The sequence below is a fragment of the Lygodium microphyllum genome, chromosome 13, assembly GCF_053477565.2.
Source record: "Lygodium microphyllum isolate KBCC chromosome 13, Lygodium_microphyllum_v1.1.10, whole genome shotgun sequence".
NCBI lineage: Eukaryota > Viridiplantae > Streptophyta > Polypodiopsida > Schizaeales > Lygodiaceae > Lygodium > Lygodium microphyllum.
The window spans coordinates 49,617,553-49,689,641 of NC_141147.1; the positions used below are offsets into that span (position 1 = coordinate 49,617,553).

At 38.9% G+C, this 72,089-nt stretch overlaps 1 protein-coding gene across 1 annotated transcript; it reads left to right on the plus strand.

Moving 5' to 3' along the window:
- The first annotated feature begins 19,385 nt into the window (after positions 1-19,385).
- On the plus strand, positions 19,386-45,251 carry LOC148026601 (uncharacterized). The gene is made up of 2 exons (XM_087691042.1): positions 19,386-19,406; positions 44,520-45,251. The coding sequence occupies exon 2, from the start codon at positions 44,562-44,564 to the stop codon at positions 45,081-45,083; it is 522 nt and encodes a 173-aa protein (XP_087547168.1). The 5' UTR covers positions 19,386-19,406; positions 44,520-44,561; the 3' UTR covers positions 45,084-45,251.
- The last annotated feature ends 26,838 nt before the right edge of the window (positions 45,252-72,089 follow it).

Genomic DNA, 72,089 nt, shown 5'->3' on the forward strand with positions numbered 1-72,089 from the left:
TGGCATCAAAAGCACATCATACAATGTATGGACGTGGTATTGGTGAACTATAATATTCCTCCATCCATGGCAATTAAAAAGGGACATGTAATGTTGTCTCTTCTGATTCCTGGAAAGCACAAGGTAAAAAACATGGACATTTACTTAGAGCCTTTGATTGAAGAGTTAGAAATGTTATGGGAAGCTATTGAGGTGCAAGATACAAGTGCATCTGCATCCTCTAGAGATTTCACATTGAAGGCCATGTTGTTGTGGACCATGCATGACTTTCCAGGATAGGGAGAGTGTTCAGGTACATGTATATAACTCTATATTTTAAATTCAAAACTTGAATCAATTGTATTTTATTAATTCACTTGTTTTTTTAGATTTAACCATATCAGGATATCATGCATGTCCTATTTGCGGTCCCTCTCTAGTTTCCTCTAGGCCGGCACGTTTAAAGAAGGTTATCTACGACAATCATCATCGATTTCTTCCTATTGACCATCCCAAATATGTTCTCCCTACTAATGAAATGACTCCACAATCTCTAACCATTCGAGATTGGAAGGAGAGATGGATTAATGCTGACAGCCACCCTCCACTCGGCATGAGTCGGTAAGAAGTGCATTTCTCTCGATTGACTTTAAAGTATTTAGCATGATGAATTGTTTACATAATATATTGTTTGTTTGTTAGGTTCTCTATATTTTTTCGTCTTCCATACTGGATTGAACTCAAGATCAATCACCTGTTAGACCCCATCCACATATTCAAAAATGGTGTATCTACATTATGGGATCACTTGTTAGGGGCTCGTGATTTAGTTAATGTAAGGGAGGATTTACGTAACATTGGTTGCATGAGACGAGCTTGGCCACGCATTGGAACCAGAGGAAAGATTGAGCTACCCCATGCACCTTGGATGTTGTCAAAGAACGATGAAAAAATAGTGAAGAAACAAATATATATCTTTCGAACACCCACAGGATGTATGAGACGTCTCAAGGGAGCCTTCATAAAGAAAAAGAAAAGAGGTGTGGAGCAACTATCTAGTTTGAAGTCCCACGATTGGCACAAAATGATTCAAGTAAGGGTATCTCTAACCATGAATATAGTAATTAGTGGAGTAACTATGTGTAAACTTTGGGGTATGATGACTTTTTCCTCAACTAATCATTTGATCTATGAACATTGTTTACATTCAGTTCGTACTTCCTACTAGCATATCCCATTGTGTATCCAAAGATGTACGTGATATCATTTACAAGATGGGAGAGCTTGTGAGGTGGGTATACATTGTATTTTTTCATTATATATATTTGAATTTCTACACAAAAATAAACAATTCTCAAATACATCCTGACAGATACGTGCGCTCGAAGGAAATTGATCCAAACACATTGCAAGATGCTCGAGTATTATCTGTTGAGGTGGTTTGTTTGGTGAAGGAAAAATTTCCTCGATCCATTTTCACTACTCAATTACATTTACTCGTACATTTGATTGATGAGATCGCACTTTGTGGGGCAATTCATGCAAGGTGGATGTTTTTTCCTGAGCACTTCATGAAAACCTTGAAAGATTTTGTGAGGCAAAAAGCACGGCCTGAGGGAAGCATGGTTGAGGGTTGGTTAGTGCAATCATCCCTTGTTTATATCTCTGAGTATCTTGCTGAAGTGGATCCCTCTCAACCACGACTATGGAAAGATGATGAAGACTTGAGGATGACCTCTATAGTACCTTAAGGAAAGGGAATGAGTAAAGTGCTAACAAAAGAAGAACTTCGTAAGTTAAATAGTTTTTGTGTGCTCAATAGTAATGTAATGAGCAAATGGGTGACACTATATAATGAAGCAAGGGCAAGAAGAAAAAGTAAAAGACAAGAATTTCGCACTAGATATGGACGTAATGTCTCATTTCTAGATCATCTAAATGTGCACCCACGTCATATTGATATAAATTGGTTACATGAGGAAATGGAGAGAATGGAAAAAGAGGAAATTAATATATCCCAAGAAGAGTGGGAATACACACGAGGTTGCTTATCAAAGGTGAGACATACTATCAATTAATTTGTTTCTATAAGTTTTATTTTATATAAATAATTAACATGTTTGATCTTTTATCTTTTACTAGTAGTGCACATTATTCAATGCACTTTGGTGTGAGGGTAAACATCTTCGAACTCAATGTATAGATGAAAAGAGAAATACCCAAGATTGTGGTGTCCTTGCTCACTTCAAGGATGCCAATGGTACCATGGAAGGTTATTGTGGCTTAATCCAAGATATTCTGAAGCTTGACTTTATATATGTACTGGATGTGAAGTGGTTTAAAGAAGTGGTAACAAATGGTGAGCATTGCACAATCAGACGCCATCCAAGTGGTTTTGTAATCATTGACTCTACAAAATTTCACCAAAACAAGAATGACACATTAGTACTAACTCAACAATGCGAGCAGGTATATATGCAAAGGCTAATTTTTTAATATGTATACATGTGATACATATACACAATATAATAAGTATTTAAGTTTCTTGCTTTTGTTTTTCAAATACAGGTTGTGTATCATCCAATGGTAAACAATAACCGATGGTGATATGTCATCCCTATATCTAATCGTTCAAAACCAATATATGGTAATATTACCAACATGGAGATAGCGGATGACAATCCAACAATTAATGATGATGTGCATGATGACACCATAATGGATGATATGCGTGATATAGTACAAGATGCACCTCGTGAGGATGTTCAAGGAAACGCAGAAGAAGACAATAATGTGATTGTCAATGATATTGATGAAGTTATTGAGCAATATAGCAACACATCTGATAGTGGGATAGACTTATTTGTTTCGTTACCTCTTGGTAACATAGACCTAGAAGTAGATAGTTTAGCAAGGGCTGATCTCATTGAAGATGAGATGGATCATTCACTGTAACATACTTAATTTGCTTAATGATTCAATGTGTATTCTTAATTCTATGGTTTTTATCATGTGCACACGTGGATACTCAAGAATCAATAGTCAAGTTTAAAGCTAAATTGAATTTTTCATAATAAAAAGGAAGTATTTTTTATCATCTTCAAGTAGAGAAATTACGAGATACATATTGTAATGCTTGCTACTAATTGTAAGGTTTCTGTCGCTTGCCGCTAATTACTTATATCAAGCTTGTCAATTGGAGGAACTGCCATTCATTAGAGAGCAATGAAAAAGTAATTATTAACTCTATTTTTTTAATTCAATGATTCAACATGTATTCTTAATTCTATGGTTTTTATCATGCGCACACATGCATGCCCAAGAATCAATTTCAGGTGGTTAAATAATTATTATCTTTGGTTTTTTAATTATGTTAATTCTAATTTTAGGTGGTTAAATAATTGCGCGTCTATTGGCGCGTCTATATTGGTGTCTATTTGCGCGGATATATAGACGCAAAATTCGCAATTATTTACAAACACTTTTACACGCACATATAGACGCAATGATAGACGCGCCCGACTTTGCACGTCCACGCCTCGTTTCTATTGTAGTGGAAGTGGCGGCTCTTCTGAAAGACGAAATGGAAGATAAAGCTTAAGATGATGAGCAAAGGACATTGACAAGGCTGCAACGAGTGGAAGACAAAGATGGAGCAAAATGGACACGAAGAAGAAGATGATTAAAGATAAGAAGGCTAAGAAGCAGTTGAAAATTCAAAAAAAAGAAGCCAATTCAATTCGAGGAGCTTTGCGACATCGAAGGGAGAAAAAAAACAAAAGAAAAAGTTGAAGAACATGAGTGTTGAACGAGGCAAAGGAGCTGAAGTCGAAGAGGAGGGCAATAACACAAATTGATGAGGCTACGATGAAGCATTGGTGAGCTCTGCTGAAGGCGAAGGAAGTCAAGGATGATCTTCGATTTGCAAAAAACGATGATAAGGGCATGTTAAATGATCACACTGACAACAACGATGAAAGTTAGCTGATGATCCAATGAGGAAGATGACGCAATAGCAGAAGAAGGACGAAGAGGCGAAGAAAGGTAACGCAGCAAAAGACGAGATTATGGTGACGAGGTCTTCCATGCAGTCTCGATTCTTCTAACGAATGTGATTGCCAACTCAATGCGAGTTTCCAGCCTCAGGAACGTCATGCAACTCTCCTCTTCATCATTCCTCAAATCTACGTTCGAAAGCACCTTTACAATGGATCATCGTAATCTCTAATGAGCCATGCCTTCAAGGAATTACAAAGTGAACTGCAATCTGAAAGTAAAAGATTATGTCCAAAGACTGAAGTTTCTTTAGATAATTATCATGTGCTATAGGATTAGTCGTTATTTTGATGTACCACAACATCCTTCATCATCTCTTTCTGAGCTGCAGTGAGAATTGTACACTTGGCCGAACTCTTGGAAGTTGTTATTTCATCTTCCAAAAGAGTATACAAAACCTTGTCTCTCCTCTTACAACGACATTATTGAAATTAGCACTGCGCTGTCTAATGTTCAATTTCCTCACTTTTTGTCAAAAAGACATGAAGGACTTTAGTTTTTGAACAGCCAGTTTGTAAATCGAATTTGTTTTTTTTATGAAGCTGAAGCTGTTCATGTTGAATAGGGTTGTAATCAAATGTGATCTCGCTTGATTGATCTTCTATCCTGAAATTAGTCTAGGTCCTCTGTGGTCGCGACTTTGCTTTTGAAATCCCTTCGACAGCGTCCAACAGATGAGATCGACGCTCCAAACTTGGGCCAAAGGAAGGGAGTGCTTTAGGGTCAAGGGGATGCTGTAGAGATACGGGTGGCAACGAGCCCACGGTCGGCACGAGATATAGGTGTGACTCCTCGCTCTTGTGGCAGTTCCAGGAAGCATGGCTGAGGTGGTTGCTATGGAGGCACGGACACGGTGTCTTCGTCTCGTTGTTCTGCTGGAGTTGCGTCACCTCCAGGATTTGTCACACCTATGGGGACGTCTACTCCAGTTACTCTGCCTTTTGCTCAGCCGTTTGTAGGTGGCACCCCTATGGGTGCTACACCGATAGATACTACCCCGGTTGGTAAACCAGATATACAGGGGTCTCCTAGATATGCCCAGGAGCGTGGACGCAAGTAGGAGAGGACTCATCTTAGGTATACCCCAGAGGGATATGCCTATCTTGTTGATGATAGGTTAGGAGCCATCATCATGAATGATGAGGGGAGGAGAGTGATGACTCACATGAGAGAGTTGTGCCAATAAGCTTTTCGGCACGTCTTAGATCATTGGAAAAACATATCGTAGGGGAGCAAGGACTACATAGTAGCATCCTTGCATGAGGATTTTCCGATTCTAGCCACAGCAGATACATTTTCTATGGGCTAGATGATGGACTGCATGCGTGCATATATGTCACACAGACGATCGGATGCACACAAGGCACTCAAGAGTGGGGCTACAAAGCCCGAGTGGCTAGATGCGGACGACTAGCACCGACTGAGGGAGGAGGCTACAGATTCTCCAAGACGTTGGAGTCAGCAGCGCGAGGCAGTGAGGGCACGACTAGAGGCCAGAGTGGTAAATCATCTTGGGAGTGGCGGCCACGTGACATATCTAGAGGATTTTGTAAGTTTTTCTTTTGTTTTGCTTGCTTGTTTTTTTGCAATATCCTTTGTACTAACAATCATGTTTCTAACAGTAGGTATTTTTTTTTCTTTGCAGCACTCCATTACAAATTGCGATCTGACCGGCCTTGAGATTCGATATGCAGAGAGGCACGGTGTCGTCGCGTTAAGGGTTGAAGGTCTACCATCGGGGCTTTAGTGCAGAAGACAGGTTTAAAATTCAAGGTTCAGGAAGGGGAAATAGATTGGGGTTTAATAAGATCTGGGATTTAGAAATGATTTAAGTATGGAAGAAGAGTTCAAGCTTTTTCACTATGTATTTAGCATACATGATCGGAATAAATAAGTCTATCTTGATTACATCAAGTGCCTCTAGATACATACATCATATCATAAAGGATATTTCCAGATTCTCAATTCAATTTATGAATATCAAATGCAAGATCTAATGGCATTTATCAAGTACATAGATGGATTTCAACCCTTTGGAACAAGTATTATGTTGATAGCTCAAGAGTTGGGCCAATGATACATGAAATGAATTGAAAAAGCATAATTTTAGCTTCATCCCTCTTTTAAAATAGAAAATTCCAGCCCATAATCAAGCTCAAAATGAGTGTATAAACTCAAGAAGAAATACCTCTAATCATTAATGAACAATTCCCTGATGAAAAGAGGTCATTTCCTTCCATTACAACCACATAAATCCCATGTTTGCTCATAAAAGTGGACCATAACAGTGGGCTGCCCTGTTTTTGACTGGTTATTTCAGCCTATAACAGCCCGTATACCTTCAATATCCTCACCCTTTGCTTGCCCCAAAGTCACTCAAGTACTTGGGTACAAGTCGGGCTTCATTGGACCAAGAATAAGGTAGAAAAAATGAGAGAAGTCGTGCATAAGAGCAGGATGAACACTTTTCTCTCACATTTCCCTCTTTTATAGACTGTTTCAGCATGCATTTTCGTCAGACCAAAGGGGCAGAGAAGTGGAGCTCTCACCATGTTTACATCTTCAGTAGTTGGGCCTGTTGATCTTCAGTTTGCATACTCCAAATCATGCACCATAGCTCCAGCTCTCTCCAGTTTGCTTCAGACTGTGGAGCCCACATTTTGCGCCAAAAAATGTGGGCTGCTTCCTGCTCAGCCCCTCGTCACTTTTTGACCTACCCAGGTCACTTGCTGGTCACTTAAGTCTATTACTCCTGGTCCCATGTGAACCTAGTGGACCTTTGGCAACTTTTGGCAATTTTCTTGAGTTCTGACCATATTTTTGTACTTGAATCAATGTGATTTATCCAGCAGATTGTTAATTACTTCTCGCTGACCAAGTTGTAGGTTCCCATAGACTTATTTTTCATAAATATACATGGTATAACTGAAAATTATATGCTAAATACAAAAGAACTTGTGTAACTAAGGTGGTTATTGAATAACAATGTCTGAATTTTGTATGCGAATTCCTCATATAACTTCTAGTGAAGTTCTTCTGTGTTCATAAGAATCCCATAATTTATATTATGAACAGTAAAATCTTTGACATTCACCCCCTCCTAACCTGCACATCCTCCGGCATGTGCCATTTCATAAGATTACAGGTCAAGGAGGATCTTCTTCATCATCTTCATTCTCTTAGTCTTTTTCTTCCTGCATGTCTTAAAGTAGAGGGCTCATATCTAAGTCATCAAGTTCATAAGTTGAAGATTCTCTTCGTTTAAAGAGTTTGATTCGTTTCCCAGCTATTGGAATCTTAATCATGGTCCCATCCATTTCATCCAAAGAGTAAGTAACATTATTATGTACTACTTTTACAACATATGGTCCAAACCATCGCTTGGTTAACTTCCTATGAGCACTATATTGATTGTCCAGGCTGCTATCATAGACAAGAACCTAATCATTCTCTTGAATAGATCTTGGACGGAGTCAATGATGCTTGTCAAACCTCTTCTTATTCTTTATTCTTGTTGTTTTCAGCCTTTCAATGGCTGTTTTGACATCTTTTGGCCTTCTTTCAAGTTGCCTTATGTGCAAAGATAACAATTATTCTCTATTCATACCTTCATCCCAAGGCAAGATACTCCATGTGACAATGGATTCCTCAATAGGCAGAACAAGTGGTTGTCCACATATAAGTTCAGGTGGCATATATCCTGTCACTACACTATGGGTAGTTCTATCAGCCCATAATGCGAATGGTAGAATTTTAGGCCATTCCCTCAACTTTCCTTTGCATGATTTTTCTAAAGCTTTAAGAATTGGTTGATGACCTCTTTCACTCTTACCATTGCCTTCAGGGTTGTAGACTGAAGTAAGAGATAGCTTGATTCCCAATTGAGCAAAGAAATGGCGAGCGTCATCGGCATCCAATTCCCCTCTATTAGCAGTTACTTTAGCAACACATCCATACATGCAAAATACTTCTTCAAGTAAAAATCTACAAATAGCATGAGTGGACTTTGTTGTCAAGGCCTTTCCTTCCACTTGATTTGTGAGATCTTCTCTAGCAAGTACTAGATATCTCATGTTCCAAAATCCTGTAGGTATGGTTACTAAATCAATAACCCATCTATAGTGAATGGATAAAGGATAGGTAGGCTGAAGCCCATCCCTATGCTTTACCATAGAATACATTTGACAAACATGACAAGACTCAAAAAAATGCTCAATGTCTTTATACATGTTTTTCCACAAAAATTTCTCTTTTATTTTGGCAAAAGTGCCCCATATGCCTCTATGACCAGCCAATAGGCTTTCATGAAATTCTTGCATGACCTGTCTTTGTGTCTTTTTGTCTCCTAAGACACGAACATGCACCCTTCCTTTCTTTTTCGCATGCCTCCAAAGGTAACCATCTTTAAGAAAAAAACCATAAGCTTTTCTCTTAATTCTTTTGAACTCTTCATTAGTTCAATCTTCCTTCTTTGTCATAGTGCTAAAAAATTGGCCAATTTTTAGCCAATTATCTATATAATATTCTTCTTTAAAATGTGAACAAACCATAACATAACATTGATGTAAAATTTGTTTTAACAGCTAAACCTATTGTTCTTGCTGTAATTTTTATTGTACCTGCATTAACAGCATCATTTATAAACTCTGATTCTTCTTCATCCATCATTTCTTCTTTATCCATATATCTGGCACATGAAAGCATGTCAGCAACTGGATTATCTCTACCTGCAATATGTTTCAAATCAGGATTTAAGGATTTAATATAGGCTATCCATCTTAGCATGGCTATGTCGGGAGTGGAACAGTTGGCGATCATGCCCAAGAGTGGAAGGCAATCTATTTCAACTATAACATGTACACCCATAAAGTACTCCCTGTCACATTTTAATGCAGTTACTACTCCCCAAAGCTCTCTTTTAATTTGAGCATACCTTCTTTGTCGTTCATTAAGAACCTTCGCTCCAAAGCGGATTATATATTTGTTGCCTTCAAGGTCGTCTTGATCAACTGCCCATCCTATTCCAATAGGACTTGTGTCCACTGCAAGTATAATGGGCTATCCATTAGAGTAATTAGCCCTCTTTAAAGTGGGGGCTGAAGTCAGCATTTTCTTGAGTTTCCGAATAGCCTGAGTGTGTTCTTTTTCCCATATAAACCTTTGGCCCTTTCTTAGAAGCCAATAAAGACTTTCAGCAACATGGGCAAAGCAAAATGTGGAATCCAAATAAGGTAGAAGACACATGCACCAAGAAATCTTGTCACTTCTGAAACATTTGTACATTATTCTTGCATTTTTCTAATAGCATTTATTTTGGATGGAGAAGGCTTTCGGCCATATGGACCACACATATGACCGACCACAAGGACTTCTTCGACTCCAAAAATAGATTTAGCTCCTGAAAGAGTAAGATGGACTTCTTCTAATTTAGACAAGATTTGAGCACAATCATTAATATGATCAGAAACAAACTTTCGACATCCAAGTTCATTGAGTTCTTCATTTTTCTCATGAACTTCACATCTTTTGATTGGAACATCATCAAGAAAAGGAAGAGTCAATTGAGGAATATAATCCCTCAACACTTTATGCATGGCATTCATCATGTGAGCTACTAAATTTGTAGCCCCTTGAGGCAGAGTACACATGCAGACTAGGCAAAGAGGCGTCTTCATTGTGGTAATGTCACGGTTTTCCAAAGCAAGCTGAAATTGATCGTAGCCTGAATATAAATCACCCATGGAATAGATTGCCCTACCTGCAAAAGCTTCAGCAAACTCATCCACAATTGGTCCTGATCCAACATTTCTAATAGTGACTTTATTGACGGGTTGTAAATCTTGAATGAATCGTAAAGATCCATTCTTCTTAGGTACAGTAAACCATCGGTTGGAATATGGAGCTGAAGATGGCTCCAATATTCACATTTTTATCTTTTCATTTAGAAGTTCCAATAACTTAGGCAAATGAGCTCTTGGAACCGGAATAGGTTTAAGATTCCAAGAAACATGTGGGACCGTAAAAATTACCATTGGTGCCACAATGCTTGGATCCACACAGCCAATTTCATGTGGCTGAAATGAAAAGGCTTTACCATGGTTTTTTAACATCTACATGAAGATTTGCTTTTCAGCCCGGCAAGAGAAAAGAGTCTTCACCAATTTTCAGCTTTTGTAGACTTTCTGCTGTAAATTGGTGACCAATATCTTTAGGATCACGAAGGCTTGGTTGTTTGGATACCCTTTCTGCCAATCCTTCGCTTTCAGGCAGTAGAAGAGTAGCTACTCTTATCAACTATTTTATACTTTGTTTCTACTCTTACTTCATCCTTGTTTGGCTGTCCAAAATCTTCATAATCTGCAAATTCTTGAATTATGTCATACATATCCAATGTACATACCTGTATGGACTGATTTTCAGCTTGATTTTCAGCATGAATGGCTGTATAAATTTCAGCCATTGTATCATTATAATTCAGCCCATAAAATAGTCCTGAAATTTCTTCATCTTTAGGTAAAACATCAATTTGCTTTAGCTTTTGCTCCATATGACTCAAATACTTTCTTTCAGCCCTCTTGATGGCTGAAAATTATTTATAACAGCCCACACCATTGGCTGAAAAAACCTGCAAATCAGCTTTTGGCCTTGCCTCCTTCATATGTGGAGGCATTTTTTTGTGACATGATGCACTGCCATAGCCTCCACTTATAGCAGCGCTACCCGAAAATCCTTAAATTCTCAGGCATTAGGAGGAACAGGATGATCTCTCAATCGATCCCTATTCCAGTGGTGATTAACACAGATAGTTAGGAATTGAACAGCTTTATCATTATCTTTGCTTCTTATCCGAGCATATGATGGACCATCATCAAGAGCCTTTGTCTCTAAATGAGACTCGGAAATAAATGGTTGTCCAAGAATGATAGGATAACTGCACGAATCTTGAACAAAGAAATGAAATCCATCTTTTACATTACCAATAGTACCTTGTACATAAGGACATGCTGCATAAAGATCACCAGAAGAATTATTGGCTGCCTTCATTCGCCATCCTGGGTCCACATCAATGGGCCATCCAGCATTCTCATAGAGAATTCTTGACATAACATTAATTTTCGAACCATGATCTATAAGGGCAATGCATGGAGTTTCTTTTTCACCGATTTTAACAATAGTTTCAGTAGTCGTCCTTGCCCAATGGGTACGGGAATAGTGACTACTAGGAATAAAGTGAGCTTCACTTTCTTCTTGCATGTTGTGAAGAAGAGTCTCTTTCTTACGCATGGGCTGCACTTTAGATTGAGAAGTCCCCATCATTATGGCTTCTTCAGCTTCTGCTTCATAAACGTCTTCATCTTTGGCTTCTATGGCTGCAATCAATTCTTTGATTGCCTCCAATCGAATCCCTTGAGTTTTCAGCTTCTCTTCATCCTACAAATACACATGAAGTACTTGCAAAAAAGTATGTACAGATTCTTCAGTTTCTTCACCAACATGTTGTCTTTTTCGTTTAATTACATCAATTATTACATCATGAAATCCTCGTTTTGCAATACCGAGAATTTTACCTAATGTAAATTCAATTCTATTTCCAAGAATCCTTTCTTCTAGGATCCGTTTAAGATCCGTTGCGGTCTCTATGTCAGACTACAACTTGTAACTAGGATGTTTGCTTTTTCTTTTTCCTTCTATCTTCTTTGCTTGAGGGGCATCTCCCATGTCAAATGCTAGTGGCAGCGGATTTTCAGTAGCCTTCTGTTGGTCTGGTTTACTTCTTGTTATGCGTTTAGTCGGTCCTGAAGAAGAAGGACCAGAAACATCTTCTTCTCTTTTCTTCTATCATGGCTTCTTGATTATTAATTTCAGCTAACCGAGCAAAAGCTGAAAATGAATCTACAGGCTCGGACCAACCGGTTCTCCCTCGAATACATTGACTGGCAGGTTCAATCATCTTTAATTGCCTTGCCTTACTCCATGCGTTCCAAGGCCTGCGTCCACACTTTAGATTTTGCATTAGTTTTACATGCTTTAACAATTTCATTAGTTAGCTCAAGTTGCAGCCCATAAGTTGCAGCATCAACAGCTGTATAGGCCGTTCTTGTTGCCAAATCCTCCAATCTTTTCTTCATGCCACCGTTACTGAAGTTTGGCTCAAGAGGAAGCCTGGTTTTGGTTGCATGAATTTTATCATCCTTCCAAAAGACTAATTTTTGTGCTTCAGCTTCACGGAATGCACCGCACTCCCTCTTGTCATGCTGAAGGCTATCACACCAAATGCAGCGTCTTTTGAAGCCTTCTCGTACAAGCCTTTGGGCAACCCCTTTCTTCTACTTTTACATCAAGCCTTTCTACTTTAGAATTAATTTCTGTTAAATTAAGATGGAGATCTGGCATGCTTTTAATTAGCTCTTCCATGACATCCTTCATTGGAGAAGGAACAACAGAATTTCTTGGTTGCTCGGCCATAGAGACAGGAGGTCGAGAAACTGGAACAGGCTCCTTCATAGATTCAGTTGTTGCAGGGGTTGATCCCCATCTTAGGCGCAATCGCTCTCTTCGAGCAATCATATTAACTGCTTCAGTGACATCACTCCAAGCAGTCTTCAATCGTGACTCAGAGTCAGGATCTTCAAGTTGGTCAGTTAATTTCTCTTGAAGAGAAGAATCTGTAGCCTTTAAAAATAATTCAATCTTTTGACTTTCCATACCTTGTTGGTCATCATGATCTAGTTGGGCAAATTTTCTTTCAAATTCTCGATGAAGAGCAGTAGCGGTTAGACCCTTATTGGGCCTCTCGATCCATTCGGTGAAGACTTTCTTTGTCATAATGCTAGAATCTTCAAGGAAAAATTATTCCCGAAGAGCCTTCTTGAACACAGTCCATCCTGCATCTTTTTGAAAAAGACCATGAATTCGGTCCTGGAGACCATGCACAGCCAGACGGGAAAAATAACGGCTCCAGGCTTGTTGAGGGACTCTAAAGAAGACCATCTTGTCAGTATAAAGGCGGATAAAAGAGGATACATTTTGCCCGCTAAATTTCTTGAGCTATTGTCCAACTGCTTCTAAGGCTTTAATGGCAGCAGCATCAATCCGCTCTTCTTCTTGTCTTCGTTGTTGTTGTAATTGCAATTGCTGCTGAAGTTGCAACTGTTGTTGTTGGCTTTCTTGCATTAGACGAACCAACTGTTGCGAGGTATCTCCTCCTGAACTTGATGATTCTCCCATTGGACTTCTTCTTCCGCAGTGGACCTTCACGTTGGGTTCACTACTATCGTCGCGTTAAGGGTTGAAGGTCTACCACCGGGGCTTTAGTACAAAAGAGGAGTTTAGGATTCAAGGTTCAGGAAGGGGAAATAGATTGGGGTTTAATAAGATCCGGGATTTAGAAATGATTTAGGTATGGAAGAAGAGTGCAAGCTTTTTCACTATGTATTTAGCATACATGATCGGAATAAATAAGTCTATCTTGATTACATCAAATGCCTCTAGATACATACATCATATCATAAAGGATATTTCCAGATTCTCAATTCAATTTATGAATATCAAATACAAGATCTAATGGCATTTATTTCAAGTACATAGATGGATTTCAACCCTTTGGAACAAGTATTATGTTGATAGACTCAAATGCATTCAAGAGTTGGGCTAATGATACATGAAATGAATTGAAGAAGCATAATTTTAGCTTCAGCCCTGTTTTAAAACAGAAAATTCCAGCCCATAATCAAGCTCAAAATGAGTGTATAAACTCAAGAAGAAACACCTCTAATCATTAATGAACAATGCCCTGATGAAAAGAGGTCATTTCCTTCCATTACAACCATATAAATCCCATGTTTGCTCATAAAAATGGACCATAACAGTGGGCTGCCCTGTTTTTGACTGGTTATTTCAGCCTATAACAGCCCGTATACCTTCAATATCCTCACCCTTTGCTTGCCCCAAAGTCACTCAAGTACTTGGGTACAAGTCGGGCTTCATTGGACCAAGAATAAGGTAGAAAAAATGAGAGAAGTCGTGCATAAGAGCAGGCTGAATACTATTCTCTCAGATTTCCCTCTTTTATAGACTATTTCAGTATGCATTCTTGTCAGACCAAAGGGGCAGAGAAGTGGAGCTCTCACCATGTTTACATCTTCAATAGTTGGGTGTGTTGATCTTCAGTTTGCATGCTCCAAATCATGCACCATAGCTCCAGCTCTCTCCAGTTTGCTTCAGACTGTGCAGCCTGCATTTTGCGTCAAAAAAATGCGGGCTGCTTCCTACTCAGCCCCTGGTCACTTTTTGGCCTACCCAGGTCACTTGCTGGTCACTTAAGTCTATTACTCCAGGTCCCATGTGAGCCTAGTGGACTTTTGGTAACTTTTGGCAATTTTCTTGAGTTTTGACCATATTTTTGTACCTGAATCAATGTGATTTATCCAGCAGATTGTCAATTACTTCCAGCTGACCAAGTTGTAGGTTCCCATAGACTTATTTTTCATAAATATACATGGTATAACTGAAAATTATATGCTAAATACAAAAGAACTTGTGTAACTAAGGTGGTTTTTGGATAACAATGTCTGAATTTTGTATGCAAATTCCTCATATAACTTCTAGTGAAGTTCTTCTGTGTTCATAAGAATCCCATAATTTATATTATGAACAGTAAACTCTTTGACAACGGTCTCACTGTATTGATCGACCGATTGTATAGACGTGGCAGCCCTGTAAGTCACTCATCTTTCTTGTCTGTAGTTACCATGTTTAATTAGAATGCATTATTGTATGGTGGACTGATGTGGAGCTCACACACCCTTCTTTTTTGGTCACCTGATCCATGGAGAACTTTTCTATATAGTAGTGATATATTATCATGATTGTACTAGTTGCTTTCATTATGCGATCATGTATTTATTTCATGTATCAATGTTATGACTTAAGAACACTTTGTTTTTGTTTACACAAGCATTGTACACAGTGCAGAAACTATTTTGTATGGCCCAAATAAAGCACACAGTGCTATATGTGGCACCACATCAAATTTTTTTCTTATTATCATCGCTATTAGCGTCGCAAATTTACCTGCATGCGTTGTTATTAGCGTCGCTATTTGTGTTGATATCAGCGACGCTTGATATCAACGCAAATAGCAACGATGATAACGACACTTATACCAACTGTTCTATGGCGTCGCCAATAACGATGCTTTTTGTGACGACGGTGGAAAATTTTGTTATTTATATTTTCATCACTTTTAATGTCGGTATAAGGCCTATATCTTGTAGTGATTATTTTCAAATAAAGTGGGGTAAAACACATATGTCTTGATTACCCAATCCATTTGGCTCATGTCTTTAATCTCCAACACATTTTCCATTACAATACCTTAGTATTTATAACCTTTGGTAGGCTTGATTATAGTAGGTGACTTAGGCAATGTGTCCGTGAAATCAACCTCAATTAGGCTTGATTATAGGTGACATGCACACTCTATTTTTTAACTCTAACCTAATTTGGGTTAACCAAAGTGCAACAAGCTTACATATGTGAGAAAAATGAAAAAGTTTAGCCTTATCAACATGGAATGCCACATCATTATGATAATTTTAACCTCAAATAGTGTTTGATTATAGTAGGTGACATGGGCAATGCGTCCTTAAAATCAACCTCAATTAGGCTTGATTATTGGTGACATGCACAATCTATTTTTAAACTCTAACATAATTTGGGCTATCAAAGTAACTGTAACAATCTTACACATGTGACCAAAATGAAAACATTTAGCCTTACCAGCATGGGATGTAACATCTTTCTATAATTTTAATATGTTTCTTTGGAGGCTAATTATGTTGAACCTTTTCAAGGGTAGATATAGTCTATTGACGCTTATTTTAGGACATATACCTTATGAAAAAGTAGATTATTTTCATATCATTTTACAATGCACATGCATTAGAAATGTGTGGAAGAATATGCAAAAATGACATGCTACAATTGGTTCCTAATTTCCATGAGTTTTGAGCTACCTCACATGGTGGTCAATATTAAATTATTGATCAATAACATCACATTTATAGGGCTTGATGCATCACGAATTAATCTTTATAGAATTGAGAAGAATTTTTATTAAATTTTGTGATCAAAGATAAGAAGCAATGTTGTATTATTGAATGACTACTTAATTTAAGTCTAATTTGTTTGGCAACCATTTTCCATAAACTATTTTGAAATTTCCATGAAGTATATGTTCTTGATACATCTATTTGTAGTCTAAAATGTGAGGAATGGAGTTCCCTAGTTGTGTGGCTTAAAATTCCCTACTATGTTATGTGTGGGAAACATGATTCCCTAGTCATATGACTTAAAAATCCATAGTTTAAGCTATGGGGAATAGAATTCCCTAACTTGGACACCCTATTTCGTTGCGAGCTACTCAACTTTGGAAGCTTCAATGCTTTATTCTTTAGGGGCTTGAGCTACTTTGGAATTTAAACTCTAGATTTATCCTACTTGGAGGTCAGATATCAAATGATACGTACTTGATGTATTTGAGTAGTGCTTGGTCTGTATGCATATGACTTTCCTACCAATGGGACATTCTGGCCTATTTGGATGTACATAGCACTTGGACTTTGTAGTTGAGCTTGAGATTGTGGGACATTGACATGTATCTGCTCTCTTTGTGCTTCATGTATGCACTTCATGCTTAGTGGGCTAACCCTACTCTTGGGTAGGCACCTATCTCTGTCATGGTATTGCCAGTTATGTATGCATCTTGAATGGCTTTGCATTGAGCTTTACTCATAGTGCTCTATCAGTTGTGCATCTGCTTGGTCTCTTTTGTTAACGTGAGACTTGTTCTATGCATGACTTTTATGTCTACGAGATATATCTTGTCTGGCACCTTGCTTGGTTGACAGTTCTTGTTACAGTTGGTCATGTATTAGTAATAGCTCTGCTTTTGGCTTCTTTTACCTATTGCTATGATTTATTATATCAAGCTATAAATTGCATATTGTAAGCATTTACTAAGGACAATCATTACTGTTTGACATCCTTTCAGTTATATTTGGTAGACAGCTAGTCATTTTAGTAATTTCTCTTATTTTTAGCTTGTTTTAGTAGTGATTTTTGCATGTTCCTTGCTAATTATAGCAAATTGTTTTTCACATAGTTTATCCCTATTTGACTCATTATGGCTAGTCATCTCAAAGATATGGTTTTGTTTAACATTGCCTACTGTTGTGATTTATTACAACAAGCTATAAATTGCATACTGTGAGCATTTACTAAGGGCAATCATTACTGTTTGACATCCTTTCAGTTGTATTTGGCAGCTAGTTGGTAATTTTATTAATTTCTCTTATTTTTAGCTTGTTTTGATAGTGATTTTGGCATGTTCATTACTAATTATCGCAAAATATTTTTTATATAGTCTACCCCTATTTGACTTATTATGGCTAGTAATCTCAAAGATATGGCTTTGTTTAACATTGCCAAGTTGGATGGCACCAATATGGCAATTGGAACCCTCCAATATGGTAGGTTTTGGTGCAAAAGTTAGAGATTCAGTCACTAAGCAACAAGGGTATTAAACCTGAAAACATGGATGATGGTGACTGCGTTGATTTGAATACACTATATTGCAAATCCACTATCATTTTATCACTCTCTTAAGAGATCCATAATAATGTTATTGAAGATGAAGATCATAGTGCATATAATCTATGGGAAAAATTTGAAGAACTTTATGCAAAGAAAAGCCTTGCTTTGCAAATGTATTGGCTTAAAGAGTTGATGGATCTTTGCATGAAGGAGGAGATCCCATTGTCTGTTCACTTTAGCCAATTTCATTCTATCATGAAGAATCTTCTTTAACAGGGTATTGAGTTTCAGAATAATATGAATTCTTTGTTTCTACTTGGCACTTTACTTGATTCTTGGGATGTATTTCACATTCCCAACTATACCAACAAACTTAATAGGCTGAAATTGGAAGATGTAGAGAGTGCTCTTTTGACTAAAGAAATTAACAAGAAAAAGAATTATCCTTCTCACGTGCTTTATCCGTTAGAGGTGGCAGAAGTGACAAGAAAGATAATGATCATCATGAAAAGGACTCTTAGAAGTCCTGCTCTAAGTCACATGGACGTAGTAAGACCCATGGAAAGAAGTTAGAGTTCCCACATTGGAGTCTTTCTCTCTCTTGCTCCTACTTCTTCCACCATAGCTCTTGCTCATGCTCGTGCTTCCACTTCAGGGCTCACCTCCCTTCAATTTCCACAAAAAAAGAATGAGATTTCATTAATATAGATAAGAAATGTCTTTGATAGTAATATTCGTAGGATTCCTTTTGTTTCAAACTCACTTATATGAGTTATGAAACAGATCTATTACTATACATTTTGACCATTTTTTTCTACTTGTGATTCTTATATCTATGATAGTAGAATGTCTAATATCTCTATTATGTTGGTATTACATTTCGATCATTGCGATTCTAAATGGAGCATACAAAGACAATCATTCTATACAACTGTAAGGAATAATGATGGAGTGGTCCGCATGGAGTAAATGCATAAAATGACAAGGCTACAAATAGACACCCTAGATGAAGATAGTATATTAATTGTGTTTAACCTTTCATATTGATCGAATCACCATTTATTCATAGGCATCATGTTAATTGCCTAGAGGACATGCAATACAATCATGATCATATAAATATAGCCTTGTCTTCACACGAATCATAACAGTACTAACTAATTAACTAGCATTTCATATATCTTTTCCCTTTTCTAAACACTTTGCGTTTATTTTTGTCCCTTCTCAACCAACCTAAAAATAAATGTGAAAAGGGGGAAAATCTATAAATATTGGAAAATTTTAACGTATTCTTATCTAAATACCTCTAAATGTTGGCAAAAAGCCTCTTATCTTCCCTAGTTGAAGGTTTTCCAACTTTTCAGAAAAAGATTTATTTCGAGCATTGCAGGCGATGCGCCACTGTTTATCTAAATTGTAGGCAACACTTTAGACAGTAGGGTGAAATTTTTCAGAAGACGAGTCCAAGTCCCAAGAATGGTAGTCTTTTTAGCGCAACGCCAATGAATTGATGCCTTCACGTGGTAGCGTACCGTTCCTGCTTGCACGCTACCATTGCACGTCGAAGTCATCATTCGGCCACGAGCTACAGCTGCACGGATAGAGCATGTGCTGGCCGTGGTATACATACGCGGCGCGGTTATTGGCTGGAATAGTGTCATCATGATTCTGCATGAGTTGTGCGGCAGGTATGTGTATAAATCGGTCGGATGGGCTCTGCAGAGAGGAAGACAGCAGCAAGAGAGAGAGAGAGAAAGAGAGAGAGAGAGAGAGAGGTAGCTGGGGTATCACAATGGCTGAGAGCGCCACCCAAGTGGAGCAGGAGGCCGTCGACCCGGCTAAGAATGAGATATTGCCGTTTGAGCAGCTGCTGCGCTTAGACGCAGGGAAGAGCGCACCTGCCCCGCGCAAGCTTACGCAGGCAGCGCAGGCGCTAACGACTGAGCTGGCCGTCGGCGACTTTGATCCCTCGGAGATTGTGAGTATGGTGTCGAAGTGGCTGAAGGGATTCGCTTCTGGCTTAGGTACCAACCAGGACCTGGGCCAGGTGACGCAGGACATCGTGGAGCACTTCCTGTACGCCTTCCCCAAGTGGAACGTCATAGTGGTGAATCCCCCCCACATCGCCAGCTTTGAGCAGAGCGTCCACCAGGACATCAACGTGCCCTACGACTACGTTCTCAGCCGTCACTACGACGTCTACATCTTCAAGTCCGGCAGTTTCACGCTCCTCGGCAACGGCGGCTACGAGCACTGGTGCTTTGGCGGCAACTTCTCGCGCAACGGCAAGCACGTCACCTTCTACGAGCGCTAGACGGAGCGGGCATGAGGGACTGCTGTTTGTGATCACTGATGATCAGCAGCAGCGCGAGCGTTAGTATATGTATGAGTGCTCGGCATCCATCGAGGCTGAATAAATACTAAGATGGACCAAGTATATGCCTGGGTTGTAATCAGCGTAAACGAGGCCTCAGTTATTGAATCACCATTCCTGCACATGTCTCTCTCTCTCTTTCTCTCTCGTAAATTTCTTGAAATTGAATTCAAAAACTGATGTGGGACTCATTACAATGCATTTATTTATATGAGGGTATAATTCAAAGACAGCCATTGGTTTTCAATAGAATAGGTAAAATCAGTGGTTGGTGAGCCTTTTGGCTTCAAATGGTGTGGCTAGCAATTACTAATAGATTCTTAGAGAGAATCTAGTTCGACTTTTCACACTTCCCTTCAAACTAGATTAGAGCATTTCTAGTAGTGCTTCTCCCCCCAAATATGTGAAGAGTAAAATGATAGTACTAGAAACTTTGAATAGCAAAGGGTGATGAAATGGAATTAGTATTGTGTTGGGTCTTTTAATCTAGCAACATGAGTACATAGGTTATGTTATGTACTCATGTTTGTTAGCAAGGAATCCCCTTGTGAGCAAGTCAGGTGGATTTCTATTACTAAGAATATATATTTTTGAGATATGTGTGTGTGTGTATCTTTTCTTCTTAAGTTTCTACAATTTTTGCTAGTCATCAAGTAGAACATGCACAAACTAGCCAACATGAAAATAGTAGTTTCCATGTTGAAAAAACATGATGACCGATTATAAAGAAAGGTTAAATGTTCTTAGTCTTCATCTTAATGGGCCATTAGAAGTGGATGCCCTTTTAAATTGCTGATGCTAAAATAAAATATTAGGAAGAGGTCATAGATGACTTTAAGAGCCAATGTATACTTTCATGTTATAGAATATGTGACGAAACTTGTATTTTAGACTTTCGAAAATATGACGATTTATTTTCTAAACCAAAGATATCCTATAATTGGTTGGCAAATATTTTTAATGAAAATAATAAAGTAATAAATGGTTTAAAGTGTTATTTTTGAACTCAAGATGGTAAAGTTTTCTTCATAATAACGTTGAAAAAACATTGAATGAAAGATAATTCAACCAATGGCTGTGTCATTGCAAAGAAAATAGTACAACTAAAACAAGGTAAATCAAGTCAATACACATTGATTAAAGCTCAACTTTTCTATGAGAAAATACGTATAAAAAATGTATTGATGAGCTAGAATGCAACATTCACTTGGATTTTCTATAGAAAAGCTTCATCATTTTGATTGATTACACAAAGAGCAACTTGATTATCTTAGGTTTTCCATCCATCAGTACTAAGAACTTCATCATTTTTATGTAGTTTTGTTAATGATGATAATGGTACTGATGTCGACCCTTTGTTGATGTTCAATTGATTTCATCGAGTATTAATTGATATCCAATATGCCAAAGATTACTCATAAGGAAAGTTCTCTACTGAGTACTAATGGGAAACATACAATCTCATGCAAGTATCCAAGTTTGTACTTAAGTTGTTGTGCACCTTGTTTTCTAAAAACACCATAACACTAAACATTCTTTTATCCTCCACGGATCCTAAAGTCATTGCTTGAGCCAAGTCAACAAGTCGAAAATATTCAGGCATACGATCTTGGAGAACTTGACTCATGCTCAATCTATTTTTAAAAAACGCCATAACACTAAACAATCTTTCATCCTCCATGGATCCTAAAGTCATTAATTGTTTAAGCCAAGCCAACAAGTTCAAAATATTTAAGCATACGATCTTGGAGAACTTGACTCATGCTCAATCTGTTTTTAAAAAAGGTCATAACACTAAACATTCTTTCATCCTCCATGGATCCTAAAGTTATTGTTTGAGCCAAGTCAACAAGTCGAAAATATTCAGGCATACAATCTTGGAGAACTTGGCTCAACATGTTCCACGATCGAGTAATCGCACCTGATTTTGTAGGCTTCAAGTTCTGTAAATTGATGCCACATGGTCTCTCCAAAGCATTGTGATTGTTGTAGAAGTGTATCTCCATCTCTTACCGAGAAGACTGCATCAGACTCTTGCAATTGTAACATTTTCCCAAAGTGATATTTAAGAACATGAACTCTTATCTTGGAATTTGCTTGAAGAGCACCCATATCTTGCTGATAGTTCCAAAATTGTGGATATACTATTGACATTGCCTCCAATAGTTCATCTTTTGGAAACCGTTCTCTAATTTCCTGTGACATAGACCATGTAACTTGTGCTAATGTGATTTAAACACTCTCTGCTACATTATACAAAGTTTTCATCTTTACAGGTTGTCTTCTAAAAACAAGTCATCCTCGAACTCACTTCCTAAAGACATAAAGATGTACCAACCTTGAATATAGCCCTAGATAATGGAAACTTTACAAAGATTAAAGTAAAATATTTACTAAATTTTAGTTTCTTAAAGGAAATTGAACTTCTTTGCAAAACCAACTCTCCCCTCATATGACAATAAAATCTTTACCTTAGGACATGGATATCAATCTTAGCATATGTATGCACATTTGCCTCAAAATCATATATTATATTCTAGTTGTTAGTACACACAATATGATCTGCAATAAACCTTATAATATCTAGCATTGATTCTTATTCTCCTGGCACCAAGTTTATAGGACTTAGGATATCCATATACCAATCTTAGTGCAAGCATTAGGTATGTGCATTAAAATATAGTCCTGTCTTATTATAAGTTAAACTTGAAACATAAATACTAAGATCAAAATTGATCAACTTAAAATAGATCTTTTTAGAAATTATAACTAACTTGGTATTGCATATGATTACATCAATCTTGATATCCCTTGGAACTAAGTTTGTAAGATTTGAGACGACTTGGGACATTCATATTTCCATCAATACAAGCATATTTTGTACTACTTTATATTTCTTTGTTCCAAGGGAAAGTTGGAACATGGATAATCAAGCTTAAAGAAAGTTACTTTTAGGTATTTGCAACAAACTTTAAATCTTATAAGGTATTACAACTAACTTGGCAGAATACATATGATTGTATCAAGTCTAGGTATAACTTATGGTGCCAAGTCTATCAAAGTTGAAACATAGATAGCAAGCATAGTTCAAACATCAAACCTCTCTCATAGCTTGAAGTGAGAAATGGATGAATCTTTGGTATATACTTCAAGAGGCTATCCAAATAAACAAATTTTCTACCATACTAAGGGGTCTCTAGCAACCAATTTGTTTTTTTCTTAAAGAACATAATAAGAATATACAAAAAGTAATGGGAAACACAAAGTAGCATACTTCTAAGTTAGCATTTATCTCACCTTAGTAATTTGATGATTCTAGTTTGGCTTTGATCTTCCTCAAGACCTCCCCAATTTCCGGCAATATTGCAAGAGGTGTAGTTGTTATACATATCCCTATTCTTGTATAGTTACAATAGGAAAATAATAGGGAAAGAAATGAACCCTATGTGGTCATAGTAGGAGGCAAAAGATTCGGTAAACATTTCATTCTCTCTAAGTGCATGTAATCTAGTATCTTGCTTTCAAAGAGGTAGTTGTGTGCTTAAGGATGAGGAAGCAGAAGAGCTATTTATAGTATTATCATGTGTCAACAAGAATCACTAAGGAGGTTCTTTGGACCAAATAGTAGATTTAAATATACCATGGCTTGCCTTTGTAGACCACAAAGACTATCATAAGATCTAGGTCCATCTATGCTAGTGCATTACCCTCCTACTATTTAGGATAATCTAGAATAATTTTTTCTCAAAATCAATAAGTAGAGAAAAATTTCAATTTCCTAGCCAAAAAAATTCAAGGTCAAGAGAGTTCACCTATCTTGCAAACATGCTATCAATGTTGAATTCCAGCCTTGGACCTACAACAAGCTTCATAGGCAAAAACTACACAATTCCTGAAAAGTTCAAGTCAATCAAGAGTTTCCATAAAAAGAAATAGATGTTTTCTAACTTATATTTTTTATTCTCACAAAGTTTTGCCTTGCCTCTACTTGTCTTTATGTCTTTACATAAACTGAACACAATTGACAATCTCATCTATCATGATAGATTTTCTAATTACTTGTCCATTTTTCTAGCATGATCTCGCATTTCTATAGCCTAGTCCTACAAATATTTCATTCTTTCATTTGTGTTCTTTTTCTAAACCTACATGTGACATGTTTGCAACACAAGGAGATGGATCCATGAGACAGTCATAAACATAATCATCGATATATTGTATCGACCTCAATGTGTAGGGCCATAAAACATCGATATGAAACTTTAAAGCTATGAGCATTATGCTTACCTCTTAGCTATGCAATGATTGTTTACGGCTTGATCTTTCTTTCCCTATGATGGATATAGTCAAAGGCTTTGGTGGTCCAGGAAGCCTTGAGCACTCTTTCACTGACTGATGATACCAAAAGAAGCATAAAAACAAGGCACAAAAATGTCCATGCATATATCACAATTTCATCTTTTGTAAAAAAGATAACAAGTACATTGTTACAAAATCACCAAAAAGAGATAGAGATATGAGGGGGCCACATCCACATCCACATCCACCATAATAAATAAATGGTATACACAAAAGTGTTACGTGCATGCATTGGTGAAGGGTAGGAATACTCAAAATTAAAGGCCAAAGGTCTTATAATATCAAATGTATCAAAGTTTCAAAGAAATAATAAAAATACGAAGGGGTGTGCTTTTTGGGGAAGAGGTGGGGTGGAGTGCACGAATGGTTATGTGCCTCTCTCCCTTCCCTCTCTTGTCCAATCGCACATTCTCTTTTTGGTGGTGCAAAAAGTTGTTCTCTCTCCTCTGTCTTTTGTGCAGAAATTCTTCTTTTCCCTTTTGTTCTTGTATAATGGTTGAAGATATGGATGAAGATGATGAAGATAACAAATCGGTTCATTATTAAGTGGAAGATTTTTTGTTTGTTTTCAGTTTTGAGATTAATGGCTCAGCCATGTGCATAGATATTGCATCCTTCTACCTTGGTTTCATGTTCATTTTCTACTGTGGGAGGGTTGCTGTCATTTTGGTGCGCAGCTAGGGAAATATCTCAATGCTAGTGGAGAATTTCAAGGACGAAGATTTACAATTAGTAAAGTTTCTCAGGGCAATAATTTGCATTAATGGTGGAGCAATGATGGCACTATAGTATTTGAAGAGAAGTAGAATGCAAATTTGAAAATCTTAGGAGATAAAAGTGTGTATCAGGGAAGGTTTGAAGAAATTTGATGCAAAAAAAAAAAGAGACAGATGAATAGAAGAAGAATAGGAAGGAGGAGGCAAAGGAGAAGTATAGAAGGACAAATAGACACATGTATCTTTTGAAAATCTCTTCCTTTCTTGCTTCTCCATAGTTGTCCTATAGTTCAGAATTACTAGCATAATAAGGAGAAGAAGATGATGAAGAGATGCAGAGCATACGAATTATAATGGAGTAGTCAAGATTCCACATCTATATTGGAACTTAGTAAGACAATACAAAATTTAAGAGAAAGAAGATTAGGTCTCTCCTTGTGGAGCACAGCCTTGGAGCAATATGGAAGAGAGTATAGAAAGAGTGCTTTTATTGTAGCCATCGTGCTCCATCTTCTTCATCACTTTCTCTCATATCTCCTCCACTCCTCTTCAATCCCTATCCCTCAGCTCTTTTAAGCCCAACTTGTATGAAAGGAAAACACACCAAAATTGAAGAATATCTAGGAACCTATTTGGCATAGTGCAAGCCAACAACCAACATCCTCCTCATACGGGAAAATCCAACCTAACATAGATATCAAGGGGGAGATGGCAAAAATAAGAATAACAAGAAGCCCACACTGCAGAACTCGTCAAGTGCCGCAGATCGTGGCCTCCAAAGCAAGAAGGTGAAGGAGCAGTATGAGGGGGGGGAGGAGGAAAGGGAGTAAAAATGGCAACTCATAGGCCTTCCCTCACCATCAAGCACGATGTCGTTTTCATCTTCGGTCTCGCTTGCCTCTCGCCCTATCTTTACATATTCTTTAGATAGACTAAGAAGGAAAGACAAGCACCAGCAACACAGAGAGAGAAGAAGAAGACGATGAAGAAAAGAATAGAAAGAAAGAGGGGTAGGCACAGAGGCACAAGAGCACTGGTCCTCACAGAAGGAGAAGAAGGAGAAAGAGGAGATGATGCATATGACACGGATCTTTTGAGCATGAGAGGAAGACTCATGTTTCTTATTGTGAAGAGGAAGAAGAAGCGTCCCAGAATCAAAATGTAGCCAGATAGGCGCACACTTCATCTGAAATCATACTTTGATGGACAAAGAGAGAAATAGAGGGGATGAAGTTAATCCTATGAGATAGAGAGGACCTACAACAAATGATGGCCAACAACCTGACGGCCTTCTGGATTGCACACGAGACAAGGAGGACATGGAGAGCAGCATCCACATGCTGCTGGCGGACCTGCAACGGAGGACACATGGTTGTCCATTGCCTACTCACCCTGCTCTCTTCCACCACACCACCTGCCACCCAGACCCTCGCCCACCAGTAATTGTGAAGATGATAAAAGAGGTGCCCTTGTTGCCAAAGCTCGGTCATGACGTCCTCCTCTTGATTTGCGAGAGCTCCACCTGCTGCTAAACCGTGAGAGGTCATTGGACCTCTAGCTCTTGCTAGTGCCACTGGCAGGGGAAAAAGACAAAGAAGAAAAAGAAGAAGAAGAAGGCTCAGAGATTGGAGGAGAGCTACAAGATCTACATTTGTTAAGTGCTGAATCACATGCATCCAGACATCGGCATCCCCTCCAAGGCTATGGGTGCATCACAACCTCCTTCATCAATGACATGTTCAAGAAGCTCACCCACATGAGGCTTCCCATCTCGCCCGTGACAAGAAGCCCACCATCACGTCACGGGAGATACAAAAGACTGTCCACTCCATCTTGCTCATAGCCCTTCTTTCTTTCCTTCTTCCAAGGCTGAGAAGAAGTCTACCAAGGAAGGTAGCAGTGCTGAAAAGAAGAAGAAGAGGAAGGACCATGCCTGCGGGGGGAAGAAGAAGAAGCAGAGCACAAGGTCGAAGAGAAGAGAAGAAGAAGATGGAAGGGAAGGAAGAATAGAAGAAGAAGATGTGTGGTTGTCTGCGGGGGCCTTCCCTTCTCCACCAAACACCCAACCCCTTGATGCCTTCCAGCCTTGCCAGTTATCCCACCACAATCGACTCGGCACCCCAACTTCTATGCCATCCCACCCTTGTGCCCCAACACATCTCATCATATCTTTTGCTTACCTGATCCCTAGCCCTAACGCAATATCTTATTTTCTCCTAACCCTCAACCATTTTTATAAAAAGAGAAAACCATTAAATTAAACATAAGCATTTAATACAATAAACTACTCTTTAAAAAAATGAGGGATAAATTGAAAACATAACATTTAAGGAACTAGTGTATACTATTCGAGTAAGGGTTGTTTCCATGCTCTCCCTTTCTGCCTATACAACTTTATGAGAGGCCCCTACTACTATAGACCCTCATTAGCCTTGCCTTCTTTTCATTCTCTCTCTCATTAACCTCAAGCTTGTATGCCTTTTATTTATCCACTTCAACCTCTTTTTACCTTCCCCATCTTTGTATTTACAAGGGCCACCTTCAACTACATTTTGTGAAATCACAATCAAACATAAAAGTTAGAATCTTAAAATATATCCTTAAAAGAAAAAACCCCATTTTCACAATAGCATGTTTTCATGCTTTCCTCTTTCCCCTTGTCAAGTGTTAACAAATTTCCCTTGGGGCTACATGATGGAGTTTTCTTTCTTTTCTCTATTGGAATGGAGGAGTTGTGCTTGTGATCCCTTGTCAATGACAAAACCCTATCCTTTGAAGACTAGTAAAGTTTTTCAGTGTGGGAGTATTTGAGGCAGGAGTTCCCTTACTCTGGTGGTCATGGATTTGGAGTCCTATACCCTACCATGGCTAGGCCTCATCCTTATGATTGAAGTTGTTTTACTAACAATTTTGGAAGTTGTTTATGTTAGACAGTGGTTCTTCTTTGACAAGGTTTGTGAGGACACTTCACATTTCAGTATGGGAGGAATATGATGACACCAAAAGAGTCATAAAAATAAGGCACAAAAATGTCCATGCATATATCACAATTTCATCTTTTGTAAAAAAGATAACAAGTACATTGTTACAAGATCACCAAAAAGAGATAGAGATATGAGGGGGCCACATCCACATCCACATCCACCATAATAAATAAATGGTATACACAATGCATGCATTGGTGAAGGGTAGGAATACTCAAAATTAAAGGCCAAAGGTCTTATAATATCAAATGTATCAAAGTTTCAAAGAAATAATAAAAATACGAAGGGGTGTACTTTTTGGGGAAGAGGTGGGGTGGAGTGCACGAATGGTTATGTGCCTCTCTCCCTTCCCTCATTTTACACATTTCACTTTTGAGTTTTGAGTTTTCTCTCTTAGAGGACATGGCATGCACCAAGTAAGTGGCCCGGAGACACCCCCTAGAAATCCTATGCACACGCCACATCCCTTAGCTCCACTTCCACCATGCCAATATTGTAAGTGTTGATGGAAGCCATGCACAATGGCTCGTCATGAGATCCACCATTACCAGAAAACCACGCACCTCCTAATACCATTAAAGGATCCATTCCAAAAGCTAGTGCATGAGATTCTGGATGTCATACTCATTAAGAATAGTAGGGGGCACTTCCTAGATGGATCACGCTTGCAACAACCCGATCACTGGACTGCCCAAGCCCTCCTTGCACTATAGGAAGCTGCCAATGCTTACCTCATCAACTTGTTCGGAGACTCGATCTATGTAGCAGTACATGTAAGAAGAGTCACCGTCACCGATAGGGATTTGTGGATAGTGAGGTCCTTTTGGTGATGGAAGGATAGTCCTCGCGGAGATCAACAACAATAGGGATGTACTACCAGATTATATATAGAATGTAGCTTCCAAAGAGATTTTGTAAAACCGTGGTTGTAATGGATCCCATGTAGAATGTTATGAATATGAATACAAAATTTTTTGCACGTCTTATGTTTTTAATTCACTTGTTATTTTTTTAATTTATGTCTTTGAGTAATTGTTACATGCGTTCGAATGAATACATTTTGTGCACGAACTCGATAAAGCACTACGTATTAAATTTAGGGTACACGTAGTGCTTTATGACAAACTATATTACACGAAAATCCAAAAAAATATCGATTTTCATTTGGTGAGTATGTCTTATGGAATACAATAATGTCACTCACAAGCTAGCCGATATAATCCTTCAATGCTGAGTCATGCACCCTTGGCTACCAGATCGGCCACCTTGTCTAGATGAAAATTCATCTATACAGACAATGTCCTGTATGATACAAGTTCAGTGTCGTACTCACTGTGTGAGACTCACTATGAAGATTTAGGCCCCCAAACATGAGCCTTTGACCAAGATTGGTCTGGGGGCTTGATCCCGAAAAATTTCTTTACACATACTCCCGATGCCCTAGAGGCCCTACTGGTAAATTTTTGCACGAATTTGATAACATTACCTTCTCTACATCATCTATTTGCAATTGTAATGGAGCATCAAGGTCTGCTCCTACAATTGGGCCACCCTCGTCTCTCTCTTAGGAAGATACTACGTAGTCGGGTCGAGGTTTCAAAATGCTTTCTTGCAACCCCTTGAACTCCTCATTTGAGATCTCATACTATGCCGCTGCATTCCCAATCTACTCTTGGATGCTCACAATGGCAAAGATATCATAAACACTCGTGCCATCATATTAAGCAACCTTATCAACATGGGCTGGCGCATCTTGTATATCAAAATCTATAAAATTATCAAGTGTATCACACACCATGATACAATATAGTTCTTCTTCTCTTAGCTCCAAAACTTTTGGTACATCCTATATAAGTAAATATTCCACCCCCTTGACGATGATAGCATGGAGAGAAGGGAGGGGTGGCTCATCACTTATCGGTGTCTCAACATGGCAAGGAGGTGGATGCACAATGGCTAAGCTTTGTGCTACCTCTACTCTTGGATCGAGTCTGATCTCCTCAGGGTCCCTCTCGAAACACCCTAGCTATGACTCAGAGGGTGTGATAATGTCATCCTCACTATCCTCTTGCACCTCAGTGCACAAAATATATATGGCAAATGCTGCCTTGCACTCGACGAGATCCATCGTGGCGAGGTGGTCGGATAAGATGGACACTGCTCTCGCACAAAGATGCCACCTCATATGCACGATGGCTCGATTTATTACCTTTGCATGGCTTGATCCAACACGTAAACTATATAAGAAATCTATGGGGACCCATTTGAGAGTAGAGTCTGGAATAGATCATGTGAGAGGGTTTGCTGCATCACAAAACGATGCCAGTATACTAGAGCTAGGGTCTACAACGAAAAGCGAGCTTCCTAGACTAAAGGTTGCGCAAAACCTAGGGTATATCTGGTCTCCTATGTGTGCATAGCATGTGGAGCTAATCCATACTGTGAAGGTAGAAGTGGTAGCCATGGCACACAAAGAGAGAAGAAAGGAGAGCACAAGTTTAGGGAAGTAGAGAATGAAAGTGAAAATGAGTTTTGAGTTATAGCTTTTATGTATCTAAGGTTTTAAATAAATAATATTTTTAAATCCTAAAGTTTCAAATTAAACTCTTACCCTAGTTTCTTATTTCAATACTTTAAAGTAACTATTAAAATTACTCATACAAACAAATGCTTCATTCTACATTATTATATCCTTGAATATACTTGGATTGCTAAGTATATTTAAGTCCAACTATAGAAAATATAGAAAAATATTAAGAAAAGAAATCTAAACACCACTAAAAAAATATACCAAAGGAGAGAAAGGAATATGTTGTAGCATCCTTGCACAAGGAGTTTCTAGTACCTATGGCAGTGGAGAGGTTTTTCGTAGGATGGATGATGAATTGTATGTGTACTTACATGTCCCATAGATGATCAAGTGTGCACAAGGCAATCAAAAGCGCTGCTTCAAAGCCTAAGTGATTGAATACAGAGGGTTAGTAGTGACTTGAGGAGGAGACCATAGACTCTCCAAGATGATGGTGATAAGATTGGGGAAAGGTAGTGAGGGCACGGTTAGAGGCAGGGATTGAGCATCATCTGGGGGAGTGGTGACCAAAACACTTATTTGGAAGATTTTGTAGGTTTTATTTTGGTTTTTCTCACTTTTTTATTTGGAATACCACTTGTACTAATACCTTTATCTCTAATGATACTACTTTATTTTCCTTGTAGAACTTTATCACAAACTACCATTCTATAGGTTTGGAGACTTGGTACGCAAAGAGACATAGTCTCTCTACACTCATTGATAGATTACATATGTGTAGTGGTCTAATATGTCATGCCTCTTTCTTATTTTTGGTTTTTTTTTTAAATGCATAATATATTATGAATTAATATTTCATAGTTTGTATTGTAGATTCTATTTCGTGCTCCATTATATGTTGGGACAAGCTCTCGAATGGTAAGGATCTATAATAGTCACTTGCATTCATGGAGTACACATCATTTCCTTTTTTAGCCTTAGGATCTATGCATGCTATTTCTATGTATCTTTCCTTAGATATATTACTCATCCTTTCTATAGATAAGACCATATTGGAAAATATGGGAATTTTCCATAAGTTTGGGACATGTGGTCAAATATTTGGATTTGTCATAACTTGAACACTGTAACTCCAAATCGAGCGCTCTATAGCTCAATAGAGTCCATTTTTCAAGTGCTTTCCAATGATAAGTCACATCATGCACTACAACAGAAACGAGGATAGACATGCATGTTAGACGTGCAAAGTCGGGCGCGTCTATCATTGCGCTTATATGTCCGTGTAAAAGTGCGTGTAAATAGACGCGAATTTTGCGTCTATATATCCATGCAAATAGACGCCAATATAGACATGCTAACAGACGCGTAATTATTTAACCATCTAAAATTGGAATTAATATAATTAAAAAACCAAAGTTAATAATTATTTAACCACCTGAAATTGATTCTAGAGCATGCACGTGTGCGCATGATAAAAACCATAGAATTAAGAATACACATTGAATCATTGAATTAAAAAAATAGAGTTAATAATTACTTTTTCATTGCTCTCTAATGAATAGCAGTTCCTCCAGTTGACAAGCCTGATATAAGTAATTAGCGGCAGGCGACAGAAACCTTACAATTAGTAGCAAGCATTGCAATATGTATCTCGTAATTTCTCTACTTGAAGATGATAAAAAATACTTCCTTTTTATTATGAAAAATTCAATTTAGCTTTAAACTTGACTATTGATTATTGAGTATGCATGTGTACGCATGATAAAAACCATAGAATTAAGAATACACATTGAATCATTAAGCAAATTAAGTATGTTACACTGAATGATCCATCTCATCTTCAATGAGATCAGCCCTTGCTAAACTATCTATTTCTAGGTCTATGTTACCAAGAGTTAACGAAACAAATAAGTCTATCCCACTATCAGATGTGTTGCTATATTTCTCAATAACTTCATCAATATCATCGACAATCACATTATTGTCTTCTTCTACGTTTCCTTGAACATCCTCGCGAGGTTCATCTTGTACTATATCACGCATATAATCCATTATGGTGTCATCATGCACATCATTATTAATTGTTGGATTGTCATCTGCTATCTCCATGTCGGTAATATTACCATATATTGGTTTTGAATGATTAGATATAGGGATGACATACCACCATCGGTTATTGTTTACCATTAGATGATACACAACCTGTATTTGAAAAACAAAAGCAAGAAACTTAAATACTTATTATATTATGTATATGTATCACATATATACATATTAAAAAAGCATTTGCATATATACATGCTCGCATTGTTGAGGTAGTACTAATGTGTCATTCTTGTTTTGGTGAAATTTTGTAGAGTGAATGATTGCAAAACCACTTCGATGACGTCTGATTGTGCAATGCTCACCATTTGTTACCACTTCTTTAAACCACTTCACATCCAGTACATATATAAAGAATCATCTGAAGTCAAGCTTCAGAATATCTTGGATCAAGCCACAATAACCTTCCATGGTACCATTGGTATCCTCGAAGTGAGCAATGACACCACAATCTTGGGTATTTCTCTTTTCATCTATATGTTGAGTTCGAAGATGTTTACCCTCACACCAAAGTGCATTGAATAATGTGCACTAGTAGTAAGAGATAAAAGATCAAACATGTTAATTATTTATATAAAATAAAACTTATATAAACAAATTAATTGATAGCATGTCTCACCTTTGATAAGCAACCTCATGCGTATTCCCACTCTTCTTGAGATATATTAATTTCCTCCTCTTTTTCCATTCTCTCCATTTCCTCATGTAACCAATCTATATCAATTTGATGTGGGAGCGCATTTGGATGATCTGGAAATGAGACATTACGTCCATATCTAGTGCCAAATTCTTGTCTTTTGCTTTTTCTTCTTGGCCTTGCTTCATTATATAGTGTCACCCATTTTCTCATTACATCACTATTGAGCACACAAAAACTATTTAACTTACGAAGTTTTTCTTTTGTTAGCACTTTACTCATTCCTTTTCCTTGAGGTACTATAGAGGTCATCCTCAATTCTTCATCATCTTTCCGTAGCTGTGGTTGAGAGGGATCCACTTCAGCAAGATATTCAGAGATATAAACAAGGGATGATTGCACTAATAACCAACCCTCATCCATGCTTCCCTCAAGCCGTGCTTTTTGCCTCACAAAATCTTTCAAGGTTTTCATGAAGCGCTCAAGAAAAAATATCCACCTTACATGAACTGCCCCACAAAGTGCGATCTCATCAATCAAATATACGAGTAAATGTAATTGAGTAGTCAAAATGGATCGAGAAAAAAATTCCTCCACCAAACAAATCACCTCAACAGATAATACTCGAGCATCTTGCAATGTGTTTAGATCAATTTCGTTCGCGCTCACATATCTGTCAGGATGTATTTGAGAATTTTTTATTTTTGTATAGAAATTCAAAGATATATAATGAAAAAATACAATGTATACACACCTCACAAGCTCTCCCATCTTATAAAAGATATCACGTACATCTTTGGATACACAATGGGATATGCTAGTAGGAAGTACGAACTGAATGTAAACAATATTCATAGATCAAATGATTAGTTGAGGAAAAAGTCATCATATCCCAAAGTTTACACATAGTTACTCCACTAATTACTATATTCATGGTTTTTTAGAGATACCCTTACTTGAATCACCTTGTGCCAATCATGGGACTTCAAACCAGATAGTTGCTCCACACCTCTTTTCTTTTTCTTTATGAAGGCTCCCTTGAGACATCTCATACATCTTGTGGGTGTTCGAAAGCTATATATTTGTTCATTCACTATTTTTTTCTCATTTTTTGACAAAATCCAAGGTGCATGGGGTAGTTCAATCTTTCCTCTGGGTCCAATGCGTGGCCACGCTCGTCTCATGCGACCAATGTTACGTAAATCCTCCCTTACATTAACTGAATCACGAGCCCCTATCAAGTGATCCCATAATGTAGATACAACATTTTTGAATATGTGTATGGGGTCCAACAAGTGATTGATCTTGAGTTCAATCCAGTACGGAAGACGAAAAAATATAGAGAATCTAACAAACAAACAATATATTATGTAAATAAATCATCATGCTAAATACTTTAAAGTCAATGGAGAGAAATGCACTTCTTACCGACTCATGCCGAGTAGAGGGTGACTGTCGGCATTAATCCATCTCTCCTTTCAATCTCGAATGGTTAGAGATTGTGGAGTCATTCCATTAGTAGGGAGAACATATTTGGGATGGTCAATAGGAAGAAATCGATGATGATTGTTGTAGATAACCTTCTTTAAATGTGCCGGCCTAGAGGAAACTAGAGAGGGACCGCAAATAGGACATGCATGATATCCTTATGTGGTTAAACCTGAAAAAACAAGTGAATTAATAAAATAAAATTGATTCAAGTCTTGAATTTCAAATATAGAGTTATATACATGTACTTGAACACTCTCCGTATCCTGGAAAGTCATGCATGGTCCACAACAACATGGCCTTCAATGTGAAATCTCTAGAGGATGCAGATGCACTTGTATCTTGCACCTCAATACCTTCCCATAATATTTCTAACTCTTCAATCAACGGCTCTAAGTAAATGTCCATGTGTTTTCCCTTGTGCTTTCCAAGAATCAGAAGGGACAACATTACATGTCCCTTTTTAATTACCATGGATGGAGGAATATTATGGTTCACCAATACCAATGGCCATACACTGTATGATGTGCTTTTGATGCCAAATGGATTGATTCCATCCATACCTAAACCAAATCTCAAAATTCTTGGCTCTTTTTTTAAAACGGGCCACAAATTATCTATATGTTGCCATCCCGGTGTGTCTGCAGGGATCCTCCATTTTCCATCACTTGAACGATGACTAGCATGCCATGACATGAGCTTTCCAATAGACTTACACTTGAACATAAGTTTTATACGTGGAACAATCGAAAAATGTCGCAAAACCTTACGAGGCACATCCATTGACTTCATTTCCACTTTGTACCATGTTGTCCAAAATCTCATCCTCTACGACTTGATGGGGCATTTCATGAGGGCTACTATCATGGTCGTGAGTCTCTACTCTTCTTGAAGACTCTGCCTCCTCGCGTCGACGTTTTGCAGCCCCTCGATGCCCGGGAGGGAGCATCTGAGGATGTAGCACCGCATCCTGCTCAACCACAAAAGGGAGTTTCATGTACGTTGATATATAATTCTCGTAACATAGACTATCAATCTTAGTGGTAAAAAAAAATAATGAATACCAGTGATTTTTCTCGGTCCCATTCTCCATAGAAGCTGAGATGTGACATTGCAATTCGATGTGCTTGAAAAATACACCCTCGACTATGATCACACATGCATTTATTTTTTTGTCGTAGCCATGCATCTCGATTATGAAGACACAATGTTTCATCCTCACTTGAGGATGTGCTCATTGACTCATCAGCATGCATCGCACTAGGTGATGATGATGACATGATTAAACCTAATTCATGACAACATCAAAATATTTGTCATTCATATGTTTACATAAAAACTTAAAGCTAGCGTATTAATTATTCTAAGATCTCAATTTTAAATACAAAAAATCATCATAAATACATTAAAACTTATGATAAGAATTTACTATCAAAAATTATCTTAAAAACAAAAAATTATGATAAAGCCTAAATGCGTGTCTATAACCGCATTTACGTACGCATCTATATTAGCGTCTATTTGCGCGTCTATGTTTGCGTGTATAGCCACATCTACATGAACAATAGACGCTCATATACACGCAAAAATAGATGCACACATCAAAATTCAAACCATACTTAAATCATTTCTTTTCAAACAGCGCCTTTCCTTTCCTGTATTTTTTGCGGTTCTGAAGCTTGAGTTTAGCCGACATGCAGTCTCTTCATGCCTCACCTCCTCATGACTCACTCTTCTTTCATTTCAAACACACAAGAATGGGAAAAAGGAAAGCCAAGGTGAGGACGAAAGAGAGAACAAGAGAGAGAAGAACAAGAAGAAGTAGCAAGTAAGCAAGCAAGTATCAAGGGAGGGTAACTTACCAAGGAGAGGAAGAAGGAGAAGGAAGAAGCGCCACCACCCGCCGTACCAAACACCCAAGGTGACTCTCTCTCTCTCTCTCTCTCTCTCTCTCTCTCTCTCTTTGTTTCTCTCTTTCTCTCTCTGCTCTGTCTGTGTATTAGGATTTTTGATTCCATTATGTATTGCATTTTGTAAATCGTCAATGGCGGTCGTCAGACTAAAATGAGCTGACTGAGCGCATCTAGATTTCAGTGTAGACGCAGGTATAGACGCGAAAAAATGTTTCCTCTCATTGTGTCTAAGGGCGCGTCTTAGATCGCATGTGCTGGCATGTGTGCAAGTCAATCTACACGCGATGATACAAGCGCGCGCAGATTGACTTGGAATATGCGTCTGACAGCGCGTCTATACTGCATCTTAGATGCGAATATAGACGCGCTGAACAGAAGGTTTACTTTAGGAGCACGTCTGAGAGCGTGTCGAATCTGCAATTTAGACGCGGTTATACATGCGCCAGCTCTCCCAACTCTGATAAAAAACAATATATTTTTGCAATGATGAATGTGACAAATCCCATGTTTGTGTTTATCAGTTTTCTTGTTTATGAGAAGCATTAGTACTTAAGTTTTATGCTCAATGTCTAAAGAAAGCTCTTTGAAAATGTAGGTAATATATTATTTTTTGTATGCAAAAAATTTTGTCTTTTTCCTGTGTTTTTTTTGTAGATGTCATATCCTGGTTCATCTAGCAATGAGCCGGATTTTGATCGCATGAATGATACATTGGCCTCGTTTGGTAGGGGGGTCAATGCATTTTTTGGAGGTTTTCGTAGTAGGGAAGACTTCATGGGAGAGATGACTAGACACCTTGGCCGCTCTCCCATAGCGGACGAGGTGTTCAGTGTCATGTCTGGAACGCCTCTGACGTCTTTGCTTGGCACTACTTCCCAAACTCCACATATAGATACTCCACATGCAGATACTCCATATGCAGGTACTCCACGTGTAGCACCTGTACGTGCATCGGCTGAAGCACAAGCATCTACAGAAGCACGTGCATCCAGCGAGGCAGAGGGTAGTCGACAGAGAGGGAGGAGGGAGAGCTGAAGGGGAGGACGAGGCTTGTGTGGGGGTTTCCTAGGAGGTGGGGAGTGATCACCCTCACGAGTGGATCACGTAGAGGAGCTTTTACGCCAGTACTATAGAGTTACAGATGCTGGTTGCATCTTCCATGATGATGAAGGAAGGGATGTAATGGCGTACATGAGGAGCATCGTACATGCGACGTATAAAGATTATTTCATTGCCTTCAAAAAGCAGAAAAGCGGCTTGTGGTAGGAGGTGTTGAGGGCAATCCATAGGAGGTACCCAAATCCTGAGGGTCAGCAATTCTTGGATGATTGGGGACGCACAAAAGTGAGGGATATGCTTCACAACAAAAGATCCCACCTCATGACACGTACCAGGGACTCACTGCGGAGGCAGGAGGAGGAACGTGGAGCCTATAGCCAACCACCTATGTGCCACCGCATAGAGTTGAAGAAAGCCAAGAAGAAAGCAGCAGAGAAAGTGAAGAGTCGCCAGCACGCAGAGGTACGACGGATCCAAATGGAAACCATGGGATTGTCGCATTACGGATCGGGCGGTAGAGAGTTGTGGGAGGCAGAGTTTGTAAGTATATTTTGATTTTTAGTTTTTTAAAATTTATGTTTCTTTCAATTCTTTATATAATTTGTTCTAATATATTGTGTCTCATAATTTTTTGTATATATCATAATTGTTTTGCAGACTACTATCGTTGGTAGAATACCTACTCCTAGAGAGGTAGGTTACCATCGAGGCCATAACCGCGTAGCCACATGGCTTCACTTCTATGAGAAGGGTCTCACTGAGGACCAATACAACCGGGCTATGAGGATCTGACAGCCAGAGAAGGTATGTTTTTCTTACTTTCCTATTAAAAGTCATGTCTATGTAAGCAACCTTGATCTTTTGTGTGTGTAGGCGAACCCGGATGTGGAGCATAGCGAGGAGGGGGATAGCGACGCTAGTAGCCATGGTGGTACTAGCGAAGATGTTTCTTCTTTAGATTCGTAGAGGACCATACCTCCTCTATGACCTTGTTTTCTTGTATATATATGATCCATCTTTGAGCCTACTGCTTGCAGCCACGCTTTAGGTCGCAAGCACTTAAACTTCCCATGTAAATGCTTTTGATCTATAATGAATACATGGACTTTTATTTTCAATTCTCGTGATTTTATATCCATTGTCTTTTTCCCAAATGCACAATTTGATGTATGGGAGGGGAAAAAAAAAAACCAGAGAGCATGTGGTTCTCTAGTTTTTTTTTTCCAGTTCTGTTTTGGGCGTCTATCCACGCGTTTAAATTGTAGAAAATACGCATTTATATGCGCGTCTACATTCTAGAGTACACACGCTTATACACGTGCTAGACAATTCAAAATTTTTTAAAAATAAATATCTTTTTTAAATAAAGGAGATTTTTTGTTTTCCATTCGCATCTATGGGTGCTTGTAAAAGCGCATCTATAAGTGTGTCTATATGCCCGTCTAACTGTCAAATAGACGCGCTAATAGACGTGCAAAATGAATTAAATAAATAGTGATTTTGGTTTATTATGCGCATGTATTCACGCGTGTATATGTGTGTCTATTGCGTGTCTATTTTTGCGTGTAAATTCGTTCATACATGTGATTATAGACGCGACACGGTAGACGCGCAAATAGACGAGCGGATAGACACGCCCGTAAGATTTTCTCTATATTCAAAAATCGTCTAAAAGTGCGTCTATGAGGCCTTTTTGTTGTAGTGATGTGGTTTTGAGAAACTTATGGGCATGTTATTTGGGTGCCACCTTTTAGTATTCAAAAAATGGGAATTGGGAGATTCCCCCAAACTCACTAATATTGTGTTAGATGGCATTTTACGATATTTATAGATATCTTTGTCTGTTTGTTTTGGACTCTCATCTCTATCATTCCATGTAGCTCTATGAGTTGTCATCATTGATCTTGTATTTAGTTGAATATTGAATTAACAACTCTTTTTTTCTAGCATCTCATAATGCACATGTTTTAATGACAATGTACACTCAATTTATAATTGCTTTATGAAACATTGTTTAGCATATGGGACTGGAAAGATGGTAGGCATGCCACCTTTTTTTTTCTCTGTAAGCATCACTAATTTACCTGCATGCATTGCTATTAGCATTGATAAATGTGTCACAAAGCCTCCCTTAGACCATGCAAATATGAACTTATCTTTGGAGATGTGTATACAAACATTTTTACCGTGATGGGGATACTTTTTTAGATGAATATTTTTGTCGGTTTAAACATTGGTATATGGCCTGTATCTTGTTACGCTAGTTCGCCTAGTCAAATAGGGGATTATGGAAATGTGTATTGGATGCGGGAAACTAATGGCTTCTTAGAAAATATTTAACATTTACCTTGAGGACTTCTTTGTGATCGGTGCTTCTTGGGTACACTCTTGTTTCACTTCGTTGTATAAAATTTAGTGCTAGTTCTTTGGAGGAGATTTATGAGTCTAGTCCTTAGTGTGATTTGTGGCTTGGGACTAGATTCTACTTTAATAGTGTACTACCTCATGAATTGTACATTTGGTTAATGATTATTGGATGGTCTTCTATCTGCTTTCTACTACACTCTCACATTCTCTATTCTCTATTTTCACACATAGTATCAGAGTAGTATACCAACATTCTATACTAGTTGAAATGCTTCTCTTCTAGCTCTCTCTTTTTACAACAAGGTAATACTAATCCAAACATTATTTACCATCATATGTCAGAAAAATAGACATGTCATTCTATCCTCTTTTATCTCTTCTCCTTTGTACAAGATGGAGAAGTTGATAGACACCAAGTATTAGACTTGGAGCTTCAAGATGTGGCTTTACCTCATGTATGTAACCTTATGACCCATTATTGATGGTGCATACAAGAAACTAACAAAACAAAATAACCTAGCCTTTCCCACATGAAAGAAGCAAGATTAAACTACTTTAATGAAGATCATTCTATATTGCAATGATTGACATATGAAAATGTTACATAACTTGAGTACTTATAATCTCACTTGGAAAGAATTAAAGAAGAAAGATTCAAATGTTTTGATCAAGATCATTCCATATTGTAATGATTGAGATATAAAAATTGTACACAACTTAAGTACTTCTAATCTCATTTGGAAAACATTTAAGGATGTTTATGAGAAGAAGATTGCATCCATCAAGTTACTACTTTGGAAAAGTTTGTCTCATGCAAGAAGGGCAGTTAGTTAGCAACACATTTCATTGAGAAGTGAAAAGTTGTACGTGATGAGGATTTGTCCATAGGCTTGGAAATACAATGTGAGGATACTTGTATTTCCAATCTCATTTTAGCCACTCAAGTTAAAGATGGAATGAGTAACTCCTATCACATTTCCAATCTTGTCCTTGAAGAAATAAAAAATAAAAAGCTTGCATTAGGCATTCCTTGTTCTCTTGCCTAATTATAGTTTTGTGAGACATGGATTCTTAGAATAATCACATATTTTTTGTGTTCCTTGGTCAACATATCCACTTATTTTCCTCTCCAACTCATGCATTTTGATTGATGTGGTCCCATATCAATTAATTTTCTTTTCGGTAACAAATATTTTCTCATCCTCATTTATGAATACACCCATTATTATTTTGTCTACTTTTCAGCCTTAAAATATGATACTTCTACCACTTGAGTGTACAAGGATCTACTAAAAAATTAACTCGATTAGTAGATAGAAAACTTACACACTCACCATGGTGGGGAATATTCTTCTAATGAATTAAATATATCCAAGAAAGTGGCTTTTAGGATGAGTAGTTGATCGCTTATCGACCACAAGCATATGATGTTTAGAAACACAAAGACCAATTTGATGAACTCTTTATGAATTTCACTTGGACTATGCTTAAACAAAGACTACTCAAAGGAAGTAGTCACTTTAGCATACTACCTTCAAAGTTCCACAATCCATCAATTCACAAAGCAATCACATTGATACTATACATCCTTTGGTATGGTCCATCTTAGCTCACCTTGTTATCAAATCCACAATGTAATCCAGTCAACACTCTACACTCGTTGGTATGTTCATCTTCCAGATCTATCTCATTAAATTTTTTTTAGCTCACCTCATTATAAAGTGGTTTGTCCAAATCTATACAAGAAAATACATGCAAAGGCAAAGCTACACCTCTTTCTTAGCTATAACCTCTATAACCCCACATATGAGGTTCTCACATTTGCTCAAAAAGTGATCTTCCATGAGGAGCATGATTTGTTCTTGACATTGACATCTTCTACTACTGCCCCATCTTTGACATTAATATCATCTTGTTTTATATGCTCCCACTACAAGCTCTGAACATGTGTCCTCTGAGTATGTTGACACTTTGGCTTCCATCTCTACGATCTCTCTCTTGTCTATGACAACTCTCTTTATTGACACCCTTGGTTCTCATTTTACATGCTTTTCCTTACTCCCTAACACACTTCTCATTTAAAAAAACTCTAAATTGTGGTCCACCTTGGCATCTTCATCTCCCTCCATGGGAAAACCCCCCCATCTCCCCCCAAAAACATGGGTCTACACCTCTCATCATTGAGCCTCTCCTTACCATGGGACTACCTCTCTTTACCATGAGAGCCCTGTCTCTAAAGGGGTCACCCTTAGACAGTTGGATAGATTTTGAAGATGTTGTTATACATGTGGGTGACTGTTATTTGGAATTAGAGATAGGGGAATCTTTTGGTGATGCAATTGTTTAAGAACAAAAATATCACGATGCACACCTTCTCAAAGATGGTGATTGTTCTGGAATCTCATGATGAGAAAAAAGTTCTCTATGCACAATTGAAAAATCAGGTTTTGGATAATTCCACATAGGTCGAAGATATAAACCGAATTGAAGCTGAACAAAAATTTTCAAAGGTGATGAATGTCACACTTACCTTCAAGAGCGATTCTATTGAGGATGGAGATGAAGGTGTAGATTGTCTAATGACTAGCTCAAAGGAAAATACTATCTACATGGACTATTCTCAGGTTTTTGATTATGGTTCATATGCTTGTGATTTTAGTATGGAGGATCATGTGCAGTCTCTTGGTGCATTTAGTGAGAAGGTTTGGTATGATGATGTTGTGAAAAGGGAAAATAATGCTATTTTTACGATGCAAGCTGAGTCTTGTGATGTTGCAGTTCACAAATATCTTATAAAGGGTAACAAGGAGGATGAGTTTTTTGCAAGTCATAATACCCCTATGTATGATATATGTGATGAGGTTTCTTTTGGTCATCATAGAGGTGACTTATAGGATTTCTAATTGTCACTTTACTTGAGTCTTGGGATGTATTTCACATTGCGAACTGTACTAACAAACTTCATAGGCTGAAATTGAAAGATGTAGAGAGTGCTCTTTTGACTAAAGAAATTAACAAGAAAAAGAATTATGCTTCATGTAGTTTACATGCGTTAGAGGTGGCTGAAGTGGCAAGAAAGATAATTATCGTCATAGAAAGGACTCTCAGAAGTCCCACTCTAAGTCACATGGATGTAGTAACTCCACTCCCATCGACATAGTTAGAGTTCCCACATTGGAATCTCTCTCTCTCTTGCTTCTGCTTCTTCCACCTTAACTCTTGCTCCTGCTCGTGCTTCCACTTTAGGGCTCACCTCCCTTCAATTTCCACAAAAAAAGAATGAGATTTCATTAATAGAGATAAGAAATGTTTTCGATAGTAATATTCGTAGAATTCCTTTTGTTTCAAACTCACTTATATGAGTTATGAAACAGATCTATTACTATACATTTTGACCATTTTTTTCTACTTGTGATTCTTATATATATGATAGTAGAATGTCTAATTTCTTTATTATGTTGGTATCACATTTCGATAATTGGGATTCAAAATGGAGCATACAAAGACAATCATTCGATACAACTATAAGGAATAATGATGGAGTGGTCCTTGTGGAGTAAATACATAAAATTACAAGGCTACAAATACACCCTAGATGAAGATAGTAAATTATTTGTGTTTAACCTTTCACATTGATTGAATCACTATTTATTCATAGGCATCATGTTAATTGCCTAGGAGGACATGCAACACAATCATGATCATATAAGTATAGCTTGGTCTTTACATGAAACATAGCAATACTAACCAGTTAACAAGCATTTCATACATCTTTTTCCTTTTCTGAACACTTTGCATTTATTGTTGTCCCTTCTCAACCAACTTAAAAATAAATGTTAAAAGAGAGAAAACCTATAAATATACGAAAATTTTAACGTATTCTTATCTAAACACATCTAAATGTTGTCAAAAACCCTCTTATCTACCCTAGTTGAAGGTTTTCCAACTTTATAGAAAAATATTTATTTCGAGCATTGCAGGCGATGCGCCACTGTTTATCTAAATTGTAGGCAACAGTTTAGGGTGAAATTTTTCAGAAGACGAGTCCAAGTCCCGACTCCCAAGAATGGTAGTCCTTTTAGCGCAAGGTCAATGAATTGATGCCTTCACGTGGTAGCGTACCGTTCCTGCTTGCACGCTACTATTGCACGTGGAAGTCATCATTCGGCCTTGAGCTACAGCTGCAGGGATAGAGCATGTGCAGGCCGTGGTATACATACGCGGCGCGGCTATTGGCTGGAATAGTGTCATCATGATTCTGCATAAGTTGTGCCGCAGGTATGTCTATAAATCGGTCGGAGCCTGGAGGGATTCTGCAGAGAGGAAGACAGCAGCAAGAGAGAGAGAGAGAGAGAGAGAGAGAGAGAGAGGGAGGGAGATTGAGGTCGCTGGGTATCACAATGGCTGCGAGCGCCACCCAAGTGGAGCAGGAGGCCGTCGACCCGGCTAAGAATGAGATATTGCCGTTTGAGCAGCTGCTGCGCTTAGACGCAGGGAAGAGCGCACCTGCCCCGCGCAAGCTCACGCAAGCAGCGCAGGCGCTGACGACTGAGCTGGCCGTCGGCGACTTTGATCCCGCGGAGATTGTGAGTATGGTGTCGGAGTGGCTGAAGGGATTCGCTTCTGGCTTAGGTACCAACCAGGACCTGGGCCAGGTGACGCAGGACATCGTGGAGCACTTCCTGTACGCCTTCCCCAAGTGGAACGTCATCGTGGTGAATCCCCCCCACATCGCCAGCTTTGAGCAGAGCGTCCACCAGGACATCAACGTACCCTACGACTACGTTCTCAGCCGTCACTACGACGTCTACATCTTCAAGTCCGGCAGTTTCACTCTCCTCGGCGACGGCGGCTACGAGCACTGGTGCTTCGGCGGCAACTTCTCGCGCAACGGCAAGCACGTCACCTTCTACGAGCGCTAGACGGAGCCTGCATGAGTCACTGCTGCTTGTGATCACTGATGATCAGCAGCAGCGCGAGCGTTAGTACATGTATGAGTGCTCGGCATCCATCGAGGCTGAATAAATACTAAGATGGAGCAAGTATATGCCTGGGTTGTAATCAGCGTAAACGAGGACTCAGTTATTGAATGACCATTCCTGCACGTCTCTCTCTCTCTCTCTCTCTCTTTCTCTCTCGTGAATTCCTTGAAATTGAATCCAAAAGCTGTTGTAGGACTCATTACAATGCATTCATTTATATATGAGGGTATAATTCAAAGACAGCCATTGGTTTTCAATAGAATAGGTAAGGTTTGTGGCTGGTGAGCCTTTTGGCTTCAAAAGGTGTGGCTAGCAATTACTAGTAGATTCTGAGAGAGAATCTAGTTCGACTTTTCATACTTCCCTTCAAACTAGATTAGAGCATTTCTAGTAATGCTTCTCCCCGTAAATATGCGAAGAGTAAAATGATAATACTAGAAACTTTGAATAGCAAAGGATGATGATCTAGCAACATGAGTACATAGGCCATGTTTGTTAGCAAGGAATCCCCTTGTTAGCAAATCAGTTGGATTTCCATTACTAAAAATATTTTTTTTTGAGATATGTGCATGTGTGTGCATCTTTTCTTCTTAGGCTTTTGCAAATTTTCTCTTTAGTTATCAAGTAGAACATGCACAAACTAGCCAACATGACAATAGTAGTTTCCATGTTGAAAAAACATGATGATCCAATTATAAGGAAAGGTTGAATGTTCTTAGTCTTCATTTTAATGGGCCATTAGAAGTGGATGCCCTTTTGAATTGGTGTTATGCTGAAATAAAATATTAGGAAGAGGTCATAGATGATTTTAAGAGCCAATGTATACTTTCATGTTATAGAATATATGGCAAAACTTGTATTTTAGACTTTCGAAAGTGTGATGATTTATTATCTAAACCAAAGATATCCTATAATCGATTGACGAATATTTTTTATGAAACTAATAAAGCAATAAAAGGTTTAAAGTGTTATTTTTTAACTCAAGTTGGTAAAGTTTTCTTAATAATAACGTAGAAAAAACATTGAATGAAAGATAATTCAACCAATGACCCTGTTATTCCAAAGAAAATAGTATAACTAAAGCAAGGTAAATCAAGTGAATACACATTGATTAAAGCTCAACCTTCCTATAAGCAAATACATATAAATAATGTAAGAATGACCCACAATGCAACATTCACTTTATTGGCAATACAAAAGCTTCACCATTTAGATTGATTAACAAAGAGCAACTTGATTATCTTAGGCTTGCTATCCATCAGTACTAGGAACTTCATCATTTCATGTAGTTCTATTAATGATGATGATGGTACTGTTGTCGACCCTCTATTGATGTTGAATTGATTTTGTTGAGTATTGATTCATATCCAATATGCCAAAGCTCGGCAATAGGGAAAGTTCTCTACTGAGTACTGATAGGAAACACACAATCCCATGCAAGTATCCAAGTTTGTACTTAACTTGTGCACCTTATTTTTTAATAACGCCATAACACTAAATATTCTTTCATCCTCCATGGATTCTAAAGTCATTGTTTAAGCCAAGTCAACAAGTCGAAAATATTTAGGCATACGATCTTGGAGAACTTGACTCATGCTCAACCTATTTTTAAAAAAAGCCATAACACTAAACATTCTTTCATCCTCCACAGATCCTAAAGTCATTGTTTGAGCGAAGTCAACTAGTTGAAAATATTTAGGCATACGATCTTGGAGAACTTGACTTATGCTCAACCTATTTTTTAAAAATGCCATCATGCTAAACATTCTTTCATCCTCCACCAATCTTAAGTCATTGTTTGAGCCAAGTCAACAAGTCGAAAATATTCAGGCATACAATCTTGGAGAACTTCACTCATGATCAACCTATTCCATAATCAAGTAATCGCACGTGATTTTGTAGGCTGCAAGTGTAAATTGATGCCACATGGTCTCTCCAAAGCATTGTAATTGTTGCAGAAGTGCATCTCCATCTATTACCTAGAAGGTTGGATCAGATCCTTGAAATTGTAACATTTTCTCAAAGTGATCTTTAAGAACATGAACTCTTTTCTTGAAATCTGCTTGAAGAGCACCCATGTCTTGTTGATAGTTCCGAAATTGTGGATAAACTATTGACATTGCCTCCAATAGTTCATCTCTTGGAAACCGTTCTCTTATTTCTTGTGACACAGACCATGCAACTTGTGCTAATGTGATTTTAACTCTCCACTACATTATTACAAGTTTTCATCTTTACAGGTTTTCTTTTAACAAGTTGTCCTCGAACTCACTAATTCCTAGAGACATAAAGATGTACCAACCTTGAATGTACTTTGATACATACTATACCATTTCTGTTTATCTTTGAAAAGCCCTTGCTAGATTCTCATTGAAAGTTCATGATCTCATGCCATCTTTTGAATCTCTCCTCGTGCAAAGGATGATTCAACCTTTTTACATTTTAGTTATTCAAAAAGCATTGACGTTTTTCCATTTCAAATCTAATAAGCCTTATATTTCAATATGCCACATAAAATCATAAACACTTGACTCACAAAAGTAACTACAAAATACGAAAGTCACTAATATAAATATAACCCTAGATAAAAAAAAGTTTACAAAGATTAAAGTTAAAAAATTACTAAAGTTTAGTTTCTTAAAGAAAATTGAACTTCTTTGCAGAACCAAATCTCCCCTCATATGACAATAAAATCTTAACCTTAAGACATGGATATCAATCTTAGTATCAGTATGCACATTTGTCTCTACATCATATATTATATTCTAGTTGTTAGTACACACAATATGATGAGTACTAAATCTTATAATCTCTAGCATTGATTCTTATTCTCTTGGCTCCAAGTTTATAGGACTTAGGATATCCATATACCAATCTTAGTGTAAGCGTTACGTATGTTCATTAAAACATAGTATTGTCTTATTATAAGTTACACTTGAAACATAAATACTAAGATCGAAATAGATCAACTTAAATATTTTTATGAGTTCTAGATATTTTTAGCAATTATAACTAACTTGGTATTACATATGATTGCATCAATCTCAATATCCCTTGGAACTAAGTTTGTAAGACTTGGGACATTCATATTACCATCAATACAAGCATATTTTATACTATTTTATATTTCTTTGTGCCAAGAGAAACTTGAAACATGGATAATCAAGCTTAAAGAAAGATACTTTAGGTATTTGCAACAAACTCTTAATCTTATAAGGTATTACAACTAACTTGGCAAAGTACATATAATTGTATCAAGTCTTAGTATAATTTATGGTGCCAACTCTATCAAAGTTGAAACATGGATAGCAAGCATAGTCCAAACATCAAATATCTCTCTCGTAGCTTGAAATAAGAAATGGATGAAGCTTTGGTATATACTTCAAGAAGCTATCCAAATAAACAATTTTTCTACCGTACTAAGGAATGTATTAATTTAGCAACCAATTTGTGTTTTTCTTAAAGAACACAATAAGAATATACAAAAAGTAATGGGAAACACAAAGTAGCATACTTCTAAGTGAGCATTTATCTCACCTTAGTAATTTGATGATGCTAGTTTGTCTTTGTTCTTCAAGTTCTCCCCAAATTCTGGCAATATTGCAAGAGGTGTAGTCAGTAGGAGGAAAAAGATTCGGTAAACATTTTATTCTCTTTGACTGCATGCAATCCTGTACCTTGCTTTCAAAGAGGTAGTTGTGGTGCTTGAGGATGAGGAAGCAGAGAGAGCTATTTATAATATTATCATGTGTCAACAAGAAGCACTAAAGAGGTTCTTTGGGCCAAAGAGTAAATTTAAATATACCATAGCTTCCCTTTGTAGACCACAATGACTATCATAAGATCTAGGTCCATCTATGCTAGTGCATTACCCTCCTACTATTTAGGATAATCTATATTTTTTCCTCAAAATCAATAACTGGGGAAAAGTTAAAATTGCCTAACCAAAAAATTTCAAGCTCAAGAGAGCTCACCTATCTTGCAAACATGCTATCAATGTTGAATTCCAGCCTTGGACCTATAGCAAGCTTCATAGGTAAAAACTACACAATTCATGAAAAGTTCAAGACAATCAAGAGTTTCCAAGAAAAGAAATAGATGTTTGTTGAATTATATTTTTCATTCTCACAAAGTTGAGCCTCGCCTCTACTTGTCTTTATGTCTTTACATAAAATGAACATAATTGAAAACCTCATCTATCATGATAGAATTCCTAATTACTTGTCCATTTTTCTAGCATGATCTTGCATTTCTATAGCCCAGTCCTACAAATATTTCATTCTTTCATTTATGTTCTTTTTCTAAACTTGCATGTGACATGTTTGCAACATAAGGAGATGGATCCAAGAGACAGTCATAAAACATAGTCATTGATATATTGTATCAAACTCAATGTGTAGGACCATAAAACATCAATAAGAAGCTTTAAAGCTATTGGCATTATGCTTACCTTTGAGCCATGCAATGATTGTTTCTTGCTTGATCTTTCTTTTTCTATGATGGATATAGTCAGGCCTTCGTGGTCCAAGAAGGCTCAAGCAGTCTTTCACCGACTTAGGTATACACTAACGAGAGAACTATTGATTTGCTCTGTATTTGGCTTGTATTCATCCTTTGGAACTGTACCCTAGCAGAACCTTGTCTCTCGGCTGATCCTGTCAGTCCCCACACCATTTGCACACAATAGAGAGAGAAAATTGTGCTCGAGTAACAAGCACCAGGCAACCTTATTTCCTTTGAAATGGATTGTGGTAAACTTGTGAAAAATGTGATAACCTTCAGGTGATTACATGTTTCCATGCATTTGATTACCAAGCATAGAGACAGATGCATCATATCTACATCGTTGTTTGATTGTAACGTGTCCACTTGTATTTTCAGGACATGTCTTAGCAGTCTATCGGAAAGGATGTCTAGAAAGCTCCGCCCGGCACTCCCATGGAATGTTACGGGGTTTGCGATCTAGGGCTTTCCGCGTCTACCATGTAGCGGAAGTATTTCGGCCGTTCCCACTTAAGATCGACCTGAATTAGGGTTTTCCTGATTGGTCATTTTCTAACGGCAACTAGCGTCAGACCCAAGCAAACTACTTTACGCAGAAACGCCACGTCCGAAGCGGATTCATGCTGCACTTGGTTCAAGGAGAATGGGAAATGAGAGGGATGCAAAGCTCAACCTCTCTGCCATAAGGAATAGTCCCATTCCGTTCCCCTAAAACAGCGTAAATTAGGTTCAATCATAACGCTAGGTCAACGCTTTTGTTGTTCGTGTTCTTTGACGATCTTTCTGCTATCCATCATGATTTGAGAAACGTTCCCAACCAACCAGGACCACCCGTCCGTAGGACGGACCTATGGCCCATCCTCCGCACTTTCCTCGGGTTGTTTTAGTTATTTAATTACCTAACACATGAGTTGGACATGTAACAACCAGCTTCTTTAATTAACCCGTTAGGCACTGGTTCCTTCATGTAATCTTATCACTTGACATAGAAAAACAATATCAGACAAGTTCCTTATTAACAGGTTATCATATTTATGATCTTTGAAATACAAAGAGTCCAGCTCGTACGCTTATCCACAATCCGCTCGAAGGCTATCCAACAATCCACCCGTAGACTAGTATGGGGGCCTCAAGATCCAATCCCGAGTCACGGTAGCCTCTTGTATAGGGCCCGGAAGGCGAGGGATTTACGGTAAGAGCCCCCTGGCACCCAAGCATCCTCCTGCTCCGAGTAGCACTCAACAGAGAGACCTCTCACGGGGGTTCGGTCCATATGCGCGACGCAGTTAACAACCCCCTTGGTTAGGGTCAGGCAGGCAGTCGAGGGTAGCTAAAGCTGCCTCTCTCTTCAGGACTTCAACCTGAAGTATAGATATCCATTTATCTTTTAATTCATTGATCAAACAAAGCCAACCAGTGCTCTAAAATCTGTAGCAAGCACAAACATTTTCATTGATCCTTTTTTTTTTGTTGGCAAACTGCTAAGAAATGAATCCTTCCTTTCAAATGCATCCACCACTCGATCTGGGATGACTTGCAACTTGGCAAGATCTCCTATATCCTAGATTAGGGCATACCCCATTAACCCAACTTGGTCAAACCTTAAGCTCATTGGTTACTTCAATTTATCGGGTAGTCTTTAGTTTCCAATCAATCTTCTTTACTCAAGAAAGACTACTAAATTAGGATGATTATTCATCCTCTTACAAGATAACTTGCATAAGGACATGCCAACTTCATTGCGAGAACTTGGCCATTCCCTTGTGATCCAATCACAAGATCATATGACTCCGCAGTTGTTGCGCGAGTGTCGCATCGAACTATGAGACAATGGAGTCATGAAACAATCTGTTTCAGGTTACTAGGCTGATGTCGTTAGACCTAGGGTTTCCAAGTTTCATCTTGTAAGATTCTTAGGGACGAACCCTAGCTCACTTTTGAATTACATTTTCACTGTCCCTACATTCAGTGAACGTGGGAAAGTATTTAAGGTATAGGAATATTAGTTTTAACAATACATATGATTAGGTCATGTATTAAATTCCCTAGTGAATTCTTTGGAATTCAACTTTTTCTAAACGAGTACTTCACGGTTTAGGTGTTTTAGGTTTATGTGAATCTGGTTAACTCTAGAAGATAATTTCGAGATTACTTCCACATGATTCGTTGTCTATGCGTAAATTGATTTTTCAACCCTAACTTATCGATTTGAGGTCAAGCATAGGTTAGGATAATTTAAACTAATCTTCCTATAACTTGCGAATAAAATTTATGCTAAACAAGCAACCTTTTACTTGATAATTTATACAAATGACAAATGATAATTTCATAGAGTTTATGCATCGTAAGAATCATTTCATGCTTTGCACTTTCCATGATGATTCATTGTGAAGAGGATATGCGTTAATAGTGCGAGATGCAGTTTATACTTGTAGGCTTAACCAAATTATACTATTTTAATGGATAATAATCTAGCTTATAATTCATTCCAATGCATAAAGCTATTTGCTAGAAATGCATTTATGATTTCTTTATTTTGCATGTTTCATTAAAAGTATTAATGACTAAGTTCCTTCGTCGTGAATAACTAGGACAAAAATATATCCTACTTCTAACAATTAACCTTGCATGATTGAATTACAACAATATCAAATAACAATTAGGAAGCAAAACCTGGGCTTGGGATGAGATGTCCACGTGGATGCTAGGAGAGGACCCTCCCACGGCTGCACTTTGGACTTTCTTAGAAGGCCTTTCCGTCTCGTGGAAGCAGCTTTACAACTCCTTTTTTATATTCCACAGTGGCTCTCTTTTGTAATAACTTGCACTGTCCGTCGAAATCAGTTTTAGAAGGCTTCCTCCTTGGAGTCGGGAATTTGAAAGGGGTGTTTCGGAATCTTTCATGACTAAGACCCATTAAGCCATGGGGAAGGCTTAATGGCCTTTGTAAGGACTCGCATGAATGGGGAATAACAAGGTGTGGAATCCCTTACGAGGGTTTTTGAGTGGGAAAGGGAGGTGCTAAAAGCCCCCAACACTCTCTTTCCTTTTTCAAGTGGGGAAAAAAACAAAGCCCCAAGGGTATTTTGCATAGGGCAAGGAAAGGCTAAGGACAAATTCTCTTGGGGGAAAAAGGGCCTTATAGAATCCTAAGGGAGGAACTCCAAGGGGGGAAAAAGTAGCCTTAAAGGCTATTGGAAAAGGGGGCCTAAGGAGGCCTTAGGAGAAGATATAAGGGGGGTAGTCCCGAAGGTTATAATGAACAAGGGCCCTAAAGAGGAAATAAAAACCGGGGACATAAGACCTTTAAGGTCAAAACCCTTTTATGGAGGGAATTCTCCAATCCCATAGAAAGGGGCCCTAAGGGGGTTTTTTTTAAGACACGAGGGGGGGGCGGGGTTCCAAAATGGCACAAGGGAAGGGGGCCAAGGGTTTAAACATGGAGGGGAGCCTAAGGGAAGGGGGCTAAGAGAGTTTTAAAGCCCGAGGGGGGGGGGGTGATTCCAAAACCAAGGGATAGGAGTTTAAGGGATTAAACACGGGGGTAAGGATAATAAGACCTTTAAGGCCTTAGTTCTTATGGGGGGAAAAGGGGGCTTATAAAGACCCCTTAGAAGCTTCCCCTCAGAAGCTTCTATAGCTTCTTACGTGGTAGGAGGGGGGAATCAAAGCCAACACCGAAGGTGGCGTTCTGACGGCTGGGCGCGGCCGACAGCAGAGGTGACACCGTCCAAGCCCCCGGCGTACATCAGCGCCTCATCCTCTCCCTCTCATAGCGTCAGCAGGCACAACCTTTCCGTCTTCTTTTCGATTTCTGCCCCCCCTCTCTCACAGTAGCAGCAGGCCGTCACTTGTCCTTTTTTTCTCCTCCTTCACGGTGATCCCCCCCCCCCCCCCCTTAGTTTATATAGGTAAGGGGGAGAGACTCCTTCCTCCCCTATGTGTCTGCGCGACGGTGGATTGTGACCAGCAAGCTCCATCGAGGAGATTTTCCCATGCATTCTATTCCCCTCCCTCGCCAACATGACAGTCGGCTGGGGAGGGGAATAGGAAAAAAAATTTGCATTATCCTTAGGAAATTTCAAAAATGCTATATCATTATCCCCCTTTCCTATAAGAGATAGTTCACGCGAAGAAAATTTAGAACGTTACATTCTTTCCCCCTTAGAGAAATCGAGATGTCCTCATCTTGAGATAAACTAGGGATATTGATGGTTGAGAGTGCCTTCATCTATCCAAGTGGCATTCTCTTCGGGATAATCTTTCCATTGGACGAGGCATTCTCTCAAGGTTCTAGATCTTAATTATCTCTCATTAACGTCTAAGATCCTGTCAGGCGTTAGTTCAAGGACTCCTTGACTAGGCATTACAACTTGTTGGTCATCATGTACATGGTTAGGATTAGGTACATACTTTTTCAATAGGCTGATATGGAATACATTATGAACCTTTAGGCTCTCAAGGAGTTGCAGTTTCTAAGCATTAGGTCCTAGGCACTTGAGGATCTTGTACGGTACACAATACCTTGGACTTAGCTTCTTGCAATCTCCTAAAGATAGGAAACTCTTTTTAGGGCGTACGCGAATGAAGACCATGTCTCCTTCTTCGAAGACTCTATCTTGACGTTTCACATCCGCGTATGCCTTCTATCTATCCTTGGCAGCTTCGAAGACTCTATCTTGACGTTTCAAATCTGCGTATGCCTTCTGTCTATCCTTGGCAGCTTGGATGTCCTATCTTATTGACTTTATTTGGTCATCCATCTCTTCCAACATCTGCCTTGAAGATTCAACCCTTTAGGTTGGATCTGAGAAGTTTAGGGGACTTCGACAGTCATGACCATACAATGCTTGGAAAGGGGTCATCTGAATGCTTTGTTGGTAAGAAGCATCGTAGGAAAATTCAACCAAAGGCAAGTATTGAATCCACCTCTTTGGCTGATGACAGCAGTATGCCCTAAGCATGTCCTCCATGACTTGATTCACTCGCTCTATTTGTCCATCCATTTGGGGATGTTAAGCGGTACTAAAACAGAGTTGAGTCCCAATAGCTTCAAAGATAGCTCTCCAGAAGTGTGATGTGAATAGAGAATCACGATCACTAATGATTCTTTTGGGTAGCCCATGTATCTTGAATATCTCATTGATAAACAACCTTGCAATGTCTGAGGCTTTATAGTTTGTCTTTACTGGAATAAGGTGTGCAACCTTAGTAAGCATGTCAACCACAACCATGATGGAGTTGTATCCTCCCTGAACTTGAGGTAGGCCAACAACAAAATCCATACTGATGAATTCCCATTTCATTTGGGGAATGTCAAGCGGTTACAGCTTCCCTGGCATCTTGACATGTTCGGCTTTGATACGTTGACAAGATAAACACTCAGTGACATATTTGAGAACATCACCTTTGAGCCTCTCCCAATGGTAGCTCTTCCTAACTGCATTAAGAGTCTTGGCATAGCCAGGATGTCTTGCGAAAGGGGAATCATGAGCTTCCCACAATATCTTCTGCTTAAGTGACTAGCTTTCTGGTATACACAGTCTTGTTCTATAGTAGGCAAGTCCACTATTGATAGAAAATTCATGATACTTAGCATGCAGCTTTTGATTCTGATCCTTGATAGAGATCTCCCTTAGCATTGTTTGGTAGGCCGGATCATGGCATGCATCCTCTCTAGCTAGCTCAAGTATAGGGTTGTTTGGCATAGATACTTTTGTAGCTAGAGATCTGAATGTTGATGGATTCTGCAAGATTAGCGAATTAAGGAATGCCTTGTGACTGAGTGCATCAGCAACTACATTCTCTTTCCCTGGTCACTACTTGATTTCAAAGTCATATTTCTCCAGTACTTCCATCCATCGACGTTGCCTCATGTTGAGCTCGTTCTGGGTAAAAATACACTTGAGACTCTTATGGTCAGTTACTAGAGTAAACTTGTTACCCAACAGGTAGTGTCTCCAAATCTTTAGAGCATGGATGACAGCTAGCAATTCTAGATCATGTGTAGCATAATTCTTTTCATGATTCTTCAATTTCCTTGAAGAGTATGCTACTGGATGACCTTCCTGCATGAGCACACATCCCAAGGCAAGTATACTAGCATCAGTTACTACCTTGAATTCTTTATTGAGGTCTGGAAGGTTTAGAATAGGTGCTGATACCAAACTTTGCTTCAATCTGTCGAAGCTATTTTGTTCGGGAGTTGACCACGCAATGGCTGTTTGCTTCTTCCTGTTTGGAATAGACTAAAGTGTTGTCGAAGAAGACAAGCACGAAATCATCAAGATATGGCCTAAAGATATCCTACATTAACCTATTGAAGGTGGCAGGTGCATTCATAAGCCCGAATGACATAACTAGGAGCTCAAAGTGCTCATATCTTGTATTGAAGGCCGTCTTTGGGATATTTTCTTCCTTGATTCTTATTTGATAATAACCTGACCTGAGATCAATCTTGGAGAAGATCTTTGCACCCTAAAGATGATCAAGAAGCTCATCTATTCTAGGAATAGGGTACTTATTCTTGACCGTTGCTTGATTCAACCCTCGGTAATCAATACATAGTCGAAGTGTCCCATCTTTCTTTTTTTGGAATAGTAATGGAGCTCCCTATGGTGAACTGCTACGATAAATATAGCCCTATTCTAGCAATTGCTTGAGTTGTTTCTTCAGCTCAATTGCTTCTGGTATTCACATTCTATAAGGTCTCTTTGCAATTGGCGCAACTCCTGGTACTAACTTAATCTCATGATCCAATTCTCTTTGAGGCGGGAGTTCTGTCAACTCTTCAAGGAATACGTTCACGTATTCCTTTAGCCAAGAAGGTCCTTCATTAGACTCTTGCTTCTAATCTAACTTGTTGAGTTTGATCAAGTAGACATATAATCCTTTTCTGACTCCTTTTATGATCTGAGATACTTTGGCCAATTGGATTCTTGGCACTCCAGTCTCACCTTGGGTTGTGACTAATTCCCGTTTAGAGTTTTGAAAGGAAACTTGACCCTTTCCACAGTGAATGTGGGCGTCATTAGGCTTAAGCCAATCAATTCTGAGTAGACACTCGTGGATACCTAAGTTCATGACTCTGAATTTGATCGAAGTCCTCTTTCCTCCCAAAAAGAATTCCACCTTAGCAGTTTGCCTGGTACATGTAACCTCACGACTATTTGCCAATTCCACAAGCAAGGTAGGTTCTTCTATTGTGGCTATTTCTAATCTTTTTACACAAGTTGGTGAGATAAAGGAATGTGTAATTCCACAATCAATCAAGGTCTTGAAACTTTTACCTTGATAGTCCGACGGTGTCTGAATTACCGAGAACTGGCAATTCGGCCCTTTCTTGTGTAGAGCGGCATGGATTGTCGCCCTTTCAAACTCTACTTCCATGGTTGGATCTTCTTCTTCTTCTTCTTCACACATTTTCCTATTGGCAATGGGGGTGGTTCTTCCTCTGCCTCGGGTAGCGGCTCCTTGACCACGGCCTGTTCTTTGGAAAGGTGCTTGGCGATGTCCTCCACCAAGCTTGGGACATTGCCTCTTGAAGTGACCGGGTTCGTTGCAGTGGAAACAACGGAGGTTTCGGCCATTGATTTGAGTAGGAACAAATTTGTTGACATTGTTAGTCCTTGCTTTCTTTTTTTGCCCCTGATTATGACCTTGAACTCTCTTCATTTGAGGTTTGAATGCGCCTCAGTTCGAGTCATTATAAGACCAAGTTTTGTTACCCCTTGGTCTAAATTGTACCTCCTGAATTATAGGCGCCGCTCGAATGAGTGCATCTTGAAGATTTGATGGATGCATAGATTCGAGATGGGTATTTACTGATGGATTTAAACCCGCACAAAATTTGGACACCTGCTGTGTCATGTCCATCTGTGGCCCATACTTTAAAAGTGAGACGAATTTAGAGTAGTATGCATCAAGAGTGAGTCCCACTTGTTTTAGCTCATACAACTCATTCATTTTCTGTGTGCGATATGCAGGTGGTAAGTATCTTCCTTGCACGGCTTTCTTTAGCTTCTCCTAGGTAACGGATCCCTCTGTGATTCCTTGATCCCTACACCATTGCTTCCACCAAAGCCTGGCTTCGCAGGTGAGCTTTAGCTTGGCGAGCATAGCTTGATTGGCGGGTGCAGTACCGGCTGCTTCGAAGTAATCCTCCATGGATTCAATCCAGATTTTAGCATCGTCTTGGATGAATCTGCCTCTCCCGTCAAACTCGGGCAGCTTAATCTGCTTGACAAAAAACTTCTTCTCCTGGATTACAGCAGTACTTGATGTAGGAGGCGAACTAGGAACCTGTACCTAGGGTTGTGCCTGGATAAAGGTTTCTTAACGTTATTATACGATAATCATTATTGATTTATATTACATCTTCAATTCCGCTATCACGTAAGCAATGTAGCTACTTAACTTTTTATCAATTCTCATGCACAATCAGACATTGATAAAAGGAAGTCTTATTTGTATTTATATGGGCATAGCCCTTTTGGAATACAATATTTCTTGAGATGATAAGCCAACTGTTACATTTAGTTTCGGGAGAACAATGTTGTATTACATTTATCTACGAGAACTGTATAATAGTATGGTTTCGGGTCATGGATCTTCAGGAATCGGTAAGTCATTGGAAGTTCAGGATATCCTTTCGTTTGGAATCCATTCTTTTCATGGCACCCCAACAATTTGATTCTGTCGAATGGGGATTACATGGGTTACTTTCTCATATACATATGAGTTCATCTCAACCCTCTGACCTCGGATATGTAAAGTTGAGTTTACATGAGCTTCCACAAAAATGAACAGCTTCACGACTTTCAGGACTTCCAACCACTTGATCCTCTTTAGGTTGGTTTGTAGGTAAGAAAACCGGTGGGCGGCTACATAGTAGATTCTTGAGGCACCCATCCATCTTCGTTCCATGTACAAAAGTGATAGATTATAGATTTTCTCTAGGATGTTCATCATCTCAACCCTTTGTCGATAATGCAGAAAATCCATTGCAGTCATAAACATGATTCAAAATACTAAGAACTTGTTCCACGCTTCGTAATTCTGCAAGATAGCATTGAAGGTAAGGAAATGTTTGGAACATAAACATTTGCTTTACTTCTTCTTATTAAGATTTCATAAAACAATTCCGTTGTTGGTTTTCTCTGATACCAACTGTAACATGTCCACTTGTATTTTCAGGACACGCCTTAGCAGTCCATCAGAAAGGATGTCTAAAAAGCTCCGCCCGGCACTCCCATGGAATGTTATGGGGTTTGCGATCTAGGGCTTTCCACGTTTGCCACGTAGTGGAAGTATTCCGGCCATTTCCACTTAAGATCGACCTAAATTAGGGTTTTTCTGATTGGTCATTTCCTAACGGTAACTAGCGTCGGACCCAAGCAAACTACTTTACGTAGAAACGCTAGGTCTAAAGTAGATTCACACTGCACTTGGTTCAAGGAGAATGGGAAACGAGAGGGATGAAAAGCTCAACCTCTCTGCCATAAGGCATAGTCCCATTCCGTTCTCCTAAAATAGCGTAAATCAAGTTCAATCATAACTCTAGGTCAACGCTTTTGTTGTTCGTGTTCTTTGACGATCTTCCCGCTGTCCATCGTGATTTGAGAAAATTTCCTGGCCAACTGGGACTAGCCATCTGTAGGACAAACCTATGGCCCATCCTCCACACTTTCCTCGGGTTGTTTTAGTTATTTAATTACCTAACACATGAGTTGGACATGTAACAACCAGCTTCTTTAATTCACCCGTTAGGCACTAGTTCCTTCACGTAATCTTATCACTTAACATAGAAAAACAATATCAAACAAGTTCCTTATTAACAGGTTATCATATTTATCTTTGAAATACAAAGAGTCCAACCCGTAGGCTTATCCACAATCCGCCCGAAGGCTATCTAGCAATCCACAGGGATCACTAATCCAAGTTTCTACCCATAGACTAGTATGTGGGCCTCAAGATCCAATCTCGAGTCACGTTAGCCTCTTGTGCAAGGCCCGGAAGGCGAGGGATTTACAGCGAGACCACCCCTAGCACCCAAGTGTCCTCCTACTCCAAGTAGCGCTCAATGGAGAGACCTCTCATGGTGAGTTCAGTTCACATGCCCGGCGCGGTTAACAACCCCCTTGGTTAGGGTCAAGTAGGTAGTCGGGGGTAACTGAAGCTACCTCTCCCTTCAGGACTTTAACCTGAAGTATAGATATCCATTTATCTTTTAATTCATTGATCAAAAAAAGCCAAACAACGCTCTAAAATCTGTAGCAAGCACAAACATTTTCATTGATCGTTTTTTTTTTGGCAAATTGCTAAGAAATGAATCCTTCCTTTCGAATGCATTCAACACTCGATCCGGGATGACTTGCAACTTGGCAAGAATCCCTATATCCTGGGTTAGGGCGTACCCTATTAACCCAACTTGGTCAAACCTTAAGTTCATTGGTTACTTCAGTTTATCGGCTAGTCTTTAGTTTCCAATCAATCTTCTTTACTCAAGAAAGACCACTAAATTAGGATGATTATTCATCCTCTTGCAAGATAACTTGCGTAAGGACATGCCAACTTCATTGCGAGAACTTGGCAATTCCCTTGTGATCCTATCACAAGATCGTATGACTTCGCACTTGTTGTGCAAGTGTTGCATCGAACTATAAGACAATGGATTCATGAAACAATCTGTTTCAGGTTACTAGGCTGACGTCGTTAGACCTAGGGTTTCCAAGTTTCATCTTGTAAGATTCTTAGGGACGAACCCTAGCTCACTTTTGAATTACATTTTCACTGTCCCTACATTCAGTGAATGTGGGAAAGTATTTAAGGTATAGAAATATTAGTTTTAACAATACATACGATTAGGTCACGTATTAAATTCCCTAGTGAACTTTTTCTAAATGAGTACTCCGCGGTTTAGGTGTTTTAGGTTTATGCCAATTTGGTTAACTCTAGAAGATAATTTCGAGATTACTTCCATATGATTCGTTGTCTATGCGTAAATTGATTTTTCAACCCTAACTTATCGATTTGAGGTCAGGCATAGGTTAGGTTAATTTCAACTAATCTTCCTATAACTTGCGAATAAAATTTATGCTAAATAAGCAACCTTTTACTTGATAATTTATGCAGTTGACAAATGATAATTTCATAGAGTTTATGCATCGTAAGAATCATTTCATGCTTTGCACTTTCCATGATGATTCATTGCAAAGATGATATGGCTTAATAGTGCGAGATGTAGTTTATACTTCTAGGCTTAACCGAAGTATACTATTTTAATGGATAATAATCTAGCTTATAATTCATTCCAATGCATAAAGCTATTTGCTAGAAATGCATTTATGATTTCTTTATTTTACATGTTTCATTAAAAGTATTAATGACTAAGTTCCTTTGTCATGAACAACTAGGACAAAAATATATCCTACTTCTAACAATTAACCTTGCATGATTCGATTACAATAATATCAAATAAAAATTAGGAAGCAAAAACTGGGCTTGGGGTGAGATGTCCACATGGATGCTGGGAGACGACCCTCCCGTAGCTGCACTTTGGAATTTCTTAGGAGGCATTTCCCTCGTGGAAGCAGCTTTACAACTCCTTTTTGATATTCCACCGTGGTTCTCTTTTGCAATAACTTGCACCGTCCGTCGAAAACAATTTTAGAAGGATTCCTCCTTGGAGTCGGGAATTCGAAAGGGGCGTTTCAGAATCTTTCACGACTAAGACCCATTAAGCTATGGGGAAGGCTTAATGGCTTTTGTAAGGACTCGCATGAACGGGGAATAACAAGGTGTGGAATCCCTTACGAGGGTTTTTGAGTGGGAAAGGGAGATGTTAAAAGCCCCCAACACTCTCTTTCATTTTTCGAGTGGGGAAAAAAACAAAGCCCCAAGGGTATTTTGCATAAGGCAAGGAAAGGATAAGGAAAAATTCTCTTGGGGGAAAAAGGGCCTTATAGAATCCTAAGGGAGGAACTCCAAGGGGGGAAAAAGTAGCCTTAAAGGCTATTGGAAAAGGGGGCCTAAGGAGGCCTTAGGAGAAGATATAAGGGGGGGTAGTCCAGAAGGTTATAATGAACAAGGCCCCTAAGGAGGAAATAAAAACCGGGGAGATAAGACCTTTAAGGTCAAAACCCTTTTATGGGGCAAAATCTCCAATCCCAAGGGTTTAAACACGGAGGGGAGCCCAAGGAAAGGGGGATAAGAGATTTTTAAAGCCTTGGGGGGGGGGGGGGGGGGAGGTGATTCCAAAACCAAGGGATAGGGGTTTAAGGGATTAAACATGGGGGGTAAGGGTAATAAGACCTTTAAGGCCTTAGTTCTTATGGGGGGGAGAAGGGGGCTTATAAAGCCCCCTTAGAAGCTTCCCCTCAGAAGCTTCTATAGCTTCTTACGTGGCAGGAGGGGGGAATCAAAGCCAACCCCGAAGGTGGCGTTTCGACGGCTAGGCGCGGCCGAAAATAGAGGTGACATCGTCCATGCCCTTGACCTACATCAGCGCCTCGTCCTCTCCCTCTCATAGCGTCAGCAGGCGCAACCTTTCTGTCTTCTTTTTGATTTCTGCCCCCCCTCTCTCACACTAGCAGTAGGCCGTCACTTGTCCTTTTTTTCTCCTCCTTCACGGCGATCCCCCCCCCCCCCCCCCCCCCCCCCGCCCAGTTTATATAGGTAAGGGGGAGGGACTCCTTCCTCCCCTACGTGTCTGCACGATGGCGGATTGTGGCCATCGAGCTCCACCGAGGAGCTTTTCCCATGCATTCTATTTCCCTCCCTCTCCAACATGATAGTCGGCTGGGGAGGGAAATAAAAAACAAAAATTTTCATTATCCTTAGGAAATTTCAAAAATGCTATATCATTATCCCCTTTCCTATAAGAGGTAGTTTACGTGAAGAAAATTTAGAACATTACATTGATCCATTCCACCCCTCACCCCTTCCTTCTTCCCTGGTATGCAATACAGTGGATTCGAAAGAATGAATATATTGCAAGGAATGGTGGTCAAGATTATTGTTCAAAGTCTTAGTGTAGAATATAAGTGTGTTGCATGTCATTTAGTGGTCCCACCCAAAGAATGTTGTCCCTATTTTAAGAATGTTTCCTTTTCTAGAAGAGGTGTGTGTGTGTGTGTGTGCGTGTGCGCACGCACATGCGGGCACGTAAATATGTGTATGTCAATGAGCTAATGTTAGAACATCAAGAGGTATATATAACAGAATACTTCATATATGGGTACACTCAAGGAGAGAGATCTCATCCCTAAATATGTATAATCACACATATAATTTCTAATCATCAGACAATCGGTAGTTAACATACTTGATAATATATATGAAGTAATAGTGATTGTCTCAAGACTAGGGATTAAATGTAGAATCCATATATTACTTCAATATGGACTTACTTTCTTCAGAATATTACTAGAAGCACATTCAAGCAATATGCAACTATCCACGTTATCTTTCAATTTCCTTGTCACCATTATTGTGGATGTAAGCACTATGAGTTATGCCATTAATTGACTCTCTATCTATACATATTTGTATGTGTGTTCCCCCCCCTCTCACTTATACCCTACCCCTCCCTTATTTTTAAGCTTAAAGAGGGAAATTAATGGGGGGCCATCCCTAATGTTGTCGGAGGGGTTTTTGTCGAAAGGTCGAATCCACCGGGGATCAGAAGTACAAGGAAGTAGATATAGGAGATGGAAGAGAAGATAGAGAATACCCAAGTGGTAAACACTACAAAGACAAATCACAATGAATTGAATCAATATGTATTGAAAGAACCTAGAATCTTTGCACTACTCAAAAGCAATCTCCAGGCATTAGATCTGCTGGAGCTTCTTCGTAGAACAAAACGTGCATAAAAATTACAGCTCCTTCTCTGCTACTCGAAACCCAAATCTGATGGCTCCATTGACTTTGAAAGGGGGTGAAATCTTAGGACACTTGGTCACAAATCTCCCAGATCGCTCCTTCTTCTTCTTTCGGTTCGATTTGCAGTTTTCAGCCTGTTTACAATGATCACATTGTGTGCGATTTCATAAATCTGTCCCTTTTGTGAAAATCCCCTAATTGGCTGAAAAAGCAACTAGCTTTTTGCATGCTATACTTATCAAGAAGCTTTTTTCTAACTTTTTCAGATTTTTACAATAAATAATATAAAAAAAGGCTAAAATTATCCAAAAATCTAGTATTTTTGGATAATCCATACAACTCACACTAGTACTAATAGCTCAAATCACATTGACTCTCTAGATCAATAAAGAAGTCCGATGATGATGTATTCCATACTTTTTCACACTATGCCCTCATAACATCACGACATCCACCCCCTCTGAACCTACACATCCTCCGGTATGTGCCAAAATCCTAGTTGTCACTGGATTTTGAGTCCTCATCCTGTGCAATCATATCCTTTACTTCTTCATCTTCCATATCTTCTTGGCTAGCCCCTATATCAAGACCACTAATTTCTTCCAATTTTGGCAACTCATAGGTAGTAGATTCTTTCCTTTTGAATAATTTGATTTTTTTTCCTGCTATTAGAAGTTTGATGATTGTCCCATCCAGCTCATTTAATGCATAAGTACCATTATCAAACACCTGTCTTACCATATAGGGTCAAAACCATCTTTTGGAAACTTTATGCATGGCACTATGCTGGTTATCTAAACTGCTATCATAAACCAATACCCAATCCCCATCTTCTAAGGTTCTTGGTCTCAGTCTATATATTTTGTCAAACTGTTTCTTGTTAAGTATCCTTGCTGCTCTTAACTTTGCAGTTGTTGTCTCTATGTCTTCATACTTTCTTTCCAACTGTCTAATACGTAAGGCCATCAACTCCTCTCGATTCAACTCCTCCTCCCAAGGTAACACACTCCATGTGACTGTCATCTCTTCTATCGACATGATAGGTTTTTGACCATACATCAGTTCTGCAGGCATATATCCTATAATAGCACTATGAGTTGTTCTCTCAACCCACAAAGAAAAAGGGAGCAATCGTGGCCACTCTTTTACCTTCTCTCCACATGCTTTTGCCAATGCCTTCACAATAGCTAGGTGACCTCTTTCACTTTTTCCATTTCCTTCAGGGCTATAGGCTGAATTTAAAGCAAGCTTAATCCCCAACCGTGCAAAGAATCATAAGCTTCATCTTCATCCAACTCACCCCTATCTACTATAATTTTTTCCACATAGCCATACCGACCAAAGATCTCTTCTAAGAGAAAAGTATACATAGCATTTGTTGTCTTAGTACGTAAAGCTTTCCCTTCCACTTGATTAGTTAAGTCTTCACGAGCAAGCATAAGATACCTCATTTTCCAAAGACCTATAGGCATTGTGACCAAATCTACCACCCACTTAAAATGAAGAGACAATGGATATGTGGGTTGCAATCCATGCCGATGTCTCATAGATGAATACATTTGACATGTCGTACATGTTTCCACAAAGTGAGCAACATCCTTATATATACCCTGCCACCAATATCTTTCTTTGATCTTTGTAAAAGTACCCCAAACACCTCTATGAGCAGCCCACAAGCTTTCATGAAATTCTTGCATTACTTTTACTTGTGAAGCTCTATCACCCAAAACTCGCAATGGCATACCCTGTTTCTTTTTAGCATGTTTCCATAAGTATCCATCTTTTTAAAAAAACCCATATGCTTTCCTCTTGATTTTCTTAAACTCCTCATCTGACCATTCATCTCTCTTTGTGTATTGACCAATTCTTAGCCACTCTCCTATATATTTGTCTTTCAAAAACACTTCTACACAAGATAAAATACATCTAAAGTGTCTTCTCTTCATCATCCCATCTTCATTCTCATAACACGCTTGAGATAAAATGTCTACCACTAGGTTATCTCTTCCTATAATATGCTGAAGTTTAGGGTTCAAAGATTTGATGTATGCAATCCACCGAAGCATACTAATGTCCAAAGTAGCACAACTAGTAATCATACCCAGTACCGGTAAACAATCGGTCTCAATGACTACACGAGTACCCATAAAATACTCCTTATCACATTCAAGGGATGTCACAATTCTGCATAATTCTCTTCTAGCCTGTGGATATCTTCTCTATGGTTCAATCAATACTTTAGTACCAAAGAGAATTGCATATCTTTGTCCTTCCTCATTATCCAATTCCAATTGGGATTGTATCAACAGTAATAATGATAGGCTTTCCATGTGAATAGTCAGCCTTTCTCAATGTAGGAGCAGATTTTAAGAGTTGCTTCAATTTCATCGTTAGTTTTTGACACTTCCTTTCCCAATGAAATTTCTGACCTTTCCTTAGAAGCTAATAAAGAGCATCGGTTACATGTGCAAAGTTAGGAATCTATATCAAATAGAACACATATGCACCCAAGAAACTACGCACCTCTGATACATTTGTGCATACATCTTGCATTCTATCAATCCCATCTATTTTTTCCGGTGATGGCCTTTACCCATAAGGCCCACACATATGCCCAACAATCAAAACCTCTACAACTCCAAAGACAGACATTTGTCCAAAAAGAGTTAAATGCACCTCTTCTAGACGTGCCAAAATCCTCTCACAATCCAAAATATGGTCTGCAACAAATTGTCTACATCCATAAGCATCCATCTCTTCATTCTTTTCATCTATACACACCCTTGGATTGGAACATCATCCAAGAAGGGCATAATCAATTGTGGTATAAAATCCATGAGTATCCTATTCATAGCATTTGTCATGTGTGCCACTGAGTTTGTTGCACCCTGTGGGAGAGTACACATCTGTACTAATCCCAAAGGAGCCTTCATGGTTGTGATATCCCTGCTTTTAATTGCAAGTTGAAACTGATCATAACCTGAGTAAAGATCACCCAAAGAATAGATCGCTCTACCTGCAAAATCCTCTGCAAATTCATCAACCACAAGACCTGCACCCACATTTCTTATGGTCACTTTATTGACCGGTTGCATGTCTTGAATAAATCTCAAAGCCCCATTCTTTTTGGGCAGAGTAAACCAACGATTTGAGTACGGGGTTAAAGAAGGCTCCAAGATCTTCATGCGAATCTTTTCATTTAGCAAATCCATCAGCTTTGGCAAGTAAGCTTTAGGCACTGGAATAGGCATCAAGTTCCATGGTACATGTGGCACAGTAAATATGACCATAGGAGAGACAACATTTGGATCCACACAACCTATTTCACTTGGCTAAAATGCAAATGCCTTCCCATATCTAGCCAACATCCACATAAAACAGTCTCTCTTAGTAGGCAAAATAAACCCTTCTACACCAACTTTGAATTCTTGTAATGTTTCAAATGTAAATTGATGACCTATATATTTAGGATCCTGTAAGCTTGGCTGCCTTTATACTTTTTCATACATACCCTTACTCTCTGGTGGAAGTGGCAAAGCAATTGGTTTCACATTTTTGCCAATTGTCTTATACTTTGTCTCCACAAATGCTTTAGCCCATTGTAATGCTTCCTGTTGAGCAAACAATGCTATAACATCATACATATCCAAAGAACGTACTAACAACACTATGTTTTCATCCTCATTTTCTACATGTATAGTTGCTGAAAGTTCAGCCATAGTGTCAGTAATATTCAGCCCATAAAAGATGCTTGAAATGCCATCATTTTTAGCTAACAACCATAATGCTCTCAGTTTCTTAGTAGCCCATTTCATAGATATGCATTCAGCCCTACACATAGCTTCCATAGGCTTAAAACAACATGAAATGTTTGCTATAAACTGAGAATTACCAATAGTAAATACATGCTTCATTTCATCAAGAGGCGAGTACACCCACCGAACATCACTACTGTAGCCCTGCATTATAGCAACGCTTAATGAAAATTCAGGTCTTTGAATTCCCTTACATTTGGAACCAAAGGAGACTCTTGAAGCGTATCCCAATTTCTAGGATGATTAATACAAAGAGTAAGAAATTGGACTGCTTTTCTCCCATCCTTACTTCTGACTCTTGCATAAGCAGAACCATCATCAAGCACCTTTGTTTCCACACGCACACCTGTAGTATAGGGCTACCCCAAAATCACTGCATATGAGAAATTATCTTGCACAAAGAAGTGTTTCTCTTCCTGCACATCACCAATCATCACTTTTTCATTAGGACATGCAACATAGAGATCCCATTACAACATATACATGCCATAACGAGGTTTTCTTTATATATGAAAAATATCCCCGTCATCGCTATTAGCGTCGCTACAAAACTATCGCTATTTTCCTCACTATTTTCGTAGCTAATTTTGACGCTAATACCGACGAAATCAGAGACGAAAATAACGACGGTTACAGAGGAATTTCGACGCCAATATCGATGATTACATAATTATTTTGCGACACTAATACCGACGGTTGCAGAAAAAAAAATTTATGGCAGTGCTGCAGATGTAGCCCTGCCATAGTTAGAGCCACACAGGGCTAAGAGACAATTCCTACTGTCAAAGAAGCTAGACAATCGATTCCAAATAATAACAAGACTTTGCAAACAAGTACTTTCATGACATTAATTAACTCAAATGTGCACTACATTGATAAAGAAAATAATATAACTTAAATTGAGAAGTGCTATTGCGACAAAGCAAATATGTATACACCTGTACATCAATATGTGGTGAATAACATGGAGATGTGTATATAGAGTCATGCTACAACAAAGAAGTTCGAATCATATACACTTAGCTATTACATATGGAGGATAGAGGCCATAAGGCCTTACATAATACAAGATGGGAAGTAATCCTATGTAGCCTAATCTGCTCTCTACGACTCATCCACATCAGACAAAATCCTCTCGCTGTAGTGGCATATCGAAGGGAGCCTGCAACAACAAATACATATATAATTGTGAGTACCAAATACAAACTGACATAGAATGACAGATTTCTCAAATTAGGAATGATATTTATTACTACTTACCAGTCCTCCGCGAACATAGAGCTTCTCGATCAGGGCACTCAAGCCATGCTTTTCCCCGTATGTCACCTCTAGTGCAGTCGGGTCGCGATTCATAAAACCTTACTGTGGCACACAAACATTGAAAAACAACGTACCTGAGATTCATATTCGAAATACATACATCAACATGGATGTCATTAAATTAGAGCACTCTACCCTATTAATGCTTATGAAATCTGCTAGGAATGTTGCGTAGCCGCTGCTACCAAGATGATGCATTGATCCTACGTCCAAGCGCGCCTTTGCTGCATCCTTCTGCTGCTTCCACTTGTCTGGAGTGGATGTCACCTCATCCTGGAGATTACTTCAATCCTCTGTATCCAGCCACTCAGGCTTCGGTTTTCCCTGCTTGACTGCTTCACGTGCATCAGACCGCCTATGCGACTGATAGTCACGCATACGCGGTCATCCACTCTGTCGAAAATGTATCATTGCTAGAGGACAGAGGAAACTCTCGATACAATGTATTGATTATGTACTCCTTGCTGGCATCTGGGATCTACTTCCACTTGTCTGTAATGTTGTGCTGAAATACTTGTTGGGACAACTCATGCATCCTAGAGATGATAGCTTTTCCCTCATCATTCATGTATAAATGGCCAGTGGCCTTATCTATGAGATATGAGTAACCTGCAAGATTTTGCAAATGGATACTTTCATGACATTAATATAAATGTGTCAAACACAACTTGAATTGATAAGTGCTACTGCGAAAAAGGATGCAAAAATACATACCTGGAGGAGTGGGTTTCGTGTACTTCTTGTCGGCCCTAGAAGTGATCGGTGGGGTGTGTGGAGTGGGAGCAGTAGATGTCTGCTCGCCACCACTAGTGAAAGACGGTGTCAACTCCCTGGTGGCAATGCGAGTGGGAGAGACTGCATCTGTATCCCCACAACAGGAGCTACCTCCTCCTCGACTACGTGACTCTAAAGCAAAGCAAGACCTGCAACTACGTCTACTGGAGACCGAAGCATCGGACCGTCTAGAGTTTGCCGATCGTGCTGAGGTGGAATGGGAAAGTTGTGCATTGACTCTATCTCTGACACGTGCTAGCTGCTCCGGTGAGAAACACGCTAGCATCGCGTCAATGTCGTCATCTGTAAAATCGCGACTCATCCTGCCGTCCGTGCCCAAATCCTAAACTTGCACATACAAGGAAAAATAATAATATTAGATAATGAATTGCAAGACATAATAAAACTAAGACTTATTTTGCAAGACTTCATTTTAAAAAAATAATAATAATTAGATAATACAAAACACCCTACTCCAAAAACATACAAATTGTCTTAACCAATTTGCAAAAAGTGGCATTGTTGTAGTGGGAGGAACATTTTGATCAAATCACTTTTGTTTAGGGTTCCACAATCTCATCTTGACATAGCTCAGTATACACCAGGAGATCTATACAAAATTCTCCACAAAATGAGGACTCTGCTTCATTTTCAAAAAACCCATCCTCTTTCTCCATAGGTGAGATGCCTAGGTCCTCCAGGCAGTTCATCCTAGTTTCTTGTATGCCTTTTGTCATTGCCGCTATTAAAAGTGTCTCTTCTACGATCGGTACGAGGGTTCTCGCAAACACGGGGATACTCCTAAATGTCATGGGAATGACATACCACCATTGAGGTTGTTGCGGATTAGGGAAAACTACGACCTGATCCATATTATGATTAGTATAAAAGTCCACTTTGAGATTGCTAAAGCACATCAAGTATTAGGGACTCTTACCTACTCACAGTGATTTGGCAAAACAAATGTATCACTCAAATCAGTCCACTTCTTTGTTGAGTCAATCTCACCAAAGCCACTTGGTCCTTGCCAAATAGTTGCACTTGCTCCTTCGAGAGTAACCTTGAACCATTAACTTCGATAGTCCATTGCAAGGATGCTCTATAAACATCCGAAATACTCCATCTCTACAACTACATGGTTTGGATCTGTGGCACGTCGTCGGCTTTCCTGTCAAACATTGCCATCACTCCACAGTCCATTGTCAAGCATAACTTGTCGATGTACTCTACTCTGAAATGTCGTTCAAGTGACCACGCTGCACTATGGACCTTATATTGGGAGAAGAACAAGTATATTAGTTTTGATTTGCAGTATAGATTGTAATTTCTTGGGATTGCATACCTTGGGATTGCATCCATACCTTGGGATTGCATCCATGTGAGAAGTCCCACTCTTCTTCAGTAACTCTTTCTCCATCTTGAGATGTTTTGGTTAGGGCCACATGTGGCCATCTAGTGGACATGAGTAGAGGCATCTCCTGTAAGCCCTTCGGATACTGAATGGGCTGTTGCCGCGTACTTCATCGAAAGTCAGATCTTGGAGACTCTTGCTCAGCTCAAGCATCCTTATACTGTTGCAGCCACTTCTCCATCGTAGCACTATGTAGCATACAAAATCGGTTCACCTTGGACTCAATGGATGCGTCCATCTTCTTCTCTATTCCGTTTCCCATTAGGACATCTCCATTCAGACGATCATCCTCCTTAAGTGACCATATCAAGCCTTTGTCCCAGTCCACAGTGGACAACCACTTAGAAATGTATACCAAGGCCTTCGACACTAACCAACCTTCAGCCATGCTACCCTCAGGACGAGCCTGTTGTCGCACAATCCCTTTAAGGTCTTCATGAACTGTTCAAGGAAAAACATCCATCGACTATGGACTGGACCTGCAACCTGCAATTCATCTACAATATGCACTAGAAGATGGGTTTGTATCGTGAGCATGCTAGTGGAAAGATACTTCTCCAAAAGACAAGCAGTCTCTACTGCCATGCATTTCGCGGATTCAATCGATGATGTGTGAATCTCTTTTTGGGAGACAAACTGAACCAACACTGACAATTTGTAAATGGCTGTCCATACCTCCGATGTCAAAGACCCCGCAATTGCGATCGGCAATACGAACTGTGAAAGCCATGTAATTAATATTGTGTATAAACAAACGGAGATTCTGAAATCTAATATGCAGAATCATGCCATACACAGCCTCATACCATACATACCTAACACATCTTATGCCAATCATGGGATTTGAGTCCTATCAGTTGGGCATCCTTTGTGAATGCTGTCTTGAGAGAACGCATTAGGCTAGTCGGCGTGCGAAAGGACTTGATGTTTTCCTTTACTCGTCGCACTTCATTGCCAGACAAAACCCAAGGAGTGCGTGGCAATTGCACTCGACCATCGACGCCACTTACAGGCCAATATGGTTCCATCTTTTCCACTGCTTTCAAATCCATCCTCGCTGCTAGTGTGTCTCACTACCCAGTGAGGTGGTCCCATAGCAAGATACCCACATTCTTAAAAATGTGCATCGGATCTAAAAGGTGGTTAATTTTCAGTTTTTTCCAATAAGTCAGCTCATAGAAAATTGAGAAGCATCGCATTCCACTTGGAAGCAAGTCTTGGTCCACCATCCTGCGATCA

What these genes read in the sequence shown, in the direction of transcription:
- LOC148026601 (XM_087691042.1), top strand. Translation starts at nt 44,562, where the DNA reads ATGGCTGCGAGCGCCACCCAAGTGGAGCAGGAGGCCGTCGACCCGGCT.